Genomic DNA, 71348 nt, shown 5'->3' with positions numbered 1-71348 from the left:
CCTCTCAAGTCTGCTCCTCTAGCTCGCTCTCGGCCAGGTATCCTCCCCCTCTCGACCGCAATCAACCCAGCACTGCAATCAACCAATCTCTCCCGCTGGCTCCCTCCATACCTCCCTCTCTCTCTTTCCTCTCTCTCTGTCTCTCCATATCTCTCTCTTTATCTGTCTATTCCTGACTCTGTCTCCATATCCCCCTCTGTTTCTCTCTGTTTGTCTGTCTCCCTCTGTATCTCTCTCCCTTCCTCTGTCTGTCTCTCTGCGTGTCTCCCTCTCTTCTCCCCTGTCTCTCTCTCACTCCCTCTGTCTCTCTCACTCTCCGTATCTCCCTCTCTCTCTCTCCTTCCCTCTGTCTGTCTACCACTATGTCGCCTTTTGTTTCTCCTTCCCTCTCGGCTTGTCTGTCTCCATTTCTCTCTCTCCCTCCCTCTCCCTCTCTGTATCTCCCTCGCTTTCTCGTTCTCTCAATCTCTGTATCTCAATCTGTCTCTCTCCCTCCCTCCCTCGCCCTGTCTCCTTATCTCTCTGAATCATGACACTATTGAAACTACAGCTAGTGCCGACACATGCCGGCAGCATGTGTCAGCACAGCATCATAAATATATGAATGAAATATACCCAGCCTGTCACCCCCCAGTCCCCACACTGTTGTGCACTTATTTGGTTTTCTGTCCCTCTTATTTGTTTTTTAGTCCGATGGCTCTTTACTTTTCCCCAACCCCTCATTAGAAACAACCGACAACAGGAATGCAATGTGTGTGTGTGTGTGTGTGTGTGTGTGTGTGTGTATGTGTGTGTGTGTCAATGCGCACTGTCCCTCGTTACCTCCACTTGGTCAGAATGGTGAAAAGGGCTTTGGAAACCCTGACCAATGTGACAGTGTTATGGAAATCGACCCCCCCTCTCATTGTTCTCCCAGTTGGGGGGAGGTGGGGGGGGGCACCATCACCCCCACCGCTTTTAAAATATGGTGGGGGGTAATGTAGTGGTCTCCTAGCTACTGCAGTCATGGGGATGGGGGGAATAACCAGTGCAGTAATGATGATTTATTCATTGCACATTAACCAACTACTGTAATGCATCAATAAATGTTTTCCCCTCGTCAACCAATCACTGCCAAGCATTAAGCGACAAGACATTTTCCCCAATTTTGTGTTATCTCTGTACTCCCGCTGACCGGTACCATTGCTAGCACTAGCTACGTGTGTTTGCTTTGGGTCCCTGCAGACTGATAGCACAGCTCCACGATGAGCTGCTGTACGAGGTGGAGGACTCCCAGGTGCAGCACTTTGCAGGTAAACGTCAACGCCCTCGCTAAGGAGATCCAATACACCGTTCTTATACAGTGGTTGCACTGAGGCGATGAACCCCGCCCCCCCAAAAAAAACTCATGTTTAACAAACGCATAGATTCATAGATGCATAGTGGTTACTGTCTGTGGCCACTTACAGTACAGTGGTGGTATTTGGATTTCAATTTGCTGCATGTGTGCTTTCATGCTTGTGTGTGTGTCCTCCAGGCCTGGTGAAAGGTACCATGGAGGCCCTGCAGCACATTGACTCTTTAAGAGTTCATCTCAAGGTGAGCTCTGAGATCCTGTAGTCGAAGAGGAATCACACCCTCGGGACTGATCTGTGGGCTTTCTGCCATCCAAAGGTCTTTGTGTGACTGAACGGGGGCCTGTGTCTGGGTGTGTTTGTGTGTGTGTGTGTGTGTGTGTGTGTGTGTGTTTCCCAGGTTCCTCTAAAGGTGGCGCTCTCCAGTGGCAAGTCATGGGGATCCATGTCCGAACTCAGCATCTGTGCTGCATCTTCTTCCACTCCCCCTCTGTCTACCCCTCCTCCGTAGGGTCCGTCTGTCCTCTCGCTTCTATTTTCTCTGTCTTTCTTTCTTTCTGCTCTGTTCCCTTCGTTTTCCATCCCCTGTTTCTTCGTTTGGCTGTCCTCTTGTCTCTCTCTCTCTCTCTCTCTCTCTCTCTCTCTCTTGCCACTTACCCTGCATCACCATCGCTATGGAAACCAGGCAGCTGCAGCTCCTCGGAGCTCCCAATTCACGCTTTCACTCCATCCGTATCCGGGGGCAACCGGAGGAGCCACAAACTGGTTCAAGCCAGTTCCTTTCTTTTTTTTTTTTTTTGGCTCTGTAGAAGAATTGTATCCTCCTCCCCTCTTCCTCCTCCTCCTCCTCCTCCTCTCTTCATTCTCCACCTCCTCCTTCTCCTTTTTCACACCCTCTTGTTATAACCAGCGCAGTGTTACTCCCTTAAGAGATCTTTGGCTTTTGATAATATGTTCGATAAACACATTTAAATATATTCATACACTTATATTTATGAATACAAAATGAATTATTTATATAGATAAATATACATATATATATTTACATAACAAGTTCACGTATAAAAAATATCCCAGTTATGTATTAAGCAATATGATCATTTATTAGTTTTTATCTTTGGGTTTTTAATAAAGAACCTGAACTGATTTATCTGTGGCCTTACTGACTGCCGATGCCAACGCTGACCCTGTCGACGGCCAAAACTCTTATCGTGTGACAACCTCCCCTATCATGTGTGGGGACGGGAAGACGGCAACAAAAGGGAAAAGGACAAGAGAGCTGCGTCCCTCAGAAGACAGACAGAAGGTAAACAACAACAACAACACATCCTCCTCCTCACACACATGTCACTGTTCCTTCCACGGCCCCCCCGAGGGGGCTCATGCCGATCCTGGTCTGCTTAAAGCTTCTCCGCTGTATTGGTTGCTTTCATGCTGGTGAGTCACCCCACCCCATCTACTCGTTGAGCCTCCGCTACATCTCTCTCTCTGTGTACACCACCTGATCTACTTGGTTTGCCTCCGCTGTCTCTCTCTCAATATTTCCCTCTCCCTCTCTCTCTCTGGCGCTCCATATCTCACTGTTTCTTTTCCTCTGTCTGGCTCCCGCTCTATATCTCCCTCTGTCCTCCTCCCTCCCTCTCTCCTCCTTCCTCCTTCCTCCCGCTCTCTGTCTCCCAGTCATCTTATCTCCCTGTATCTCTCTTTCAGACGGTAAAATTGCATCTGTGCCGGAGGCAGTTGTCTCTACGACATTATACAAATATTGATAAAATGTCCCCTCCCAGTCCCGGAGTCCTCCGGTCCCTCTTGTATACTTATCGGGTGCCCTGTCCCTCTTATTTGTTGTCCAGTCCCATGGCTCTTAGCTTTTGTCACCCCATTCCCCTCATTAGAACCAACCTACGACAGGAATGCAACCGTGTGTGTGTGTGTGTGTGTGTGTGTGTGTGTGTGTGTGTGTGTGTGTGTGTGTGTGTGTGTGTGTGTGTGTGTGTGTGTGTGTGTGTGTGTGTGTGTGTGTGTGTGAGTGAGTGACAATGCCTTGATGAGAGTTTTTCCTCTCGGTCAGAATGCTGAAAAAGGGTTTGGAAAGCCTGACCAATCTGACAGTGTTATGGAGATCTGCCCTCCTCTCATTGTTCCCCTAGTTGCATGGCCTAACCAACCCCACCATTTCCATCTCCGTTCTGTTTCTTTGGTGTGTGTGCGTGTGGGGGAGAAAGGGATCAGTATGTGTGTAAAGGGTAGTGGTCTCTTCCTGGCTCTTGCATGCCTAAGGGGGGGAGGGGGGGGATGCTTTTTACCACTAATCCCTTAACTCTTAAGAGATGCACCGTTGCAGGTTGGAGTCTCCCTTTTGCAAGTGGTGAGTATTTTTATAACCTTGTGGGCCGTGACACGACTGTATCATTGTATTTTGGTTTCGTTTGTTCGTTTGAGGTTCAAGAAATGTCCGGGCTTTTGTTCTACTGTGACTAATGTCTTTTCATTGGGCAGGGCTGGGGGGGGGGGGGGGGGGGGGGAAGGGACGGTTAAGAATTAGCTGCTCCCCAGACGAGAGGACCTAATGTATGTCCATGAGAGATGCCTCTATTGCAATGACCTCATGCAATTTACAGCGACTCAGGGTCTAAAAGGTCTCTCGCTCTCTCAATAAAGAGGAAAAAAGGAATGGATCCGTTGCTAAGGGCGACGCCATTAACTCTCCTCGCACCACCGTCCCCATGGCGACACAGGGGGATGATTGAGTGAGGATAACCTGACAAACTAGTGCAAATCGTCACACACATGCAAACACACAGACCTACACACACACACACACACACACACACTTTTTTATTGACATCTAAGCTAATAAATGAAAAGAAACCATTCATCATTGGAGCGTAGAAAAGCTTAATTGCATCGTTTTTAATGGATACAATATGTACATCCAGTTTGTAGTCAATGTCACCATTATCATAATGCAGGAAATCTCACCTTTACAACTATACAGTATTCCCATTGTTGTCAGTACAAAAGAAAGGGTTAAAAATCATAATAATCATAATAGTCAGAATAATAACAACACCCATACCAGCAATAGTACCGTCTCATCCCCGTTACCGTGACATAGCAGTCTCCTAAAACTCAATTGGCAGAAGGAAACGAGCACAACGGCCCAAGACGGCCGGGCCGGCCCCTGCAGGACATACTGGTGATCAGGGTCGTCTTGACTGCACACAGCTCACCACGCTGACGGCCCCACTCCCAGGCTGGGGGAGGGGGCCCCTTAATGGTCGACCCGGCTCCCTCTATTTGTTGAGTTACCGTCCGGGGCCCTCAGACCTGTAGGGTGAAAGAACCCTCTGACACCATGGCCCTCCCCCCCCACCTCACCCCTGGCTCTCTCTCTCTGCACAGACCACCACATACCCAAACGTCTTGAGTATCCCAGAGGGGCTGCTTGCTCAGTGGCCTACTTTCTATGTTCGCGGCCCCGATCCACCCAACCCCCAAACCACACCCTGCTAGCAGCCAGCTAGCACTTGGCTAGCTAGTTGTATAACTAGTCGGCTTGCTCTCCGGTGGGTTGTCTGGTAGTTATAGCTCGCTCGGTTTGGATTGCCGTAGAGCTGGCGCTAGCTTAGCCACAGCTACACCCTCAGCTGCTACCAAGCCGGGGGTATCCTGCAGTCCAGCGACTGTATGTTCAGGCAGACATGAAAGACAGCGAAAGATGTTACTGTGTGAACCTCCGAAACAGAGATGGGCTAATCAGGGATCAGCCATCAACTTGGTCATTAACAGGGACTGCCTGGTAGTCAACTACGGTTTTTGTTTGGTTGAGAAACATTAGCGCTGTGTGAAAACCCCTCACTTCTGTTACAAAAGGATCCCAAAAATATCCCCCAGATTGTATTTACAGTAAGATACACTGTACAACTTTACATTTAGTGAAGTTCAGATTCCCTCCAAGAATAATAAGCTACAAGAAAAGGCCAAGCTTAGATTTCTGTGTTTTACTCAGATTTGAAATCGTACAAGCAGTGGCGCTGGTACGGGGCCAGTTCCCAGTCACATGGATGCCAGACCCAGACGCCTTTCTAACAAAGACCAGAAAGGCAGTCTCCCGCTATTGAAGAAATCTTCAGTACTCTTTCATGTCTGCTTGAATATGCATCTCTATAACAATCCAACCTTCCCTCCTCTTTCCTCTAATAATGTTCCACATTGACACCTGTACAAATATACAGAGGTACCTCTGTATATTTTAAAGTAAAAGTTCATTCTTCAGTTAAAAGAAAATCAACAACAAAACCAAAAGTACCCAAAAAAAACAAAAATACATAATCATAGTACATTCAATCACCTAGTCTGACTTTTGCTTTGCGGGTGGTGCTGCCATGCCGACATGTCTGGCCCACGGACCATAAGTACCTCGGTACAGTGTAAGGGATAGAAAGTTAAATGCAGCATTTTTGATTTTTCCGTTTTTTTCCCGTGAATCCTATGAAGAATATTTAGTCTTGTTATCGTTGCGTTTTTGATCGTTTTTCTCATTCTTCGTCTTTGATTGTATTTATTGCTTGATCAGATGGCACATGGAGGGCATGGGTTATCGTATACCCCCCCCCTTAAAGAATACCATTGTTGTGAGTTTCAGGATCAGTCCATATGACACAATGCAGCCATGTTAAGAGCAATAGAAACCTAGCAACAACTCTCTGCGTTATTTGGCAAATGTGACCTCCAAAAAAAACACCCATGAAATACTACTCAGCCTTACTGGTGGTGGTACATTGTAGATATAGATGCTTACAATGTATATGACTTGTAATACATTAAGGGGGGGGGGGATGGGGGAGAGAATAATTTTTGAAAAATATATTATTAGAAATTAAAATCTGAACAAAAAGGAAAAGAGAATGCATTCTTTGCTAAATAAGACACAGTTGTGCTAGAAGTGCTTTGTGTCTGTGTCTGCTCCCGGGACCTGTGGTTTCAGTCCAGTCAATCTGTATGGTCCACAGTGAAGTGACAAGACGCATGGAGTGAGGAAGAGACAGAGAGCGAGGGGGTCCAAACTATCAAGTTCAGGATCGACTCTCAGTTTCAACCCAGCCACTCCTCTTTTCTCTCTCTCTGTCTCTCTCTCTCTCTCTCCCTCTCTCTCTCTCTCTACTCTCTTCAAAGTGGCACTTTCTTTCCGCCCTCTCCCCATACGTTCCTTGTAAGATGGAACATTCCGGTGACTGATGAGAGACATCTTTCGGGGGGGGGGGGGGGGGAGAAATGTCCACAGCGGAAGAGTTGGAAAACCCCACAGAGATCATAGCTGGCGGTAAATCATACATGAACAGGAGGGAGATATTTACAACCGTACACGACAACCTGAACAATTCACCTTGTTCTGTATGTTGGTCACGCACTGAAAGAACCAAGACACCGACTCAATCGTCATGAAAACAATAAAAGGATGGACACTGAAAGATACGTGGGAAAGATTCAACATGTCATCTTGCTAAGACCCTTCACGCTGGCAGTATACATTCATGCCAATGAGTGCATAATCCATGGCTGTTGCGATTAGACACACAACTCTAACCCTAGATACATCCATCACACCCATAAGAACAACACAACATTTCTGTGCGTTACATCGTCTTTTTCGTTGACCCACACTACCCTACCTCTTGATAATATACAAGGATATGTTCTGTGTTCCTGGTTGGTATGCGAGACCAAATGCTGGATAAGGACTTTAAAGTCGCAATGTGTAACATTTCTAGCTAGCTCGTAGCTTACCTGGACAAATCTCTAGTCAATGCTGATGGATTTTGATTTCAATAGTGTTGTGATAAAATCACACCCTATAATACGATATATTTCATGAATAAAAAAGGCTGAACAGCCCCTGCTGGAGCCCCTTTGTTAACAATAATCGTACTTTCAATACGCCCAAAACTCCTCCCACTCACGCCACCCAGCCAGCCGAGCTACGCTAGTTTGCATCACATAGTTCACTGTCAGTTATAGTGGTCAGAACACTTATTTAATTCTTTTTTTTAATTCTGAAAGTCTCCCGCCTACTTACGGGAAGGGGCTCAATCTTGCACATTGCGACTTTAAATACTAGACATCATCATCATCATCATCATCATTTTGCTCAATAGCAAAGAAAACGTTCAAATACTGAAGCAAACTTACATATTTTCAACCTTGATGTTTCATCTATGTAAATGAGACTGAGGAATGTGGTATATTCTGAAAATACATGAAGGACAAGGCAACATCATTTGGCTGTTTCTAATTCTGCATTTTCGTAAGACAAAGAGACCAATTTCCCATTGACTTCTTAGTCTTTATACCTCGTTCAAACCAACCAAAGTTTGGAAATTAAAATCACAGAAGAAATAAAAAAAATACATACAAATAAAAAAGCAGTGATATTGTTTCGGGATTGTACGTTAGCAGAAATGAAAAAAAAAAAAGGAACGGTATCTCTCTGAATTCGCTCACTAAAAATGACATCCGTGTGTAGTTCTACATTCTGATAATATATTACTGGAGAGACTGCAGGGGGCCACAGCAACACAAAACATGGCCGCGACAACACACCCTCAGCTCCGTGTTCCTGTGTCATAGTGTTCAAACCACGCCCACCCCTCCCTTTACCATCGATACACCCTTTCAAAAGACGCCTTTGGGACAACATCTAAGATCTTGCTTGGCAAAGAATAATCCTACATGGCTCGTCATGGATGTCTATGACGTCATTTGAAAAAGATGCACATTCTTACGCACCACTCACACACACACACACACACACACACACACACACACACACACACACACACACACAAAGTACCATTTGCATCATCCTGGGGCAAAAATTAAGCGAAAACAAAACAAACGTGATTGGGGTGGTGGGGGGAATGGCTCAGAATGGACAGACTGACTTACTAGATCCGGCTCCCTCGATCTGTGTACGTTGTTTGAGGTTAGAGGTCTGACCCCTCTCCTAGTGCCAGCAGAAAAGGTCTTGTACCTGTATGGGTATCTTAAAGGCTCCTTGTAACCCCGCTGAGCTGGTCGGGCACTCCCCAGTACGGTTCTTTAATATGGAGGAATATCCTAGGGTGAGGAAATTAATTCATAAGACTCTTCTTGATAACTTAGTTGTTAGGAAGTTTAACATTGCCCTGTTCTATATATGTGCTCCCAGTCGAATTACGAACACCTTTTGTCAGATTGGTTGACATGAGTACCAAAACGATTTGAATTTACCTTTTTCCTTTCTGTTTCGGAAATGATTCTTGAAGTTAAATCTCAAGCTTGGATTGATTTGAAAAGGACCAGAAAACACTTTAGTTTGGTTCAGACATGCCTCAGGTCACAAGTCGTCTGATAGGAAAGCACAAAGACTTTATGATTCAGGCCTCGGGGAAGTGAATTAGGAGTGTGCGTCTCAAATGTTGGTATATGGTACATCCCATGCGATCAACTTTCGGGCACAAATTTTACTTCTTACAAACAAATTGGATGTTTCCGGATCGTGTCTTTGTTATTCTAGAGATATATCAACGAACAACATAAATTAACTCATTGTATCAGATGGGGAAGGGGTTTTAGGGCCATCTCATCCATGTTAATAAGACCCCCACCAAAAAGGTCTTGTGTGAAAGTACCATACTCCTAATCCCAATCTCCTCAGCGAAAAAGTTTTTTCCATGCCAGTCAAGTTCAAATAGATCTAAACCATGCAGTTTGGACTTCATACCCATGTAACCCTTACGTTGTCGTCAGCGTTTGTCAGTTTGTCGTCGCCCACACTTCCTCAGCCAAGACCAACGCCTCACCCAGTGGCAGGTGTACATTTGGCACCCTGGTCTCTTCATTCAAGAGGAACTCTGACCTATGAACAGGAACCCAATGTAATTCAAAGGTCCTTTGATCAGTCCGCGGTTTCCGCCTTATGCCGTGTGCTCCTAAGAGTGTCGCTAAAAGTTATATTTGCATTCAAAGACACATTTCATGCAGAAGGTATCTTCTTTTTTTCTTTATCAAAGAAAGAAATACACACATTTCTTTTACATGTTCATCTAAAAAGAATGGTATTTTGTTCTTTTTCAGTTATATATACGTATATATCTATATTTATATCAGTTAGATTTTTTTTTTGTTCTTTTAAATCTAAACTTTTTTTTTTCCCAGGGCAGGCACCGTACACACACGCGGTACAGAGGCATGCCACACTTGCATTGGTTTTGCATTCTACAGTTGGTTGGCTGGCAGGCATGATGTCATCCGGGCAGTGCAGCGGGATGAGACACACACACACACACGCGAGCACGCACGCACGCGCACACACACACACATACGGAACCTCACACACATTCCCTTCCTGTAGCATGTCTATGCTTCTACCTTGCACCGACACACATACATAGACACACGTACATAGATACACATCCACTAGTCACACGCACACACACACACACACACAAATCCATGCATTGTCCTCCTGTCTGCGCGCTAGCCAACCTTGCAGAAGGGAGACTGCTTCGATGACATTGAGGACCGGGGTTTTGGGTTTGGGGGGGGGGGTGGGGAGGGGGTGTCCAACAAGCTCCTAATGGAATAATAAAAGCAGCACGGGCAAGGCTCTGTGGTGCATGCAGACAGATGGACTGGGAATGGGGGTGGGTTGAGGCGGGGGTGGGGGATGGGGGGGGGGGGGGCTGAAGGGTCAAAGGTCAAACTGGTGAGTGGGAATGCTTCTAAAGAAAAGATGTAGGGGCTGAGGGGTGGGGGAGAGGGAGGGAGGGGCCGGGGTCTAGCCCAGGGTTGCAGTCAAGATTAGTGATGGAGGGTGAAAAGGGTGGGGGAGGGTGACGGATGTCGTGATGTCAATGTTGGTATTCTTTTTTTTTGGGGGGGGGGGGGAGGTTTTTTTTTATTATCTTTTGTGCATTTTTTTTGTCTTTTTAATAGTTGTAGGGGGGGCTCTGATCTGAGGCTCAGACAGGTTGGTTGGGGTAGAGGGGGGTGTCTAACTTCTACTAGATGTCTCACGAACACAGGTGGAGAGAGGCAAGAGATCGCAGGAGGGTCAGGGGGTTGCTACATGTGTTTAGCTGTATATATTCGCGATAGATATACATGGGCTGGGCGGTGTGTGTGTGGGGGCGCGGGGGAGGGGGGCCGCTAATGCCGATACATCGTTGTATGCTTGTGTTCGTCATCTCAACGCTCGTTGTGCTCAGTTACGTTGCTGTAGGTGTTGCAAGTGTTGCTAGCAGTCATGTCTTACTCAAGTTGTCGACCAACAACCTGGATGACTGGTGCACAGTCTTTAGCTACTTTTATCTGACGAGAGAAGAGTTTCACATACTACAGTGGTGGTAGTATTGTGCTGTTAGAAAAATAGTTACTAATTAGTCAAATGCTGAACATGTTCAAAATGTTCGAAATTTCATCTAAACTTCAATTGGTAAACAATCGACGAGTACACATAGAAACCAGTATTGTTGGTGAGATAATACTTGACTCGTAGCAAGAGAGAGATGCATGTGGTCTCATGCGTCCCACATGTGAATACAATTAGAAACCACTTGATGTACCCATCCATACGCTCACTCACTGGGGCTGGGTTATATCAATGCTCCATCAAAAACACACACGCACACATGCAATCACACGCTCAAGCAGTCTTACACATTCAGTGTATACACACACACACACACTCACACACATTTATGCATACAACCTCACTCAAACACACACACACACACGTTGTAACATGCATCTATATGTGATCTGTCTGCTGTGGCTTCATAACTGGAGAAAGCTCCGCCTATCCCTTTTGTTGCAACCAATCAAAAACATCCCCTGACAGTTAAACTGAGAAAAAGGAGGAAATAACGGGGGGATCAAACCTTCACCAAATAGGGGGGGGGGGGGGTGGAGGGGGGGGGGGGGGGTTGAGAGGGCGACGAGGGTCAGTGAGGACGGGGTATTTCCTGTCTGGAAAGCAGGAAGTGTTGGGATGTTCTGAGGCTGACTCCGGGGGGCGGATCTCAATGCTCCGTCTTGGTTGCTGTGTGACCAACGCTCTGTCCACTGGAGACGCAGTACCCTCAAAACAGGCCAAAAACGACCCCCCTGCAACCTCCCCATCGCATCCATCCTTCCTTCCTTCCTTCCGTCTCTCCGTCCAAACGTCCAGTCATCCGTCCATTCCGATCCGGCCTTCCGAGGGGGAAACGGCAGAGAAAGCACGCACTGGTCCTTCCTTCTGCTCCCCTGGGTGCCGTTCTGGCTGGGTGGGTGGGGGTTGGATGGAGAGGGTGTAGTAGGAAGGGAGGGAAAAGACGTCAGAGGTCTTGCAGGCACAGTCATGTAAAGGGTGTATCGATCTGAGTCATGGAGGGGCGGGGGAGGGCGGGAGCGGGGGTGGTGGGGGTGGGGGGCGGTCAGTGATTGGCTGGGAATGTTCCGGTTAGGCGCGGGGACAGGAGGTCATCGTCTGCGAAAGGTTTTATTCTCGACACCACGGGGGGGGAAAAAAGGAGAAGGTCCTTATCGTAATTATTCAAATCATACAGAATATTAAACAGATAAAAATGGGTCGGGGAAAAAAAACTCAAAATGTAGAGGTATATTTAAAAAGAATAAAAAAGAACAACAACAAAAAGGCGTGATATAAAAGCAAACGGAGAACAACCTAAGAGTCAGTGACCGTATGGCACAGCGGCAGTCGACGCGTGGAAAGAGAACGCAAAAAGTGAACTTTCCTCGTTCGACGCCCGTCGGGAAAAACAACAACAACGTAAAAAAAAAACGAATAAATTAAAGCTGTCAGAGGAGATCGACTCTGGTCTGGTCTGGTCTGGTCTGGTCTGGCCTCGTGCGGCAGGTTGTGGTTCTCTCTCTCCCTCCCTTCCCTCCCCTCTCGCTCCCTCTCTCTCCCTCCCTCTCCCCCCCCCCCCCCCCCCTCCCTCCCTCCCTCCCTCCCTCCCTCCCTCCCTTCCCTTCCCCTCCTCACTCCTCGCGGAGCTGCAGGCGGTAGCGGCTGTGGCGGATCTGGAAGAACAGCCTCTCCATCGCCGTGCGGCTCATCCCCGGCAGCCGGTAGTCGTCGCTGCGGTCCGTCCGACGGAAGCCCAGCGACTCGTACAGCTTGTGCGCCGCCATCTTGACGGCGGTGGTGCCCAGCACGACGGCGGCGTAGTTGTTGCGCACGGCGAACTCCAGCACGCGCCGGCCCAGAGACTTGGCGATGCCCTTGCCGCGGTAGCGGGCGTCGACAGACATGCGGCGCAGCTCCACCGTGTTGTCGTCCTCGCGGCCCTGCGCCGCCACGATGCCCACCACGCGGCCCTCCAGCACGGCCACCCAGAAGCAGGATCCTGGAGGAAAGGAGCGGGGACAGGAGGTCATCGTCTGCGAAAGGTTTTATTCTCGACACCACGGGGGGGAAAAAAGCCCTCACCCGCACGCCGGGTGAGGGTGAGGATGGGGGAAACACAACGGTAGCACTCACGCACGAGGGTAGGTTGTAGCTTAGGATAAAAAACACGCGCGCGCACACACACAGGGTGAGGATCAGGACAGACACGCACGTACAAGGGTTGGTTGAACACACATGCGGTTAGGATAGAAAGGACACACACACACACACACACACACAGGGTGAGGATAAGCACACACACACACACACACATGCACGCACACGGTTAGGTTGAAGCCAGATACACACATAGTTGGGATAAACACAAGACAGGGTTAGGATTGACACACACACACACGTATACGTTTAGGTTGAATACATGCAGTAAGGATAGAAACACACGCACAAACCCAAAGTTAAGATAAAATAACACACACACACACAGGTTTCAGATAGCAGTTCAAGTGGAGGTAAAGGCAGGCCGACATGTTTTTCAGGCTAATTCAGGCCAAAGGCTAAACCTCTAATGATTTAATTGAATCATCATCAGAATTCCAAAAAACATGTCAATTAGTTTCCTTGTTTTTTTTGGCGGTGGGGGGGGGCGGGGGGGGTGGAGAGATGAGAAAGGGGAACGGAGAGACGGATGGAGGAGTTGTGTTCTCGAGTGTGTGAGGGGCTTAATGGCATTAAGCAATGATATGTTGCTAATTAAAAGCAGAGTTATGATGACTGAGCTGTCAGTCAGGGACCAGCAGAAAGGCCCCGAAAGAAAGAGAGAGAGACAGGGAGAGAGAGAGAGAAAGACCCCCCATAGTGTCACAGAGTGAGATCTTACACAGTACGGGTCGGCTGTCTGCAAGAAAACCTTGCTGTTGTCACTTGTATTGGAGGCCCTTTTCCTGCTTTATTCTAAAACTATTTACTTTTTGTTGGTTGCATTAACCTTTGCATATCATTAAAGAAATTGCATGCGAGCAATTTCAAAACTGCAACGTGGTCAATGGAAGCATCCAGTTCCAAATTCCAGATCAGCTTAATCATCTTATGAGTTTGACTTGTTGCCAGGGACGATGATGGTGAGACTTGTGTTGTTGAAACAAATAAAAAATCGAAAAAGGTATGTTATTGACCAAAATGTACCGAAACGGTAGCAATGTGTAATTTACCAAATATGTTCATCTTTTGAATTTAAACTAATTTTCATTGTTCAACGTTGTTCTTTCATCATGATCCATTCACCTACCGAACATACTCTTGAGCTATCAACCAAATAAACCACAGGAACGTAGTTGACTTTAACTCCACAGGTTTTGTTACTTTTTAAAATAACCATTTGAATACCGCTTAATTTGCACACTTTCGAGGAAAAGCCCATCTCCGATCTGATTCCACTAACTGTCCGGCGTCCAATGGCTTATCTGGGCCGTTGTGTTAGCATGAGGATTAGCAGCATTCCCCTAGCTCCATGTATTTCGACACATTTCGATCACATCTGACACTGATTAACCTGACTTTACTGTCACTTTCGCGGTATAAATAAAAATCAATGAAAAGCATAAAAAGTGTACGGATAGGGTTTAGTAGGGTTTAGTCCGCTCACTCCAATCCTATTAAACCTGCCCTACTCCAGCCCCGTATTTAACGGCCATACGGTACACCGGGGAATACATCTGCACGCACTGCATCAAACCACGTCTCATCACGTGCAGGTCGCCGTGGCAACGTGTGTGCCACTGTCCACCCTGCCCACTGTCTAATGGAGATGTCATCTTCAAGCGATGTGGAATCAGGAGATTATTCTATATTTTTTCCGTAGAGGTGTGCATTTGGGAATTTGTGCTAAGCCAAGGGCGGTATTCCTAAAATAAAATATAAAAAAATATCCAAAATATTCCAAAGAGTTGAAATGCTTTTGAAACGATAAGAGACTCAGTCCAAGGTTATCCCCTAGACACTTAGCCTTTGTTAAATGTCGCATGGTTGGGCCAGAGACCTGTGGGTGTGGGTGTGTGTGTGTATGTTAATATTATTGTGTTAATATTATTATTGTGTGTTAGTGTGGTGCAGTAGCTGTGTTTGTTTGTGTGTGGGGTGGGTGGGGGGGGGTCATTTACATAAAGCCCTCTTGACCATCTGTTTCAACTGAGCCTGTGAGCACAGGGAAGATACCCTGCCAACTTCCCCCGCCTTGCGTGTGTGTGTGTGCGTGTGTATGTGTGTCTGGTGTGTGTGTGTGTGTGTGTGTGTGTGTGTGTGTGTGTGTGTGTGTGTGTGTGTGTGTGTGTGTGTGTGCGCGCTCGCTTGCATCTGCTGTATGTGTGTCTGTCTGTCTTCCAGTGCTCCCGGCCTGACACAAAGGCAGCCCTGCTCATAAAGAAACACTGCTATTTTTTCAACAGTCAACTCTCATCCCACCTCATCTGTGCGTCGTGACTTGCGCACTTGTGCTCGCGCTCGCATGTGTGTGTGTCTGTGTGTGTGTGTGTGTGTGTGTGTGTGTGTGTGTGTGTGTGTGTGTCGCATTGTATCGCGTCAGCCAGCGACCCGTCCCTGCCACTGGGTTTACGTTGACCCCTGAGCCGGCTCATGTCAGGTTGGGACCTCCACATCTGTCACAGCTGTCGTGGCGTTGGAACCGCCTGAGCGCCGTTAAAGAGAACACAGGATTCTGACAGGCTCTCCGCTTGTCATTGTCTCTGCTGTGGGGGCTGTGGCGGAGTGTGTGTGTGTGTGTGGGTGGGTGGGGGGTGGGGGGGGGGGGCTCCAGGGAGTACACCGAGAGAACGAGATGGCGAAAAGGAGCGAGAGAAAAGGAGAAAACAAGGAGAGATGGCGGCTGGTAGATCTAGCAGAAGCGGTTAGCGTACCTCCTAACGTATAATTGAGTGGCGGTGCAGTTGTACTGCCGCCTTGGCCAAACGCTCTTAAGATCGAAGAGGAGAAATGGCACGCCGGGCGTGAAAGTGAAGCGTGCGTGCGCGTGCCTCTGCGCGTGGCTAACGGGGAAGGCGTGCCGGTTCCGCGTGTTAGTGAGCGGCGGCATGCCGTCGTGATGCCTTGGAGCAAAAGGCGCTGTGCTATCTCTGGGCGGCCGCCGTAGTCATGCCCCCGGGGGGGGGGGGGGGCAGGGGGGGGGGCGGAGCCGGGAGCAGCAGCCGCCGCGTGTGCACTGGTGATACCGGCAGGCTTCGCACTGTTGTTATGGCGACGAGACGAGGAGGGCTAGTTAAGCTATGCTGGCTATGCTAACGAGATAGCAACAAATGCAGCTTTTTTAAATGGAAGGGGAGGACAGAAGGAAAGGAGCTTTAGGGGAGGGAAACGCCTCGAAGAGACGACTCATTCTGCCCCCGGAGAGACGGCGAGGAAGAGTGAGGAAGAAGAGGGAGAGAGGGAGCCAGAAAGAAAGGCTGAGAGAGCGAGGCACCACTGTGGAGGAGACCAGCGGTGGAGGATGTGAAAGGATCCATTATACCCGCCGGAGAGGGAGAGGGTGGGGGTGGAGGGGAGGGTGGGGGTGGGCTGAAAAGGGATGGGGGGTGGGGTCTGGTTTGAGTGAAACATCAATAATGAGTGGAATCTTGGTCTTCTGAGGGGTGGGAGCGATAGGGCTATGGGGGGGACGGGACACCAGCCTCCAGGCAAGATATAAGTTAGCAGGGGGAGCAGGCGTGTTGAATTTCTTTATGGAGCGCGAATACTATGACTGCGTGTGTGTGTGTGTGTGTGTGTGTGTGTGTGTACAACCAGAACCATCATAACAATGATGGTTCTGGTTGTACTTAGATGAAGCCTTAAGGGATAGTTAAGGTAAGGGTGTGTATTTCAGTGGTGAGTGGTCCATATAAGCTGTGATTGCGGCGCATGCCGACATTTTTATTGCAATACATTTTCCGTTTTATTTAATTGAGCAAACATTATCAGTGTTAAAACAGTACAACAGTACAGTGTGTTTTCTTTCCTCGATTACAGTTGTGCTGCTGGGTTTGAATTTATAGAGCTAGAGCCCCATCCCCACTGGACCAAACACCCACTCACACCCACTAACATTTGTCTCTTGTCTTGGGTCAGCGAGGTTACAATCGGCAGTCATTCCCAGGACGAATGACTGCTGTATTCACAGGTATTGATCGGCTTCAGCTCCGATGTGCAACAATTGAATTTTTAACCCTTTTTTTATGATACGACAGGCGTTGGAGTTCCGGACGTCTGCAGGTAAACGCACGTTTGTGACTCACACACTTACTTTGAGCGGGTTTTCCTGCATATGCGCCTAAATGTTGGTGGAAATGTGTTAGCTTAGCTGAGTCTACGTTGAAAGGCTGCCTGAATGCCGCCCCGTTGTTGAGCACAGCTCACGCACGCTCCCTAACTGCTCCTCCCCCGCTTTAGTGAGGAAGGGGGGAGGGGCTCCAAGGGTTGTGTGACACAGCACAACAATGCCCCCCCTAGTGACTCAGCTAAGCTAAACATTTCCTACACATTTTTGGTCTGTACGTCTCCCCAGACATCTCTCTGCAATAGGAGGCTCTGTGGCACAATCCTGCTGACAAACTACAACTATGGCCATTTTAATCTCAATATCAGACAAAGGTTGCGCATCATACCGGGAATTGAACTGCGTTGTGTGTGTTTTTTGTTTTGTGCTGCGTCTATCTTTTGGTTACACATCCACATCCACACACTCATACTCACACACACACACACACACTCACAGAAACAAGCTCATGTCAGCTGAATCGAAGCCTATGGGACAAGGAAATGTATCTGGGTGACAGATCCTATTAACAATCTCTAGCGATTCTTGTTTTTTTTCCAAACTAATGGCTCCTGTAGCTTATAGTAGACGGTAAACAATCTAGATTCTTGTTAAATCGGTTTCCATGCTGTTGAGGCTGAGCTACCGGTCTCATCCTCCCCTTACTTTCTTTCACTTTCCTCAACTGCCCTTAGTCACACCCCTCCCCTTACTTCTTGTTTTGAACTGCTCACCTATTTTAAAACGTTTTTTAGGTGGAATACACAGGATCTTAAAGTTGGGACATTTAAGAAGGTGATGTATGTGGCCAAGCCCAGATAGAAGGACTGTTGGAAGACAGGTTACGACTTTATGTGTCATAGTAGTGCTCTTTGTTTGCTATTGAGGGAGCAGTAAACTTAACTTAAGTTATGCATGCATGTACTATGGATCTCTTCCAGATCTCTGGAATCGGCTGAATTGAATAACCCTTTTATTCGGGCTCAGCACAGCGGACCAAAGTACTGACACTTGCAAAAAAAAAAGTGCTTCGTTCCTCACCCGACCCCCGACCCCCCCAAAAAAAATATGTACACAAATTATGCGTATCAGTGTTGATAGCAGCATTGCGTTGTTGTTGTTTTTAACTCAGATGCTCCACAGAACGGTATCTCTGTCAGGGTCCCACTATGGCTCCTCTGTAAAGACAGATAGCCAGTGTTTATAATGTGCTGCTTGCCCCCCACACAAGAGACTAGTGACCGTTCATCCCCATAGAAAACCACACTGCGGCGGCACCACAGCTGTGCAACAGTAGCATAGACGCGCTCAGTGTCCGTGGATGAACGGCGGCCCTTTTGCTCTGGACGGGCCCGCTGTGACTGAGGAGGAGTCTAAAGTAGAAATTTGGTTGTCTCGGTCATTCCTTGGTTTGTAATTCATTTTTTATGTGGTAAAACATTTTTTTTTTCCAAAGAAACACTTTGTGTACAAAGTTTAAGTTTAGAAAAAGAAGAAGATGTCTAGTCTACTTAGCTAGCCTCCAAGCAGAACATCGATCCACACTGTTGCCAGATTGGGTGGGAAATCGGGCCCAATCTGGCAACACTGTGAGCTGGTATAAAGAGTTTGTCAATGCCATGCCTGTACCTATTTGGCTTGTGTAAGTGTGTGTGTGTGTGTGTGCTTAAGAACCCATGTATGTGTGTGTGCATGCATGAGTAACAAAGTGCTGCATTGTTAGATCTACAAGCGTTTTTTCTCTCTGTTTACGGCAGGAGTGCGCTGCGCCCGATGTCACATTTGTCAGTGTAACCGACGCACCCTCCCGGTCCCCACGGCGATAATGATGGAGTATAAACGCGTTGCCCGGGGCAACAATATCTTCTACCGGGGTCGTATGAGGACAACGTGGTACGCTGTGTCATCGTGAGTTAATTTAACCCCACCCATCCACCCACCCACACCCACATGAACGGACGCACTAACATCCTCATAAACCACACATACCATCAATACTTGAAACCTCCCCCTCACCCCTGTGAGGTCAAAGGTCACAAACGGGGGGAGGGGGAAGTAGGGAGCAGCCTGCCACATAAAACACAAGACGTTGACGCTACGTACCGAAGGACACGGCTCAAGATGTGGACTACCAATACAATGTTGTAACGGGTATGTATTCAGTATCCCCCGTGACCTATTTACTCATCAATAAGGAAGTCTCACACACGCTTGCTGCATACGTGTACGGGGAAATACACTGTATGGACACTGGCATGTTCTCTCTCGCTACCCTGGCACATTTATTATTTAAAAGCCATAATTTATCTACCATCCCACAGCATGTGTACAGTGCACGTCACGATGCACACGTGTTCCCACACTCGTTGTTGCTTAATGGAATCTCTCTCTCTCTCTCTCTCTCTCTCTCTCTCTCTCTCTCTCTCTCGCTCTCTCTCTCTCTCTCTCTCTCTCTCTCTCCTTAGCTCTTCCTCCTAGTGTGGACTACTCCCCCAACCCCCCCCCCCTTCCAGCCCACCCTTAACCACTCGTGTCCGATCATCCCCCGACAACTCCGGTGATCTGCTGCGATGAAGACCTTTGATTGGTCAGTAAGGATCTCAGGGACCCCACAATGGGGATATATGAGAGAGAGAGAGAGAGAGAGAGAGAGAGAGAGAGAGAGAGAGAGAGAGAGGGAGAAGGAGAGGGGGGGGAGGTGGGGGGTTGGGGTCTTTGTTCCGTATCGATTCGAGGTAGACGTTGAGAAATGAGTGGCGGGCGCGAGGCGATGCATTATTAATGCTCATCGCCGCAGCTTCCTTCCCACGTCAAACGGCCTCTCTGAACCGCGCCGCCGTGTCTTCTGGTTTCCCCCTGCTCTGAGGTGGTGCGTTGCCATTGGTTACCTGGTCGCACACAGGATGTCTCCTTAAATTAAAGGTGCCATTTTTTTTTTTTCCACCGATATGGATGTAAAGATAGAGGTGTTTCAGAGGAGCGTGTCCGAGTCTCTTCTCAGAGACTGAACTGATGGCGCCTTGACGGTGAATCTCTGGCAGGTGTTGTAATGTATATGAAAAGTGAATTACAGAGGGGGGGGGAGGGGGGGGGGGTGGTGGTGTTAGGGCCAGATGTACAGTTCTGGGAGAGAACACCACTTCGTCTGCGCTCAGATAATGGATCATATATACCCCGGTCACACACACACACACACACACACACACACACACACACATTTCCTTAACCTAGATTCGACAGTGTGTCTGTTTGTGGGTGTGTGTGCGTGCGGGGGGGGAGGAGGGAGATAGAGAAACAAAGATGCTCGTGGTTAGAGGAGTGATGTGGGTTCAAAGACCATCAAGGGCTTCCGGTAACTTCCTCACATAGTAATAGGCCTCCCCATTGGTCATTTGCGACAATGAAAAGCCTGCAGATTGGTCGCAAGGGATTTTAAAAATAATAAGGGCTACGCGAAATCCAGAAGGGCAAAGAAGTAAGAAACTGAGAAGTAATCAAGAAAAACAATTTTCCGTTCTAAGGAGAAAGGAGCAGAGGGGGGGGGGGGGGGAGGGAGCGAGCAGGAGGAGAGATATTGATGTTCTCCTGAAAATGACAGTTGGTTCCATCCTCTGAGGTCGCCTTTTTCTCTGAGCACACCCTGAGCACAGCAGGTTCCTACCCACCCACACACACACACACACACCATACATTGTATCACACACACACACACACACACACACACACACACACAATAAGATATAGGAATGACCCCTCCCCCATGCAACGCCCCGCTTTACTAACAAGCATCCGCCTGCCTCCCCTCCCTGTCACATGTGTCTCCCATGGTATCCCCCACCCCCACCATCATATCTCTCTCTCTCTGTCTCTCTCCCCCCCCCATCCATCTTATGGACCTAAATAAGCCACAGTAGGCAGCAGTGTAGGAAGAGGTTGTTCCCTGCACACACAAACACACACACACACACACACTGCAGGGAGCCTGAGATGAAAGAGATGAAGAGACCCCATTGGCAGCTCCTGACTCTCTCTCTCTACTGGGGATCTGAACCCCTGTTCCTGGAGCCCATGTGTCAGTGTGTGATGGAGCTTATGCATAAGGGTACGCATCCGTGGCCGTTTTCGCTCATGTGTTAGCTTCGATAATAGCCATAGATGTGCTAGCTGAGGTGTCGGCTCATCTGTTACCTTGGTGTTCCCTAGTGTTGGGCGGCGGCGGTGGTGGTGAGGGGTGGGTGTGCTGCAGTAAACCTTGCTCCTACCCGGGGGCCCCTCGTGGAGGCCCAAGTGGCTGACCTGAATGGGCTGGTAGTCTGGGAGCTGCCCGTGTGAATCCCACGGAAGTGGGTCAGAGGACGGGTTACACTATAGAGTATACCTTCGTTAGCAAAGAGACAAGAGAGAGGGAGAGAGAGAGCGTTTGTCTCGTTTTACACTGCAAAACAGTCTCTTAATTAATTCCAATGTGGACGTTTAATATTCACGAGGTTCTTTTTGGCCCAACGCTCTGGGAAAACCTGCAGGCGGAGAAAAAGTGTGTTGACAATCTGCTGACAATACAAACTAGCCATCCGTCTCATTTCCCCTAGCTTTGTGAACAGCCAGCCCCCCTGTCCATTTCCCCTCCCCCCACTCCCCCCTAGCCCTCCTCCTCCTCCTCCTCCTCCTCACAACCTGATCATTACCAAGTCTTCAGAGTATTGATCGCCCTGTGTGATTGATAGGGCCGCGGATGATTGGGGTTACTTGATTGCGTCCGCAAAACACCGGGCCGAGCCCCTGCCCGGGTTTCGCCCGGCCGCACTCTCACTGACGCGCAGATAATGGGCCTGCTAGCGCGGCGCCCTGGAGCTAACATCCAGACACATGTCGGTTATTACAGGGGCCTCCTCCCAGCGTGATCATCATGCTTCTTACTTCATCATGCTTCTCCACGCTTCTCCGCTTCCCCATAACACACACACACACACACACACACACACACACGTATGTAAAACTGTTGGTCTCACATGCTTCGCTTACTGGATAGAAACACCGGTGAGCAATCACATGTGCCGACGGTTCAAGAGCAGAAAGGACTTATTTTGAGAGAGGGTGGAGGTGGAGGGGTGAACCCGGTGGTGTAGGGGGCGGTGCGTTGGCGCCGCCACAACGCGCATTTTCACACGCTCGTATTGCTGAAGAAGAGTGCCGTGGGAGTAGTCGCCCACCACACACACACACACACACTTTGACGCTTTATCCGAAGGGTGAGCGTGTCATGGGAGTATTTGGACGATAAAGTGCGCGACCGATGGATTTCCTTCACCCCGATTAGAGTAGTGAAGGAAAGGAACGCTGTGTACTGCAGCGACTGTATCAGCGCTTTGGCTCGGGCGATCGATGGACACCCCCCTCACCCCCCCCCCCCACCGGCCTTACTGTAATCCAGCACAAGAGGGAGAGAGAGGCTAGGAGAGGAAAGAGAGAGAGAGAGAGAGAGGAGGGGGAGCAGGAGAGGTGAGGGAAAGGGAGGAAATGAGAGAGAGAGAGAGAGAGAGCAGTGGAATGGAGATGGGGATGTTTTATGCCATGACCCAGGGGAGGGTAGAGGAGGAGTGAGCAAGAGAGGGTAGAAGAGGAAGTGAGGAGAGGAGAGGAGAGGAGAAGGCGGGAGAGGTGTGAGGAATCGAGGGAGGAGAGGTGGGTGGAGGAGGGTAGAGGTAAGAGAAGAGATGGAGGAGAGAGAGAGAGGGGAGGGGAGGAGAAAGATCAGAGGGAGGAGAGATTGGAGGGGGGTAGAGTGGAGGGGAGGAAAGGAAAGGAGACTAGAGGGGAAGAGAAACAGATGAAAGGAGAGACAAAAGAGGAAAGGAGATGGAGGCGAGAGGAAAGGGGGAACATGGAAAGGGAAGAAGAAAAAGATGCTTTGCATATTTAATGAGTTCTGTGCCACTGCATTGGTGGAGAAAACAGAGTGTGTGTGTGTGTGTGTGTGTGTGTGTATGCAAATGTTTTCTTCCTGATGGTGTGGGTGAACATGTGTCCCTCTTACCTCATTCATGTCAACATAAAGTGACAGCTACATGACAGATGTCATTACTCAGTTGCGCCGATATCTTGCCTGTTACACCAATCACCACTAATCAATGTCATTTTTGTACTGTTAACTTTGTAGGGTTCCTTTCAGGCCCATCTCCCCCCCCAACCCAACCCACAGACATTCAAAACAGAAACAAACAAAAAACACACAAATCTGTACTAACTAATGCACACACGCGTGTTAGTTGGCATAGCTCTGTGTGATTTTACTCAAATCGTTTTGTTATTTCGGGGGGTGCCCACACAGTTTCTGTTGTTCATTACTCCCTTTAGTTGAGGGGTTCTGGAGGACATCTTACCTGTCGGTTTCATGTAATACGCGTCTATGTCGGCCATGTCCGTGTGCAGGGCACATTCCAGGTAACTGAGGATAACTTTCCTGCTGTAGTAGTAGCGCGCGCCCATTAGAATAAACGGCGCACAGCAGGTCAGGGCGAAGGATTTGGTCACGACAAAGCACATTACTATGGAGAAATGGAAGAAAGATAAACGACACCTGTCAGAAAAGAGAATCACATGTTTGATTTGGCGGGAAAGAAACCCACGGTCCCACAACAGAGCAAGTTAGAAAGCACGGCAGAAGCAGATCACAGATGCACGGTCGCTGTGTGTCCGAGCATTAAGACACACCAATAGGCATGGAATACATTACATTCATGTGATTTGGGTGACATTCGTTGAATGAATCAAAATTTATGAAAATGGGTTTGTTTTTTGTTGGAGCCGTCAGCTGTGTCCAGCAAAACACAACCATTTGTTTTTGTCATGTTTCTTTTATCGACCTCAGTTCACATGACAGTAATTCTTTGACCGAGGCACTGGGGGGCGCATTACAGCGCTGCTAAGTAGGATCGGTGCTGCATAGCATGTTGTGTGACTGCCATGCACTAGTCGATAGTGATACTCCAGTGCATCTCCCTCGTGCATCCGAGGCATCTTCGCGCCGTACTGAGAGTGAATGAAACGATGCGGCCGTTGCGTTTAAGCACATAACTAAACATAAATTGAGGCTATAAATAAAATACAATGAAACAAAAAACATATTTTTTTTGTCAAATTTAAGGGTTTTTTGTGCGATTATTTCATTGTGTCACTGAAAGATTGTTTTATGATTTATATAAAAATATATATATATATATCTGATGTGTCATCGTGTTGAATTAGAAGCTTTTCCGTGCACTTCTTTCATGATTCTCCGTCGGAAACATAAACAAAGACCCAGCAGCAGACCCTCAGTGCGCGACAGGAGCACGCCGCTTATCTGTGCAGGGGCAGGGAGTGCTCTGATGTGCGCGCTGTGTGCCCACACAGCAGGGGGTAATATATGTGTGCGCTGCGATGGAGATCCAGGAGTGCATTTGGCCAGGCGCGCACACCGTAGCCCACACATCCCCAAATGTATTAATTAATTAATTTATACGCCGGCGCGTCACAACATAACATAAGAGGAGCCGGCTATACTGCTGATAACATGCAACAACACTCGCGTGCGCGTGGCCATGCCTATTGTTGCATGAGCTACATGCCGGTTAGTCGAGTCGACCGGGGCGACGTCGACATATGGGTCCGTTATTACAAAAGAACCAGAAATCTGTGTACCTTTTTTGACGTTGCAGTAAAAAAAAAAATACTAGGAAGATTTCAAGGTTTTTCATTTCAGACAGAATGAAACTGCAAGGTAGCCTATTCTATTAAAGAGACATCATTTAAAGGGTCATGCGTTCACATTAATAGAGAAAGCGTACATTTAATGAGCTCCAGAACGGACGGGTGTGTGTGTGTATTTCTGAAGTGATGTGCCGCTGCTGGTGGCGAGGTTACTTACATGTCAGAAGAGCATATAAAAACTGGGTTTTAGGCTGTTGCCTCAACCCCCTGAACGCTGTGTTGGGTATTCTTTCCGTGATACCCTCGTTAAAGATGCGCCGCACCTCGCCATGATCCCCGCGCTCAAACTCGCGGATGAACACCGCGTCTTTCTTCACGTCCCGGTCTTCGACGGGATTCAGGGCCGTGCTGGCCGAGGAGGGGCCCCACATATGTGAGGAGGACACGATCATAGAATCTTTTTTGGTCCCAGGTATAGCATCGTGTTCGTCCGCAACAATTTTAGTCTCGCAAACCATTTTGGGAGACGAACAATGCATGCAACTGGCCGCAAAAAAACAATTGTAACTGGGAAGAAGAAGAAAAACAGGGGGGGGACTCGAAGATGGATGGGGTTGTATGTTTCTTGTTTTAAAATCAGATAAAGAATGAATGAAAAAAGGCGAGGGATGTTATGCTGCAACCCCGAGCGTTTCAGACGACCAAGATTTGCCGGCGTAGTTCAACCTGTATTTATAATAGCGCGTCGCTGGCAGATTCAGTTTCAGGGGTGGGAATATACTTTGCTGCGCTGCGATTGGAGGAAAACTGGTGCCACGTGACCCTGATACACGCAGCGGGACCGGCGAGAGTCGCCCACTCGGATTCTCTAAATGCATGGTTGTTTATACCGGCACAATTCTACACATGTGTTCTCCAATAGCGGGGGGTTTGGGGGCAGCAGCAGTTGCAAGATTGCGTAGTAGCCTGTACCGATATATTTCTGGTTTGACTTCGTCGTTATGCTTCACAATTAGGAATCCCCCCCCCCCTTCTGCGTAGGACTGGGAGCGCCAGGCATCGGATGGGACACCCATCGCCGAGCTGAAACGCATAATTTCAGGGCTCTGCGTCAAATTCGAACCGTTCAGTAGGTGATAACGGCGATGGGAGCCTGCACAGTGGAGACATATTTAATGCATGTATGCAGAAAGGGAATTCGCTATGCCGAATTTACGTTCTCTTTTTCCAATGCCCCACTGGTCGTTTCACTCGATCCCCCAGCATTGACTGACAGCTCTGCTGCAGTGCAGTGATTCCTCTCCTCCTTCGGTTCGTCGCCCTTCGACTTTATCTTTTTGCACACATTTAAGGAATAAAAAAAAGTTTTGTATCAACGCAAGACACCGTCTCACGTTGCCGAGTAGCCTACATTTCTCAGCCCAAAGGAGACGCTACGTTTGCTACCATCGCCATCACACCTCGTCTATTGTTGCGGACTGGCACTCCCTTTCATAGCCTGCCCTCCCGACTGATATCATAAACCGCATTCAAGGCGGTTCACGTGCCATGCGGAGGTTAGCCTGCTGGTTTGATGTTACAGTTCTTCAGTTCCCTACGACGATTCTTTTTTTTTTTTTTGCAGCTCCGTTCGCTTTTGTCAGATTTTGACTGTATCTGACAGACTTGTCAGATACAGCCCATTTAAAAGGGCTGTATCTTGATAAAGAGATTAATCTAATTATGTAGTTCTATATTTTGTACACCAAACCGCGAATGAAACAGCAATCGAAAACAGCGACTAACGCATCATATATTTGAGTCAAACCTAGTTGAAACTGGATGTTTGGAGGTTACTTCTCTCTATCGATAAGCCACCATCCCCCCTTTTAATACTGAGTTACACACTAGGCTGCCGAATGGCGTCCTCCTGAGGAAAAAAAAGAAGTATTTCTTGGTCGGCCATTAGGCCTATATAAGTAGCCTATGTTCGATACATAAAGTCCATACGGTGCTTTTCGGAAGCCCGGTCCGGGCGTGTGCTTTTCATAATGCGGCAGGGCTGTCACTCCACCGCATCGTCACCTGCTTTGATGCGCGTGAACAGCTCTTCCCCGCCAGCAGTCTGCAGATTCTCTTGCGCATGCGCGATATCTAATCGAATGAGTCAACGCAGCTTGGGATGGTGTTTTAAAAACTATTTTTCGAAATAGGCCGACTTAAAAACAGGCCGACTTTTTGTTCTACCTATCATCAAAATGTTCCTTTACATTCCATTCTATATCATTTACTCTTACTATTTATTATTATTTTATTTGTATTATTATATTGTGTATATTTTAGATTTTCTTTGGCGACTGTCTTCTACAAGACAAAAGGTGTGTGTCCCTGTTCTTCTGTCTAAGGTGCTCCGTGATGGTGGCCTGGAGCAGAAATTACAAAAATGTATCTAGCCTACATGCCTACTGCTTTGTCTGTTACATTTATATTTCAAGACTGAAAAGGAGATTGCAGTATGGGCAGATACAGATATTTTTCCTTATCTTTATGGACATTGCAGTGAGAATGTATACTGCTTATTTTACTACACTTATCATTTGGTTTTTTCCCTCGGGGCAAATGTCCCTCCACGGGGTCAGGGTGGGAGGTATAAAGGCTACAGGGCAACACTCTGACCTTTGATTTCCTTCCCTCTCCAGCAGGTCTAAGTGGGAGTTTTGTGTAAACAACTGTTTCCCTCTCACTTTGCTAAAGAGTGAAGGACCGCTTTCGCAATCACAGTGTTTCGGAAATATGGCTCAGTTTGGTTCAGAAGCTCTCTCCATTATGGTGAAAAACCTGCCCCACGCATCTTAATCTGGATCCAAAACGTTTTTCCCCAGCAAGTCCCCTCCTCTTGTCATCAGAACAGTAGTTCTTCCAGTCAGGCTGAGTGTGGCCTTCTCTCAACCATTCATGTTGAGTTGCCAGAATCAACCGTAACGTTGAACTTGTGACTCAAGAATTGGTGACACAGTCATTTAGCTTTTTTACTGTAACAGTGACCATGGGAATCAAGAATTTGTGACCACCAGTATAATTCTGTTTTTGAGTATTATGTATCTCAAGACTAAATAATGGCTAAATGCCTGCATAGAAAATGTACACCCTGTCACTCGGGAGTGGCAGAAGTGTACCCTAACTTGTAAACAGTACAACAGAACAACAGAACAGTTGACATATAAAAACAAAATTAAAGTTACATGATGCTTCAATAAGAATTAAAGTCACAATGTGTAGAATAAGGACCTTCTCAGATAGTAGGTAGGAGACTTTCTGAATTCGAAAAACTCCAACAGTGTTCTTCCCACTCTATCTGGCTTTGCAACTGTCAGCATGCTGACATTTGCAATGCCATTTCCAGCCTTTTTTATTTGTACAATCATCAGCAATGACTACAGATATGTCCTGGCTATTTTAAGCTACGAGCTAGTTGAAATGTTAATGTCATGTTATGTCAATGCTAATGAAATCTAATACATCGGTCAAAACAAAGCAGGTGTATTATATATATATAATTTTTTTTCATATGAGTCGTGCTCTCTGTCTCCCTCTTGTGGTTCGTAAAGTCAGCCATACGCGATATGACGTATTGAAATTATCGTCGTAACTATAGCTACGGTAGGCAATGGGGATCAGTGTGTGTGTGTGTGTGTGTGGGGGGGGGGGGTGTCTGTGTGTGTGTGTGTGTGTGTGTGTGTGTGTGTGTGTGTGTGTGTGTGTGTGTGTGTGTGTGTGTGTGTGTGTGTCTGACAACCATTACAATAACACACTCGCATGTCATGTGGTGTGGAAGTCGCTGTGAGGGTGGCTTATAGGCTTTTCTACCTCAACACACTTACCGAAAAACAAATGATCGTCTTCTGCGGCTCATGTGAGTCAAAAAGCACTCCAGACAAAAAGAAAAACTGAAAAACTATACATTTATGTTTACTTGGCACGTAATTACAAATAAATTCCAGTTCTTGGCATTTGGAATTAATATTTACTATTCAACAAAAAACGGACATACCTCTGCTGAACAATGAGTAGAGGGCCTGAGAGGAAATACATGCATATTTAATGCATCATTATTATGCATATCACTTATTCATGGTGTCATGCTGCCACTGGTATCTGCAGATTCCTGAAGACGTTGTCTAAATAAAGTTGAGACATTCGATGAACGGTGCAGAAAAACAAGTCACACGGTGAAGCATGGTCTAAACATGAGGACTGACGAGCAGCCCCTCAGGGTCATTTAGATTGATCGATGTAACATTCAATTCGACTCTCAGTTTGTGGTTACTGTTTTTCTCTCCCCTTTCTCTGCTGCAGTGAGGAAAAAACAAAACATAAACTAAATTGACTATCATAGTAAAATACTTCCTGTGAGATTGCTGTAAACATCACACAAAACATCACATCACAGTTCGTCACATCACAGTTCAAAACGGTCCTATCATGCCAGTGTCAGCTCGGAGTTGATTCTAGGTTTAGTTTTTTACTTGCTATACAACTATACAGTCCAAGCTACTCCGAATGAGAAAAAATATCCCACATTAAGCCATGCTCTTTGACTATTGGCTGAGAGAATCCCACCCCCTGTGAATGCACAGTATAGGCATATCGGTTCTCACACACTCTCCCTTCATCGCACACACTGCATCAAACCACTACATTGTTTGTCTCTATAAAGGTGTACAATTTATTTCCATACTTTGCATTATGTATTTCTATACAATGTGTCGGATATGTCCTAATCTTGTTTCAAACTTTGCGTCTTTATTTTCACATAAAATGGAGGAGGAGCCCCATCCAGTATTGATGAGGAGGCTGATGATGTCACATATGGCGTGGTTCTTCAGGCTCTCAGTGCAGTGGACACACCTTTATCCCCCCCTCCCCTCCCCCCCCTCCTTTCCCCAAGGTGACATTAAAATAACCCGCACCTTGGTTATTTTCCCTCTCTTACCCACTCCCTCTTATTCTCTTATTTATCTCCCCTTCTCTCTCTTGTCTCCCTCCCTTTACCTCACTCTACCTCACTCTCTCACTCTCTCACTCTCATTCCCTCACTATTTCATGGTTCCCTTTCGGTCTGTGTACCTCTCTCTATTTTTTTTCTCACTGTCCTTTTCTCATTCTCTTCTCTTTCCTGTACTCTCCTCCTCGTCGTCTCTCTTTCCCTCCCACTGTGAGTGTGTGTGTGTGTGTGTGTTCGGTGTGTATAGACTGAAGTTGAGGGAAGGAATGTTCGGGAGGGGGATTGATGTTGTTGTTGTTGTGTGTGTGTGTGTGTGTGTGTGTGTGAGGGGGGGGGGGGGGATTATTATTATATATAAATATAATCTTGCCTGAGATAATGACGAGTTAGGGCACTGAAATTCTAGTTGAATTCACCCATCCCGATCAGTCACTCTCTCTGACTGCTTGTGGAAGGACTGGCTCTTGTTTTTGTATTGCAGTGTGGATTTCGGTGGGATGGGGGCAGATACTGCTATCTATAGCCTTTCGGTTTTCATTTTTGTTTTTGAGGCCACTGCAGGTAGATCAGTGGCCAGTAACTGTCTGAAGCAGCAAGAGACTTATCTTTAATGGCTGCGTCTATGTGTTTGATAATACCTGCTTGCTCTGCATTGAACCTACTTTTACAGCCCGTATGGGAATGGGATGGTGGAGGATGCTGCATTATTGCGACATGGCCAGTAGAAAGATTTTGGTCAGGGTCGCCACCTGTCGGTGAAGATGAGTACTACAGCGTAATATCTGCCATAACAGCCCAACCTTTGTCAAACTTATTTGTAACTTTTTCAGTGCTGCCATTTTGTATTCATCCATCCACTGCTCAGTTCACTCACATATTTATTTTCTATTTGGTCTTTGGAGAAAAGAAGAGGACTAGCCTTCTACGGAGTAAAATGTAACAATTGATCCATAAGCCTCTTGCAATGTACACATTCATTTGTTCAAGGTCTATTTTACCTGGAAATGTTAATGGCCCTTTATGCTGGCCATTGAATTGGATACGGGGAATGGTTGGGACACATTTGGTTGGATAACCTGATTTCCTTTGCAATCAGTGGTTGAAGAAGAAGGCTACTCCAAGTGTGTGTGTGTGTGTGTATGTGTGAATGTTCGTTATATGGCCTTACATTTGGTTACTTTAGTAAGTTATTGTATGTTAGTTTATTACTGATTATGTAATTTCCTGTAGCAGAGACAACCATTGAGGCTGAGGGATCAATATGGTTGATTAATTGTAGGCACTCCTCGCCTTTTATCCTCTGTTACCTTTATTCATTGATCGTCAACTTTCTCCCCCCTCTGATAGTTTCTATAGGGTTAGTTCCCTAACCCTAACCCTATATAAAGACCGAGGGACTTCCAATAGTCGATATATTGTTATTTTTCTGTAAGAAAACACAACACGGTCTTTTTTAGAGGTTAGCAGCGCCCCCTGTTGGCCCAAACAAGGCTACTGAACCGCCTTCAAATTGTTTGAGGGCAATCCAGGAGAAATCAGAAAACCTATTGATAAATATGTTTAATAGACTAGTAGCCTAACTAGTGTGTGAACATGATGTATACATAAATACATATGAACAATTCACCATAGTGCACAGATACACAGTTCAATGTATATTACTTTATCAAAAAACACATAGGCCTACAACACCGAAATTTGTCTATTACGTCAAACAATAAACCTGACATTGGCCAACAATGTTCAGCAATGTTTGCTTATAGGCCCACAGGATTGTTATTTGTTTAGATAAATGTACATAAATGTATAAAGTATATACTGATATAAAAAAAATGAGTTAGTAGTGTGTGTTATGTTCTATACATTATATAGATTCTATAGAATATAAGCCTACAACACGACCTGTTAAGGACAGTTGACGTGGAATGATTTATGTACCGAGCATAACTAATCCCATAATACTCAACCAATATTCTGTAGTAGTTTGTCTCTATTTTAACTGTATGAGTTCCCTGTAAGTCACTTTAGGTAAAACCGCCAGCTTAATGATTAAAATAGTGATAGTAACTCCTGAAGACATAAAATGACAAGACATAAAACATTTTATTTAAGTTCATTTTCCAAATAGTAACAACGTTTATATGCATAAAGTCTATATTTACATTCAGTAGATGAGGAAGATAAGTGCTCTAAAATACATGCTACAGTTTCATGCTGAACAGAGATCAACAGGTTTCTTTCTTTGTAAATAAATAACACTTGTGAATAAAGCCCATACTTGGGGATGTTTTTTCTTAATGCAAAGATCTACATTCTTTGCAAAGTGAACACATTCATTGAGTATTGTGTTGAAAGTCTATCCTGGGGGGGGGACTCGTGGGGTCAGCACAGCAGCCTTCATAAAGAAATACTTTGTCTCCAAGTGAAGGCTGACAAAGCTAGACATTTCTATTCAAAGGTCACCTAAACAACAACATTGTCATCAAGAAGATCTTGACCGACTTAAGAATAAGTTGGTGAGTATTGAAAAAAATGCCACTGTTCTTCATGGAGGCCATGACATGTTGACCGATGGATTTTTCTGATGCTGTGCATCTACGTAACACACACCTTTTATTTACGAGTATAGTCAATCTAACTATTAACTTATTCAATAATAATATATCCATAATTCATAATTTAATTAACAAAGCTCGAGTGGGTTAAGAAATGACACAGACTTTTGACAGTTGGTGCTACTTTTTTTTTAGTGTACAAATGTCATAAACCTTTATCGACAAACTATGCACAACAAAAAGTCCAGAATGGATTCTCAAAGCAAGATTTCTGGTAGGACAACAGATAAACGAGTGAAGGGTGATACAGACATCAAAAGCTCCTATCAAATCAAGGCTTGCAACGGTGGAATAAAAAAATAAGGTTAGCCTCAATCATCAGAAGTCGGTTAACTTGACATAAATGTAAATGTACAGTCAAAAAAATGGGTGGTGGGGTACAGTAGCAGCTGTGGAATGTAATGCTTGCACACACACATACACACACAAAGAATAAGGCCAAACCAATAAATTCATGAATACACAAATAAAAATAGGTGAATAATCAGGTTCAGCGGAGAGAGTTGGTGGGCATGCAGTCACACAGTGCCCTCCTCTCTGCCCTCAGAACCAACGTCTCCGTCTGGGAAGGAAGAGAAAATATGAATAATACATTTAAAATCAATCAAATGACAACAGGGTCATCTCCCAGTGTTTGAAAGAACAATTCAGAGAGAAAAATGGAACCTTCACCTTCATATCACTTCATGTCCATATCACATTGCCTGGCTTTTTAGATAAATATTCACAATAGAATGAACAAATGAGAAAACCGCTTTACACATACTGAGTGGAATAGGATTATACTGTTGATGTGTAATTCTTACCCTTGCATCGAGGTTGAAAGCAGTCTTTTTTAGGTCTTGCAGTGCTCGCTGCATAAACTCAAATGCATGGCAATCCACGCATGGGCGACCTGAAAAAAAGAGTTCAAAAACAGACGCACTGAACGAAGAACATAGTGGGCCTGCTACACTTGCTTATTAGTGAGCCTAGTGAGCACCCCCTTAGTACACCTGACAAATAGGGATAGGCATTGCACAATATCATCTTATGAGCAACCTAGCCATGTTCCATATCACAATTTTATTTTGACAATATAACGAAAGGAATAGCATGACTATTTCTAAAAATGTAAAACAGACGTAATGTGTATACGTTGCAAGCTATACATCCACGTACTTTCGGCAGGGATGACGGTCCCCGTCTCCTGGTCAGCATCAGTTGCCCCATAACAGAGAAGCTGGGCCGCCAGTAGAATCACCACCGTCTGATAATACCCGGTAGATGCCATAGCGAGAATCACCTAAAATATGCAGACTCGAGATGATTAGTATGGCCCATATATGTAGCATATAATAAAAAAGCAGAATGAACGGCAATGGAAATAATGCGCTCGTATCTCAATAGCGGGCAGGCCATAATGCTTTCTTTGTACATAATAACATGGTTATACTGTTAAACGTGTGACACGTATAAAGGATGCAATATATTGAGAAATATGTTTTAGAAATTCTACTCACGATTGGTATTTTATGAAAAACGGGGCCTGTACTAAATGGCAACCACTGTCGAATTGTATTGTACTGGTCGAAAAGCGCGCATGCGTATACGAAAAATAACATTCGTCGCACCTTATTTTATTGAAAGCATCGGAGTCATATCTTATGGCAATAAAGGAAATAACTATTAAACTTTCATATATTTTCATCAGCAAGCATCAACAATATGTTTTACTGCTTAAATTCCCCTTCACACAATGACATTTCATTAGGTTTTTATTTTTGGTCATGGTACGTAAACACGTCCATCCCAATTAGATGGAGATGAGACCCGCATCACCCGCCCATAGAATCTGCTGACGTTTGTTACCTTAGTTTAATGATACGTGTGGTGCACTGATACTTGTTTGCAGGTGGTGTTAAAAAAATCCAAAATATTTATATATTTTATTATTGTATCGAATACAGTCAAATCGATAATCCTCTCAAAAGCTTATTCTGAAAAGTCCTGGCTATTTAAATTAAATATCCTATTTACTCTGATTTTTCATTGTGGGAGCAGACAGAGCGTGGTGGTTGTAGCCTACGCTGGTGTGGGTGGGGTCCTAACTAATGTTTTCTTAGGTGGCCTGTTAAAATGCCCGACCTCAAAGCGCTTCTTTTTCCAAGATGGCGTCGATGAAGGATAGCGACACTGGCCTGTGGCTTCATAATAAATTAGGCTCAACAGACGAACTTTGGGCACCTTCTAGCATTGCTTCTCTCCTAACCGTTTCAGTTATCGACAACATAAGGCTGTGTTTTTCCAGTTTGTCGCCTCCGGTGAAGCTGAAACTCCTGCTTGGTATGCTGCATCTTCCCAGGAGGACAGTTGATGAGGTGGGTTGCTATGACTGGCGGTGCAGGGCGAGCGCTTTGCTAACCCGGTGTTGCTATGACTATGGCTGTACAAAGCGAGCGCGAGCTTAGGTAATGCTGCTCCGACCGGCGGTGCAGCGCGAGCGCTAGCTGGGGTCGTGTTGCTATGGCTGGCGGTGGAGGGCGAGCGCTAGCTAAGGTAATGGTGCTATGCTGCTCGCTCACACACACACTGGCAGGAAGCTGCCCGCTAACGTATCGTCACACAGTGCTGCGTTGCGCCACTGTGAAGCAGAACATGAAAATAACGCAACCCCTTCCAAGTTGCACCACTGCTGGTGAATTAATTACGCCGTTATTTTCTTGCATATCCCAATTATTAGCCGGTTATAATACACAAGCAAGTTAAAAGGGCTACATTAGCTGTGATGTTTTGCGTTGTGTAGTCGCTGTAGTTAACGTCTTTGGACAACTTATCTGAGCAACAGGCGATTCGGGAGGAAAAGCACATTCGTGTTCGTGTTACGATCCACACACGTTGTCGTTTCCGAGATGTTTCGTTTCAAAACGTTTCATGTTTTGGTTTCGCTTGGCGCGGACAGCATGTACGGACCAACAGCCGCCGTAACGTAGCAACTCGACCGCCAGGATAACGCGCGATGACTGAACTCTGTGAACTTTTATTGAGTTATCTTCTCACAATCACAAATGCACGTAAAAACAAATGCATGATTTTTCTCCCATGCACAAAGTTGTCAGCAAGTTGGAAACTTGTTGATCATTTTCCAGAAATATTTATTTTGCAGAGATGTTATAATCAAAAGAGCCCTTAATCAAAACACTGCATCAGCCCCTTAATGTGTTCCCCGTGCTGACAGATGAAAGAAGCCCTCTCGGAGATCATCCAGCTGGCCACGGTGGATTCGGAGCCCTGGGTGTTGATGGTGGCTGATATTCTCAAGTCATTCCCAGAGACGGGCTCTCTCAATCTGGACCTGGAAGAGCAGAACCCCAATGTACAGGATATCTTGGGGGAGCTTCGTGAGAAAGGTATGCTTCTTTATATTTCACACTAACAAAACACAACAGTGGTTTATTTTAATAAGAGTTGCACTGAACATAAGTGTTTTCAAAGAACTCTCTTCCCGGTGTTTTCAAAGAACTCTGTTCCCTGTTCAAGATGTTATCATTAATATTGACTTTAGGTAAACAAAAATACAACAAACAAAAGCTGACAAAGCATGATTATTCAGCGGTGATGCTCCCACCTAAAAAACGTGGCAAGTGACTATAAACCTAACCCTAACCCTATAAACCGGAAACAAAGTGCTGTGGTGCTTGTCTGTGTTATCGCTACAATAAACACGAACACCTGTTATTTTGCAAAGTTTCAATATCTACTCCCTGGAGAAAAAAAAACAAAAAAATGCAGTTGATTGGTTGGCTAACTGACTTTTATATGTTTATAGTCACATGGTTGGCAAGGTTGAATGATGCAGTGGAAGATGGGTCACGTATATAGTTGTTAACAGACAAGATAATAGGCATTACAATTCAATATGCATAATATTCAATACAAGTAAATACTACCGAAAAAAAGACTTATACAATTTATATTTTTTGACTTAAAATGTTATTGTTTTACGGAAGATTGTACTGTAGTTAAATGATATAGTACATCCTGCCTTCCCACATCCGCTTCCTATGTCCGCTTCCTATGTCCCCCATGTCCACTTCCTCCATCCCCCCTGCTTCCACTTCCTCTGTCCCCCGCTTCCACTTCCTCTGTTCCCCACCTCCACTTCCGGTGTCTCACGTTGACTTCCTGTTCTACCAGTGGGCGAGTGCGAAGCGTCGGCCATGCTGCCCCTGGAGTGCCAGTACCTGAACAAGAGTGCGCTGACCACCCTGGTGGGGCCGCTCACGCCGCCCGTCAAACACTTCCAGCTCAAACGCAAGCCCAAGAGCGCCACCCTCAGGGCCGAGCTGCTACAGAAATGTACGGTCCTCCCTTCTCGATGAACACACGCTCACGCTCGCTCACCCTCGCGGCTTCTCTCACACACATCTTTGTCAGGAGCTCAACACAAATGTGTGTTATAAGGTTGTAATGAGTGCCGATGCACAGCCATAGGTTTAAAGCTTGATCCCAGACTGGCTTCTTTGGACATTCTTTCCTGATAGCTCAGATCTGCATCTTTGTTTCCCTATTGTTTTGCTAAGATAGACTTTAGACTTAGACTTGTCTTTATTGTCATTCAATAAACACACCATCAGTGCACGCGTTAAATGAAAGATGGTCAAAAGATGGTCCATTGTGATCGCTAGTGATGTATGTAAAGGGGCTGCTAACATACCGCTGTCCCCCTCCCCTGTTGGATTCCAGCCACAGAGACGGCACAGCAGCTGAAGAAGACAGCCGGAGTGCCCTTCCACGCCAAAGGCAGAGGGCTGGTCAAGAAGATCGACACCACAAGTAAGATCCACTGTCCTCAATGCGAGTGTACTGAACGATTTTCCCTCATACTGTGATGTTAAGGTTCCCTCCTGAATTGCAGAGCAGTAAAGACAACCGAAATCCTACCATCTGTCGAGAGATGAACAGTGGTCGACTTTTGTTGGTTGTTGTTGCTTCTTTTTGATTGAAGTTTTCCCCCTTTTAAACAATTTTAACACAGTCAAACCTCCTCTGTCTGAAACCGGAATTGTTTGGTTGCCAAACATAAATGAGATTTATTCCAAAACCTACTCCCAAGTTTTTAGTATTAAGTCTGCCGGAAATAATTAAATAATAAATGTAATATATCCTAAATGGAATGGATTATATTGAAACGCCATAAAATGTCACTCCAGTAGCCTGGGAGTGAGAAACTGTCATATCGGCTTAATTTACCGGTCTCTCCTTTAATCATTTGGGAGCAAATCCCATTGAGGCCGTTTTGGAGGAAAGACGTTGTACTGCGTTGGTTCATGAAACGTGACGCACATCAACAGTGGGTTGTAACCCTCATGTTTTGTTTTTTTTCTCCCCCCCCCAGCTCCTCTCAAGGGGATCCCCAAGGCCCCGTTCCGCAGCCCCACCACCCCCAGTATGTTCAGCCCGCCCAGTAACCGCACCCCCATCGCCCCTCCACGCACGCCGCTGCGCAAGGAGAGAGGAGTCAAGGTCAGCATGCACATCACGCGCGACACAACACCACTGTGTGAATGAACAGTGAAGGGGCTCTTCATATGATGGATGCTGCAGCATGTATCTCTGTCCCTTGTTTTTGTGGTGCTCTTTTTTCCTTAATTGCTCCTTGTCTGTTTTTGTTGTGCTGTTTTCCTTTGTGGTTCCTTGTCTGTTCTCCATTTTCATTAATTGTTCCTTGTTGGTTTCGACATGCTCGGTTCTATAATTGTGTAGTCGTGTTCTTGTACTGGTGTGTTATCTTGGCCAGGTCGGCCTTGGAAAAGAGATTGTAATCTCAAGGGACTTCCTGTTAAAATAACAAGCATAACACATTGAATTACACATTACGATGCAAAAATTACATTACAAATGAGGGTACATTATTACCTAAAAATCCAAATAATACACATTATAATACCCACACTATATTACAAATATTGCATTAGAAATTGTGCATTGCATTAGAAATTGGACTCTGCATTACATATCATAATACATGCATAACATATTTTATATATATTCTATCTAATATTTACAAACTCATATTTTACCATGTTCATTCATACAGTTTGTATTCTTTCATCACACTACTGAGCTTATTGTTACATGTTATAACAAGTTATTTTGTGTTTGTTTCAAAGAGTCTGATGCACAAGGGCCAATGCACAATGTTTTTCACGCTCGCTCCACTGAATGTATAACTAAGGCTTGCAGCCTGCACCTGTGTATACCTGTGCTATGAACGCAGTGTAGTGCAGAAAGATGGAGAGAGTATTTGGAGTGTACGAGATTGTCCTGAATCTCATCCGATCTCATCTTTAAATAATGACGTTGTTTTGTTGCTCAGTTGCTGGACATTTCAGAGCTGGACATGGTGGGCGCCGGCAGGGAGGCCAAGAGAAGAAGGAAGACACTGGGTAAGTTGTCCACCAAATATCTCCCTAGTGTTCTTAATAATACATTTGATTTTGTATAAATCTTTCATTTATAGCCCCTTTATTATTAAGTGTTTAAATGTGAATCTGCAGGCATTGTCTTCCAGGGGAACAAAACGTGTGTGTTGCGGTCAGTACCTGGCCCATGAGTTCCTGGTTTATGTATTGAGCATCTCTTGTGTATTTTGTGTCAGAACTGGAGGCGGGCGAGAAGGCGGCCAAGGAAGACGCGGTGGTGGAGAACGCCACCCCAGACTACGCAGCCGGTCTGGTCTCCGCCCAGGTGAGCCTCCTCCTTTCCGTCTTCCCATTGCGTGATATTGATTACTTTACTGATGCTCTGGTTGAGTGTTTTGGCCTGAACTGTACTTTACTTTTCTTTTCTTGTCTGTTCCTTTTCATCTCTTTAATCTCTCTCAAGTGGATTTTATTTTTATAGCCCTAAGTCACAATTACTCTCTCTACTAGTCCTGAAATTTTCTTTTGTCTTTATTTCCTGGTTTCTCTTTGTCCTTTTTGTCACTTCTGTGGTTCCTCAAGTTTTCTCTCCTGCAAGGCCCTCTTCAGAATTAACTTCCCATTCCCCTTTATCTGGTTCTAAATCCTCTTTCTCCACAATCGAAACCCACTCTGTGACAGACTGCCTCCCTGACCCTGTGTGTATTGTTTCAGAAACTGGGGGCGCTGAACAGCGAGAGCGCCCTGCCCTCCACCAGCTACCTGCCCGCCACACCCAGCATGGTGCCTTCCTCCTCCTACATTCCCAGCTCAGAGGCCCAGCCAGGTCAGCCTCATGCACACATGCATACACACATGTTACACACACACGCACAATACACATGCACACCACCTCTGTCATAGCTGGAACGTATGTTCTAGATCAGTGTAGCTTTTACTATTTAATATCTATTTTACGATAAACGTGTCTATTATTATACCCAGCAGCCAATTATATTATAATCGTGGCAATTCGCAGTGGTATAACTTTATCCTATAAAGATTCTTTATTGGAACACTTGAGAATCTCCGCAGCGACCCGGCTGAACCAAAACATGGTTTGTTTTATTTCTGTTAGCCAACGCCGGCGGCTCAGGCCGGGACGCCCTGCAGTCGTCGCGGCAACCGGCGGAGGAGCCGGGCACCCCCGGTGGTGTGGGCGGGGCCAGCCTGCCGGGCCAGTACAAGCAGCGCACGGCCATGTACAACGCGGCCACCACGGCCGCCGCCACGGCCACGGCCAGCCCCGCCACCCCAGCCTCCCCCAGCACGCCCGCCTCCACGCCGGCCAGCAACGGACCCCCCGCCGCCGCCACGGCAACGACCACCGCCGCCGCAGGCAACGGCCAGCCAGAGGCCCCGAGCCAGCCGCCCAGCACACCGCAACAGACCCCCACGCCCGCCCCCACGCCGGCGCCGCCCCCGCCCAAGAAGAACCTCTCGCTCACGGTGAGACACCCCCCCTCCCCTCCCCCCCCCGCCTGACAGTCTGCCTCGTTTCTTTGTACTTGGGGAGAAATTAGTACTTCTACTATAACCGTAACATAATTAAGTTGATTAAGGTTGAGCGTGGTTTAGGGCTGAACGATTTGGGGAAATAATCTAATTGCGATTATTTTGACCAATATTGCAATTGCAATTTTCCTCTTTAAAGTTCCTTATGTTCTGTAATATTCACTAAATAAGAAATAAATCATTCTGTAGTCTGACCAGCACAATATTGGATGCATATAAACTGCTCTTTCCTTTAGGCCAGGCCTATGTGTTTAGATGAATTTATGCATGAATTGATATCATAACATCTTTATTTAACTATTGAATTGTAAAAGAAAGATAAACACTAATCTTCGTAATATCCAGTCAGTAACAGTAACAAATCGATTTTTTTATCGCAGCCGTTGCGATTTGCAAATCGGATTCTACTACATTGCGATGTCGGTTTGAATTTGATTAATCGCTCAGCCCTAGTGCTGTTCCATACATAACATTTCTGCGTTAGATAATGAAACGCCACAGCTGCATCCGTGCTCGTAGGGATAATCCCAACCAAGGAACATTAAAGGTTAAAACGATAATGAGTTGAACACATCCACATGCATAGGGATGCTCCCCCTGCAGCGGGCTGACCTCTGTGCCGTTGTGTTTCCTCCTCCCCCCCTCAGAGAGACCAGATGTACGCCGCCCAGGAGATGTTCAAGACGGCCAACAAGGTCACCAGGCCGGAGAAGGCCCTCATCCTGGGCTTCATGGCCGGCTCCAGAGGTAGGGCCCTGCACGGCCGTCCAACAAGCTGCGCGTGTGAAAGCACAAATGATGGTTGCATTTATAAATGTTGTTTATTTTAATGAGCAGTTAGGGGTGAGGGTAACTTGGGCATCTACAGCTCAAGGATGTCTACAGGCTAGACTGCAGACAATCCCTTTAGGCTGTAGTCAAACTGTACTGTATGTACTAGTCAAACTAATTGAATCCATCCAACATGAATTGGATATTCATCACATTTATGAGTTGAGTTGTGGAGAACGATGGAGCCGTGAGTGATCGCTGGAGAGAGGAGTGTTTGTTATGTTGGACTGCAGAAAGCATAACTCAGGGTTATCTCAAATATTTGGGTGATGGAGTTTGGAATGACAATAGGAAGATTTCCTGCAACAACCAGACCTCAGAGCAAGGCTTCTCTTTCAGTGAGACTTGGTGGGACACAATAACAAACAGTACTGGATCAAGCCAAAGTTTCTTTCTCTCTGTAGGGATCCTCTACAGAATGTTAGAATATATTCTGAGCCTGTCGAAGGCAGAAACCAGCACATTTAGAGGACACAAATTGACGTGCTGCAATTGCCCCCAAAGGATTATTGTACAGCCCGTCTTTGCAGATTACGGCTGAAGCATGCTCGCTCAATACGGAACCAATTTCACAACCGCTTGTCCCTTTCACGCACAAAGAATCCAAAAGATTGACTCAGAGTTGAAAATCCCAAAGTTCTCCATTTACGTTGCATGCACCATGAAACTAGCTCCTCACACAAAGTGCTTGGGAGGGGGGGGGGGGATAAGGCACCACCATCACCAGTTCTGTACTGACCCCTCTAACCCTCTCCCCCCGCCCCTCCCGCCCACCCCAGAGAACCCGTGCCCGGAGCAGGGCGACATCATCCAGATCAAGCTGAGCGAGCACACGGAGGTGCTGCCCAAGGCGGACGGGACAGGCAGCACCACCATGCTGGTGGACACCGTCTTCGAAATGAACTATTCCACCGGCCAGTGGACGCGCCTCAAGAAGTACAAGCCCATCGCCACCACCTCCTGAGGTGTGGCCGGCCTCCCCACCGCCCCGAGGACCTTTTCACACACACACACACACACACACACACACACACACACACACACACACACACACACACACACACACACACACACACACACACACACACACACACACACACACACACACACACACACACACACACACACACACACGTGTCTGTATGAATACACACAAACTGTAAAGGAAACGCAGCGGGGTGACATGTCGACGGTGCACACTTTTCTTTGGGCCAAAAATCCAAGTTCCCAGAAGTCCCTGCAGAGCTGAAATGCAGACGGCTTTAGGACTCCCCTTCTGTTTGTTGGTGTTGTTCTGTCCGTGGGGGAGTTTATGTTTCGATTTCTTCCCCCCCCCCTCCCTCCCTCCCTGTTTTTATTGTTGGGTTTTTATGTTTAAAGTCTCTGCAGATTTCTGAATGTTCTCAAGGGAGAGAATGAATGCAGCGGGTGGACTGGGTGGGGGGGGAGGAGAGACGGAGAGTGAGAGGGAGAGAGTGTTTGGAGGGTAATTTGTGGGGGGGGGGATGGGTGAGAGCAAGTAGAAGGTGGGTGTTCTCCTCTAAAGCAAGTTACTCTTTAATATCTGCTTGTGTCCCTTCCCCATGACTGTATGACACACGCTGCATCTGTATCAACCGGAGACCTTTGTTCTCTTCCTGTTCACACAAACGACGAATCAGATTAAAAAAAATATATATACAAAGATGGCCGAAGCAAGCAATGACGGCCCCAGAAGAGACTGATGAGAACTGATGCCGTTGAGATCCGTTTGGGAACTTTCTCACCCAAAGTCGATTGGGTTTCATCCTTTATTTTCTCAAAGAAAGGATGGAAATAAAACAAAACCGACTCCAGGGGGTGCTGTTCTATGTCTTTATTTGTGGGTAATGAAGGTTATGATTCACGCTGTCAATTGCCGACGTCTACCTTACCTTGTGTTTTTGTAGGGGTCGGTGGGGGATTATACAAACGTGGTTGATTTGGGGGGAGGCGGGTGTAGGTTTAATGCTTTGTAATTATATCTGTGTTAATCCTGCAGAGGCTTAAACTGGTTTCAGTTCTCCCAAGTTAAAAATGTCTTCTATTTAGGCAGATCAGTGCCCTGTACTACGAACCTCGATTAGTGGGTTAGCGAGGTATGTTGCGCTCAAAGCCTGGGTTAGCTCGGACACGAATGTCGCTCTCTTTTAGCGTCGCTGTATCACCATGGTGACTTATGCTGTCAACCAAACCTGGTCGGCAGCAGGTTTTCAGCTTAGTCTATCAGGTTAGATCGGCGTGTGCAGCTTCCTAGCCCCTCTTCTTACAATGTCGTCACCATTTGTGGGTGTTCCCGTGGACCTCGGAGCCCACATCGTACAGGGGTCTCTCTGGAGACAGAGGGTCTTTCGGGACAGATACTATCCCTTGGCATTGCCTGACAATTATTCTTTATGAGAGACAGGTTCTCATCAGAGGGTATTCGCTATTTGATCGTCCTCGTTGGACCTTATGTAGACAGTGCTTACTGTTGCGCAGTGTGCCTCCGTGAGAGAGTGGTAAAGTGGAGGTAGCGCGTCAGTCTTCAATTTCTGCGTGCGGGGTTCATCTCCCAAGTGATGCGCACTTGTGTGAAGCTTAAAAAGTCCCAATTCGTATGTAATTTGGAATACTTATTCACTAAAGGTTATGGAATTATATTTTTGTGCTTATTTCGAACTTGAACCCATGTTCTCAAGGCCGTGCTGGCACCACATCTATGGGGGTAAAAGGCATGATGGACCGGCGGATTTGCACCCCGGTCGTTCGGGTCTTATAATAATCCTCTACGCCATCTCTACCGCTACTACCTCACAGCAGTTGAAAACATATGCGATACATTTCTTATATAGGGTGCATTTAAAGTGAATTCCCTAAATTATAGAACAAGGCAGGTTGGACGTTGCTTATGCATTTTGAAATCATAATCACTCTATTAGGATTAATGGCAAACAATTCATCATTTGGCATAGTTATTTTATAGACTATATGCAGAATCCTTTCACTTTTACGAATTTACACGAACGGCTATTTTTTGCCAGCACGCCTTCCTAGCCAGTATGTGCAATTGTGTTGCCCCTAGCTGTTATCTGTTTTTTGAACTCCTCATAGGAGTTAATTATGACTATCTGTTCCTCTTGAGTGAAATAAGCAAGTACGTCTCGCTGCGACCTGCGGGAAGGCGGGGCGTGACATCACGCCCTGCCCACATCACGGGCGAATGCATTCTGGGAACTCCTCAAATCATTCGTTGTGCAGTAGTGAAATATTTTATGTTAAGGCCTAGCTAATCTAAGTTAGGGTTAGGGGTTAGCTGCTAGTTAGGGTTAGCTGCTAGTTAGGGTTAGGGGTTAGCTGCTAGTTCAAGAGGACGTATTTAGTTCAAGTATTTTCAAGAAAGACATTTTTCTTCTGTTGGTTTTATAAGACTGCTCTTGCTGTATCCATTTCGTAAAGGTGTGTAAAATGACGCGATAAACGCCCCTTTCACGTGAACGCGCATTGAACCTAAAGCGGAAAACCTGGCTCGACCAATCGAATACTAAGTGAGCGTCGTAGTAGGCCTACCATTTAACTCTGATCGCGAGTTGCGTCTCTGTCGATCCAGGTTTTCCCAAGAAAGCCTGGGTATGTTCAGCGAGGTTCGTAGTATACCCCACAGATGACCCATATTTAAGTGCCGATACAAAAGGTAATTGAATGTGGAAAATGTAAAAAAAAAAACTAATGTAAACTTTTAACGTTAACTTAGGAACTTTTATTGAAGTTAATTTACTTAACAAAAAAAAAAAAAAGTGAAAGTTATCAAACATGCAAAATGTCCGCACAAAAATGATAATGCTTTTTATAAAGACGTCTAGGCCTAAAAGCTGATCTCCTCACAGAACACAACGGTCGGTATTGGGGTTGTCTCCCTGGAAAGTAGGCTAACGTTTCCTGCATCAAAAATCTCGTTCAATGTAGCCTACAATATACTGAATTATTTGTGTGAATGCTGTATCAGCATTCACACTCTAGATATGGAAATCTTTATTAGTGTGAATGCTGTATGTCCCCAAGCCAAATATTGGTTCCTGCTAAACCCATGTTAGTTTTAAACATAGGCTAATGCTATGACTATTGTGCTGTCATATATAACCTCCGACACTAGCTAACCCCCTGGAGACCAGGGTTAAAGTCCCGTTGATGTACTCTGATGGAAGACTCTTATTTCTATATCATGTGAATTATGAAGTATCTGAGATGATTTTACACAGCGTCTTGATGGTGCAGTGGTAAGGGCTGGTGTTAAATACTTTAACCAGCTCATGGTCGAGTCCCTGCACATTCGGGCACTATAGGCTACCTCCCTTTTCCAAAAAATGAGGATTAGACAGGAGACCCAGCAAACATTTTCTCGACCTGCGTCGAAGCGAACAAGTCCAGTCGACGTCGTTCATTTCGACATGAAAACATAGTCATTAGAGGAATGGTGATTTCAAGGAAGACTTATTTTAGAGTGGTGTAACCGAATAAACACACTCAGCAAACATTTATGCATTCAACAAGTCTAAAATACGCCGGGTCACAACGTGACTTTATTTCGACCATTTGCCGACATGAAAACATATATGCCGCTACGGAAATGGTGATTTCGAGGAAAGCTTGTTTGACAGTGGTGTAACTGAATAAACACTGTTTATATCGCTATTTAACTTAACAACGATGTAACTTTGTAACATTAGTGTGAACGGTAATGTTTACACGTTAATTGTATTATTGAAAAGTGTTATTCCAAACGCAATATGCTATCATGTATATGGCCAATATAGGTGCTAAAATGTTTTATTCCAGCATTTACTCAAGTTCCATTTAGGAACTATTTTTCCTTGCGCACCAACACGTAATCCCTCCAACGCATGCGCACAGGTGATATCAGTTCGCCGTCAAGTTCGGCAGCATGCAAGAGTTGCAGGTGAGTTTCGAAAAGACACTGCAATTTAAAATGCAACTGTATTTGTAGAGACATTACCCTTTTATTATTTGCATGCTAAACTGTTGAATTTGAGGCTACATGGTGTATTCTCATGGATAGCGTGTTTTCGTATTTGTAACGTTACATACGAACTGGGAGCGGGAAGCTAGCAGGCTAACGTTAGCTTAGCCCTAAAACGGGACGCTGCTCCTTCCCAGCTGGGGAGCAGCAGCGTCCCGTTTCAGGGCTAACGTTAGCTGTGTGTTCTTGAAAATAAAACACGGGTGGCAAAGCCCTTTCCCCGTGCATTACTCCTGTGAACTGTTAGTCAATTTTAGGACCCATTCTTCTCATTATTCATAGCGAGAGGGGTGATAGCTTCCGATGTAGCTAGCTAATGGACTTGATGTAGCCACCAGTTAGCCCTTGAGGCTGGGGCGCTGGATGGTGAGACGGTCTTCGTCCACTGAGCCATACACTTGTGTATTTTGGCCAGTCAAACTTCTCACTCTCACCAAACCTTGTACTGGTGTTTTCTTTCCAGCTGCTGTGAAGAGATGGAATCCCAAGGCCACAGATACAGAAATCGAAGCAGCCATGAGTTTACACCTGAAACATTCACCTGCAAGGACTGGGGGGGATGGGATTTTGGTCCCAGTAAGTTTTCATTTTGTTGTTTAAAGAAGATGTAGGCCTACTTGGGTATAAATAAAATGTTTTGGATAGTGCACTTTATACCCTGAAATCTGTCTTTTGTTGAAGATTAATAGGACATGTTTTAATGCTTGATTGATAGAGTATGCATAACTAAACAAAATATTATAGATGTAGCCAAATGTTGCTACCCTTTTGATGTGACCAAATGCTCTATAGGCTACATTTGGTTCTATCTATACATGTCTCATGTCGGCAAAGGGTCGAAATAAAGTCACGTTGCGACTCGACGTCTATTGGACCTGTTGACGACACGACGGTTTGAGGTAATGTTGGCTGGAATTGGTCTAATGGTTGTAAATATGTTACATATTAATAATAATAATATTTTTTTTTCCCATAATTAAGTGGGTATGTAGTGTCTTCGGTTAAAAGTAAAAGTAAATTTCACGTAGGTTGAAATAATGTCGTCGAAACGACGTGGATTGATGTCGTCTATGAGCCGTCGAAAAACTTTCATATCAGCCCCTCAAATCGACGTCGTTTCGACCTCCATGACCAACGTCGATTAGACGTCTGATCGACGTCGAAATGTTTGCTGGGAATAAAAAAAATAGAGAAAAAGAAGGTATAGAAAAATTACTAGACTAGAGATTGTATGGATCCCTTAGCACAATTTAGTATAAAAAGTGGATACAAAATAAATCATCAAAACCTCAGTGACAGGAAACAAGGTGAAACAATACAGCTGGAACAATATTAGCCCAAAACAAAGGCTTGGGCATTTCACTAAGGATTTAGCAGTAACAAAAAGAATGAACAATTTCATACTTTTTTTTTACATTTATAAAGCCACCAAAACGGGTCAAATTGAGCAATTAACAAAATAACGATGGTTTGGTTTTGCCATGTTAAGCTTCGAGGCGTTACTACATTGCTGGTCACAACAAAAATAGCAGCTTGAAATTAATGCCGGTTGGTTTGTCGTTTTTTGATCGGAGGCAAAGTAAGAGTCAAACATTAGAAAGCACCGGAGGGCTTATAACCTGTTTGTCGATACAAATAATACATCCCATACACGACTTATTCCTCAAGGCTTCAAAAACAACTCACATTTCACAACTCCTAGTCACATTTCTTCCGTGTCAAGTATTTAACTCTTCTCACAAATGGTCTGGCGATAAATATATACTGTGCAGTAAGGGTCATGTCCTCCATGTCTCTGGCAGGTGACGGTTATACTGATCATCATCTAAAAGTCTTCTCTTTATCGTCTGCTATCAGACTTTAAAGTTTAGACCATTGTTTAGATAATTAGAAACTCAATTGAGCCTCAGTCCATTGCCCGCTGTAGGGAAGCGGTGGAAGTGGTGTGTCGCTGTCCATGGTACTGAACCAACCGGACTGCAGATGCTTGGCCTGTCTCATGATGCCGAAAATACTATGTAGAAAATAAAAATAAAATAAAAATAGGCTACTAATGCTTAGTCAGCATTGTTGTACAGCGATTTTACAATTTTTTTATTTTTTTTATTTTACTAGTCAACTTATATGAATCTCTGGATTCGCAAATAAAAAGATAAACCATTCAATAGTTTGTCTTATTGCAAGCACTGCGATGTATTATAATGATGTACAGTTGTGCATGGGATAGACGTGTCATCCATGAATGGAGAGGTTGAAGCCACTGAAGTTGCCTCGGTTTTGCTTTAAAAAATTTTTTTGTTTTATTGCATTAAAAAACGACTTGCAGGGAGAACACTTTGTTTTGGATGCAACTAAATGAATGCCCCCCCCCCCTTATTCAAATCCGAAATACTTATTTTGTGTGTCCCTCATTTGTTTCTGTATCCTTTTTAGTTTTTATTCTGCTCACCTTATGGTGGAAAGACACGGCTGTGTCCTCAATGTTCTGTTGGTGATCCCTCGACCAATAGAAGCACACTGTTCCCCTCAATTATCCAACTGTTCTGTGTTTGAACCGATGTATCGGTTTTCAAAAAAGATCTTAACTCCACATAATGGGGTTGAACAAACTATACAGGATCAGCAGAAACTAGAAGACAAGTTGAACGACAGAGTCGAGGGCAAGACGAAACAACCTGAGGATCCACGGTGTACTGGAGGACGCTGAACAAGGCTCGGTTATGTAACGGTTATGTAGGTACAACTTTCTATCCTTGATAGTACTTATTTATTTTATGTAAACCCAAATAATTTAAACTGGTGTTCTGTGATTTACAGGGAAAGGATGTTCATGCTGTGGATACCTATGTTATCCCCACTTGGAGACCGCCTCTCAATGTCGACCCGTTTCTCTCGCTGCCTGTAAGTTCTATGCATGTGTTGTGTATGGCTTAAGTTTGTTAACCCTGTACATAGTGACAGTATCTCGTACTATGGTTGCGTATCTAAAAATATCTTCACGTTGAAACTACAAGCTCTTATTGTTGTCATTCAAATGATGCAGGTAAATGCAGCATCTAGAGACTGCATCCTTTTTCCTAGGTGTAAGTTTAACAGGCATCATGTCAGAGTTTTTTATAAGAATGTCACCATTTTGCATCTACTTTTAGATTTTAAATTCCAGTACACAGCCACACATTGTCATGAGAAGTGTAATCTATGTCATGTAAAATAATCTGCTTTGTCACATATATGTTCACTTAAAAGTTATGAAAAAGGCATTACAGTGAAGCTGTAATGTACATTTGCAGTAGTGCAATGCAGATTCAACCTTTACTTGAAAATTGTATTTTACAGGTCCTGAAATTAATGTTTGGTTCGTTTTTGTGTTTTGCATGGTGTTATATTGTTATTATTCATATTATGTTTAGGAACTGTTCAATGTTGGTTCTGCTGTGTTCAAAAAAGACTTCTGGTGATGTGTTCATTACATTTGTGGTGATCAAGGTAGCACAATCTGGAGTCATACTATGCACACCTGCTCCACTGTTGCTTAAACCAATAATGGAAGCCAATTAATTAAGCAAGCTTAAATGGCTTAAAATGTTGACCACAAATGTCACGTCACATCAAAATCATGTGAGGTCTTTAATAGTGTATTTCCACCACCGGCCCTCCTCCGCCAGAGTCCCCACGCCCCGCTGGCCGGCCGTCGTCTTCAAGACCAAGATGTCTGCCAAGCTGAAACCCCACCACCAAGGCTCCGCCCTCCTCCTCTGGCGCCGCCACACCACAGAAACGCACGTTCTATGAGGAGGAGTGCTTCCCCCGGGGCGGGGAAGAGAAGGCGGCGAAGAAGAGCAGGAACAGGAACAAGAAGAACCCCAACCGGCTGAACTGGGGAGTGGCAGCGACGGAGCTGCGCACGTCGCCCTTCAAGCGCGAGTACTACACCCCGCAGCAGCTGTACGGCGGCCGTGGGGCGGGGAAGAGGCCCGGCGGAAAGAAGAAGAGGTTATCTAAAGGCGGCGGCACAGACATGTACCCCGCCGACGAGAACCTCTTCACCATCAAACAGAGGAAAGGGAAACGCAAGCAGTAGAGCGACACGGTTACCGCTACAGAGCTGAGCTGTTGGTCTTGTCAGCCTGAATTCTGTTGGTTATATGAACACACACAACACAACACACAACTGGTTGAAATACTGCATTAGCAGAAACCTCAAAGATGAATGGAAGGCAGGTTCAGAATAAATGTGGAGATGTTTCTTCATGGTCTTCTAAGTGGGTTGGTTTATTTACTTCCATGATGTTAAGTCAAGTGAAGGTGAGTTAACCAAAATTGATAATAAGTGGCTGTCAAAGGAACCGATTGTTAATATTTGACCTTCATTTCCTTATGAGTCTGCTCAACCTCTGTTCAAATAAAAAAGTTTTTGGCTTGTAAACCTGTCAAGCCTATAGACTTTGGTCTCTCATTTACTTTCATGCTGTGCGTTTACAAGTTCCAACTTGGAGATTGAATATAGTATAGGAGACTACCATTGTGCCTCTGATTTAAGCTGGTAGTTTTCAGTGCTTTACAGTCTGCTTATTCTTGTAATAGGCCCATAAAACAGTCTACTGCAACACCTCGTGGTTATATTCTGCTTATGAAGTTCTCGAATGGAAGACCAAGCAGAGGAATCATTCACGTAGGAAGTAATTTCTCTTCATCTTACTAAACTCCATGCTTTTTTTTTTTACTATTCAGTAGCCTTTAAATTAGTTTTTTTTGTTACCCCTTATGTTTTTTTCATGACAACAGATTAAAAAACAAGTGTTACCCCTTATGTTTTTTCTGTTGTCATGAAAAAAAACATAAGGGGTAACACTGTCGTTTTTTAATCTGTTATGAAAAAAACATAAGGGGTAACACTGTCGTTTTTTATCAGCCGTCATGAAAAAAAAGATAAGGGGTAACACTGTCCTTTTTTATTGGGCGTCATGAAAAAAACATAAGGGGTAACACTGTCATTTTTTATCGGCCGTCATGGAAAAAAAACATAAGGGGTAACACTGTCCTTTTTTAATCTGTCGTCATGAAAAAAACAGTGTTACCCCTTATGTTTTTTTTCATGACGGCTGATAAAAAACGACAGTGTTACCCATTGTTTTTTCCATGACGACCGATAAAAAATGACAGTGTTACCCCTTATGTTTTTTTCATGACAACAGATTAAAAAACGACAGTTACCCCTTGTTTTTTTTCATGACGACACATTAAAAAACGACAGTGTTACCCCTTATGGTTTTTTTCATGACGATCGATAAAAAATGACAGTGTTACCCCTTTTGTTTTTTTCATGACGCCCAATAAAAAAGGACAGTGTTACCCCTTATGTTTTTTTTCATGACGGCCGATAAAAAAACGACAGTGTTACCCCTTATGTTTTTTTTCATGACGACAGATTAAAAAACGACAGTGTTACCCCTTATCTTTTTTTTCATGACGGCTGATAAAAAACGACAGTGTTACCCCTTATTTTTTTTCATGACAACAGATTAAAAAACGACAGTGTTACCCCTTATCTTTTTTTTCATGACGGCTGATAAAAAACGACAGTGTTACCCCTTATTTTTTTTTCATGACAACAGATTAAAAAACGACAGTGTTACCCCTTATGTTTTTTTTCATGACAACAGAAAAAACATAAGGGGTAACACTCGTTTTTTAATGTGTCGTCATGAAAAAAAACATAAGGGGTAACACTGTCGTTTTTTAATCTGTCATGAAAAAAAACATAAGGGGTAACACTGTCGTTTTTTAATCTGTCGTCATGAAGAAAAACATAAGGGGTAACACTCGTTTTTTAATGTGTCGTCATGAAAAAAAACATAAGGGGTAACACTCATTTATCGGTCGTCATGAAAAAAACATAAGGGGTAATACAGTCGTTTTTTGTCGGCCGTCATGAAAAAAAACATAAGGGGTTACACTGTCGTTTTTTAATCTGTTGTCATGAAAAAAAACATAAGGGGTAACACTGTTGTTTTTTAATCTGTCGTCATGAAAAAAACGACAGTTTTTTAGTCTTGTTTTTTTTCATGACGGCTGATAAAAAACGACAGTGTTACCCATTATGTTTTTTCCATGACGACCGATAAAAAATGAGTGTTACCCCTTATGTTTTTTTTCATGACGACCAATAAAAAAGGACAGTGTTACCCCTTATGTCTTTTTTCATGACGACAGATTAAAAAACGAGTGTTACCCCTTATGTTTTTTTTCATGACAACAAATTAAAAAACGACAGTGTAACCCCTTATGTTTTTTTTCATGTTGACCAATAAAAAAGGAGTGTTACCCCTTATGTCTTTTTTCATGACGACAGATTAAAAAACGACAGTGTTACCCCTTATGTTTTTTTCATGACAACAGATTAAAAAACGACAGTGTAACCCCTTATGTTTTTTTTCATGTCGGCCGATAAAAAACGACAGTGTTACACCTCATGTTTTTTTTCATGATGGCCGATAAAAAACGACAGTGTTACCCCTTATGTTTTTTTCATGACGGCCGATAAAAAACGACAGTGTTACCCCTTATGTTTTTTTTCGAAAGACCACCTCGTTCACAAGCTCCATCACAGACAAGACTTACAAAATTAAACAATGCACCACATGTAACACTGCTGGGGTAGTGTATTTGATTACGTGCCCATGCAATGAACAATATGTAGGCAAAACCAACAGACCTATAAAAACGCGCATCATAGAACATAACAGCGCAATTAAACGCAAAGATGAGAAATCGCCAGTAGCGAGGCATATCACTGAAGCCGGCTATCAGTTGGCCTCACTCGTCTTCAGTTATTGGACAGGTGAAACCCACATGTAGAGGTGGGGACACTGAAAGGCTTTTACAAAGAGAATCCTTCTGGATCTTCACACTAAAAACTCTGCACCCTAGTGGTATCAATGATGAACTTACCTTAACATGTTGGCTGTAACTGTTGTAATTAGTATAGTTGGTTGAATAATAGATTAGACATACATGGATGCAAGATAACCGAATGTGCTATGATATTGATTTTGATGAGGATGATGTGTACCTTTTTCTAAATATTGTTCATGTTTTATGTTTTATATGTTGTGTGACTAAACGTTTCTGTATACAAATGTTACATGTTTGTACATATTGTGATATTATAGTATCTGTGGTGTAACTTTGGTGATTTGGATACACTGTGACCCCAATTGCACTCATGTGTCTTGGGGTGATTGTGTGATTGGCAGGCGAGCCTACAAAAGGCCGCTGCGCCCTGTGACGCATCACGTACAAGGAACACTGATGAAGGGCTAGACCCGAAACGTTTACCCCTTGTTTATGTGGCCTGTAATTGTTGTTTGTTGTTGCTCTTAAAATACACTTTTAGAACTTCTCAGCCCTTGTGTGCGATCTCCCCATTCTTCACTTGATAAACACTTAAAACATTAGTTTGCCAGCTGCTGGTCAGAGATGACTGGGCATCAAAAGAATTAACATGAAAAAGTTCAGTGTTAAATTTCACATAACATGTCATTCACAGGTTCACAGGTCTAACTTGAAAATACATTCTGCATTAACATTTTTGCTAGAACAATCAATGTAGCAATGTAACAATTATGTAGAAAATAAATAAATCGATGTCAAATTTCAGATGTTGCCTTCTTAGCAACAACTACATAGACTTGCAAATGGGTGTAACACACATTTTACAAACGTTTGAGTTATTAACCAGCAATTAGTCGGAGAACACAACACAAAACAATTATGTGAAATTGTCACATTGTCACATTTCACAGCTGAGAGCTGACTCCAAGAGGGAAAACCTGTTTCTTCATTTCACTTTTCTTTTTGCAACGTTTAGACAAGACAAAGCTTTTTCTTTAGAGATCGCACACGGTTAGAGCATTTTGGGCCATTCTCCAGGAACACCATGTGTTGATGCGATTCGTGTCCCTCACAGCAGGCGGAACTTGTCATACATTTAGCGATAACAAAGTCCACCCATTTAGAGGGAAGATATGATTGGTCAATTTTACTGTCATTTGAAATTAGTCTCATTGAATTACCATTACTCGACCCTCTGTGAAATTATACCGGGACCACCAATCACAGAGCTGCATAGCATTTTCCTTCCCAACAACTGCAGAGTCAGCAAAATTCTGATAGGCTGACAAAGGTTAAAATTTAACCCTTCACATTCCAAAGCAAATCGAATCGGCAGGTTTGAAGGGTTTATTTCCTCAGAAACATTTTTGTTTAGATGTTGATTGTCAAATTATGACATACTATTAAAATAAAATTAGAATATCTAGAATATCTTAGGCCCTCTCTGAGGGCCCTGACGATTCCCCTCTGTATTTTAGAGCTCCCCCAAACATTCACAAACCATGTTTCCAGGGGAGCTCATGTCACTACTAGGGGAGCTATAGCTCCCCCTGCTCCCCCTTAATTCGCACACTGCCCCGAATAACGCCAGGTCAGACGGGGCGGCTGCTGCCCGCTTCGCAGCTCAGCTGCGGGGGGAGCACCAGCGCCCTCTCCTGGGCGTAGCGCCGCCAGTGCACCTCGTCGCCCTCGTGGGTCAGGTACCTGCTGCTCATCCGCTGCTCAAACGCCCGCAGGTCGCACCACAGCTGGAAGTCCTTGGTCACGGTTGACACAATATGGGATGGATTATGGGATTTCTTGTATATATTATATTTACTGTATTTGTATAACAGCAAAGCGCTGTAAAGCTTCACACTGTCTTTATTCTTGCGAAGCATTTAGACCTCCTTGTGGTTCTAGTCCCACCCAGATGCACTATGGATAACCCAACAGGCTGGTACAGTCCAGTAGGGTTAGGGTCCTGGTAGGCTGATCTATCATGTCTATCTATTCCACTATAGGCTTGATTTTGAAACGCCCTTTAATGTCAACATCCCCATCTGGTGGTGAAATAGACGAGAAAGATGAAAAAGATTGAGGCCTAGAGTTTATATGTATGTATGTATCACCTGCAGCCAGGGGTGTCTCTCACACACACACACACACACACACACACACACACACACACACACACACACACACACACACACACACACACACACACACACACACACACACACATACACACACATACACACACACACACACACACACACACACCATGTCCAGCGAGCGGTTGTAGCCGCCGCTGCGCAGCACCTCGGCTGCCAGGTAGGCCGGAACGACTTCTCACCGATGACGCAGGCGAAGCCAAAGTTGCACCCCCCCCCCAGGGATGAAGTGCTAACTAGCAGTGGGACAAGCTGCCTGACATTTATCGGTCCTAATTGAAGATCGGTATGAACTCTCACGTTTCAAAGATGGGACGGATATCAAGAGCTTTTTATCTTACGCTGGATGGGAGAGATAAATGCCAACCAAATGAAGAGCGATCCTGTAGGGGACACAGGTGTTGGGTCGACCGCATGAGCAAGGAGGAAGGATTTGGTAAATCGGAAAGAGTCGACACAGCTTCTAAAAGATAGGATTCAGTCCCGTCAGGGGAAGAAGGAAATAAACACTCCCTAGTCTGGACTTGTTTATGACAAACAGTTCTACAGATAGAGATTTGTATCGAGAGATGTTTAAAGACCCAGTCCACAATGCAAATTGGACCACCCTCTCCTTCAGGCGGCCACACAATAAAAGCCAACAACCAATCAGAACCCATTATGAAGGATGCAGCTGTATTCCGAAAGGACAGAAAAACAGGGCGAGATTAGGCGCTGCATACTTTGACAATGTACTAAACGCTAGGTACAGTTTGCGCATCCGGGTAATCAATTACATTTTATTTTTGTATAGCCCTTAATCACCAGTACAATCTCAAAGGGCTTAACAGGCCAAATAGTTATGACACCCCCCTGACCCTAGCCCCCCCCCCCCCCCAGTATGATGTGGGATCGATATGGACTGAAACCCCTGCCTGGAGGAGGGGAGGGGGCTGGTGACACGGCCTGTTGAAAAAGTCCCCTCTTCGTCATGCAACAGTTGCCTGGATACGAGAGGCTGAGGAAGTATAGTCTGCAGATTCTTTGGTTGTTGAAAAGGGAGAGAGGCCAAAATAGGCCAGGAATGACGCATAAAGAGGCTCTTGTAAGCCATTGTGAATTCTCAGGGGCCTGTCTTGAATGGAGGTCATTATTGTTCTGTTGCAATCAATAAAGCCCTTCTCCGGAGGACAGACTCCTCTGATTGCCTAGTGGGCTATTAAAAAAAAAAAAGTATTAAATAAAACCTTCGTGTCCCACCAGACACGTTCTTATACAGCAACATGCCGGCGCCTTGCAATCAAGTGGCTTGTTTAAAACAGTGAGGGAAAAAAAAGAAGGAAAGTTCAAGAAATGTGTGGAGTCATTGCGCTACTGCTGATTGTAAACCATCACGAATGTGTTGGTGCTCAATGAAAGGGGCTCAATGCCCATCAGCCGGCCTTCTCTGTTGCCTTTTGGTTTCTCTATGGGCATTACCCCACAAGCCAGCACACACCTGCCAACCTTGGACAATATCTATAGAATTATGAACATATTATCCATATTTGCATAATAAAATCCTATACACATCTTAGCCTGATTTCCAGTGTAAAATTCCACCTGGATAACGTCGTCATTAACCTGTAATGAGCGTCGGCTCATTCTTGTTTGGTAGTAGCAGATACTTTCACATAGCCATGTTGTATTTTAACAAGAACATCCGAAGATTCACCTTTCCAGGAATAAATATAGACAAATTTACAATTTCTATCCATTATCAGTGAAATATTATCCGTATATTAAATGGCAATGCAATTAGCTTGAAATGTAAACACCTTAAACAGGTCATGGGTCAGTGGGTCAAGTCTACGCATGGACCAAAAAGGTCAGAGATTTATTCACATCTACCTGGACACATTTTCTGACAGGTTGGATTTAGCAAGCCTGGCACTTCAACTAACCTAACCTTACACGGTCAATACACGGTCATTGTGCGAGAAAACGACCTTAAGCTGTTCATTCTGCCTAAACTGGACTAAGAGCATGTGAGAGGGAGACTTTAACTCCTCTAGTAACTTTAACATTTTCTGTCTTCAGCACGATGTCTTGACCCATGGCGAGTTGGAATATAGAACACAGATAGTCCATTAAGAGTTTAGCATCTCAAAAAAAATGCTGTTGTAAAAATATGAAAACGATAACGGAGGTACTAAGGGACAAGAATATGATGAGACTTTACTGAATACAATTAGGTTATATTTTAAGAATTCTGTCTCTTTAGTCTCACGAGTGCATTATTATAGATTATCAGAATAGCAACAAAGTGAAAAAACACAAAAAGTGATCTTAAAAAGGACGTTTTTTTCTGAATAATAATTAACTTGCAACCGTTACCTGTGGAAAAACAATTGCGGAGCTGTTACACCAAACGCATGCCAGTCGAACCACGAAGAACAACACTATGGCTTGGCTGGCAGCCCGATAGCTCAATACAACTGAGGCGAGCTAGCACTTTATCTGTTGGGGGGGGCATGTGTTAGTCAGTGGCTGGGGAGGAGGGGACTTGTGCTTTCAAAACGATGCACACCGTGGCTGAACACTCAGATCCTTGTCAGAGCTTGGTTTTTATGCGGAGGCGACTTGCGATAGATGAATACATTTTCCTGGCGGCTCTGTTGGAGAGGTAAGAGCGGTGGGGGAGGTCTCCGATGCGTATCTCCAGACCCCCAGCATAAACGCTGAACTACTCAACTACCCAATAAGAAAAAAAAAAAGCAGTGGCAAAACCATGCAGGCACCATGAGAAGATTTAAACAACAACCTCTTCTCATGGTAGCCCCTCTCCTCGACCAGAGGTCACAACATTCAGAGACCAGCCCTGACTCTAGAGGCAGAACACTAGATTCTTCCAAGCGGCTGAAGCTAAAGTATTGACCTCACAGAGGAAGGCCGGCTTCTGCTGTGTGAGGAGACAAAATTGGGGTGGTTTGGCTGGCAACTGCAAGGTTGCTAGTTTGATCCCCGGCTCCTCCTAGCTAGAGCGTCGAGGTGTCCCTGAGCAAGGCACCGAACCCTACCTGCTCCCGACGAGCCCACTGTCGCCTTGCATGGTCGACTCCGCCGTCGGTGTGTGAATGTGTGCACGAATGGGTGAATGTCAGGCAATATTGTAAAGCACCTTGGATAAAAGCGCTCTATAAATGCAGTCCATTTACCATTTAAAACATCTACTTTGCAATTTCCTTCCTGAGTTTTCATAAAGGTCCACTTTCGCCAAAATGGATGAACTCTGAACCCTGCAGCACCCTGCCGCTGCCCGGGTCCGATGCACAGGCAGAAGTTTTGTACGATGACAAGGTCGTCTGGGGATCCACTCAGAATGAGCTGGAAGAAAATGTCAAGTCTCTTTCTACACTTTCACACTTAAGCACACTTGTAGTTGCCAATGGCATCACAATGACACCCCTCAATCAATCAAGCAATGAAAATTGGTAAGGCCATAAAAATGGTAAAAACCTATAAAGAAAGGAGGGGAATTTTTCAAATAAAATCCGCCGAGGACTGACAACACGCATATGACAAATAAAATGCATAAAAGGTTATGGCGATATTTCATCAATATAAAACGTGTAGCAAGCACAGACGCTGTCAGAACAAAGCAACGAATAGCAAACAGTGATTTAGGCGAGGTGTAGACACACATTGTAAACATCAAACAACATCAAAACGATAAATAAACATTCCGCAATATCTCACCTGGGTTTGATGCTATGTTATGAGGGCCACTGGCGTCTGATGGGTTGGCATTGATCCCACCGGAATGGAGGTGGGATGTCTGGGAAAATCGAAATAATAATAAATAAATAAAAAGCAGAAGAGTACCGAAGTGAAGTACATTCGCTCCTGTTTTCAGTGAGCAAACAAATCAACATGTAGAAAATGTACAAAAAATTTAAAATGTAAAAAAAAAAAAAGCATACATTTCATGACATGACAATTTTTGGGACTGTGTTGCATCAATCCCCAGCTGTTGAGAAGATCACTGGTAAAGTTACAAAATCTTACTCCTAGGCCAACGGACCAGTCCCCACCCAGACCCCCAGGCCACCGGACCAGACCCCCAGGCCATCAGACCAGTCCCCACCCAGACCCCCAGGCCACCGGACCAGACCCCCAGGCCACCAGACCAGACCCCCAGGCCACCGGACCAGACCCCCAGGCCATCAGACCAGTCCCCACCCAGACCCCCAGGCCACCGGACCAGACCCCCAGGCCACCAGACCAGTCCCCACCCAGACCCCCAGGCCATCAGACCAGTCCCCACCCAGACCCCCAGGCCACCGGACCAGACCCCCAGGCCATCAGACCAGTCCCCACCCAGACCCCCAGGCCACCGGACCAGACCCCCAGGCCATCAGACCAGACCCCCAGGCCACCGGACCAGACCCCCAGGCCACCGGACCAGTCCCCACCCAGACCCCCAGGCCACCGGACCAGACCCCCAGGCCATCAGACCAGTCCCCACCCAGACCCCCAGGCCACCGGACCAGACCCCCAGGCCATCAGACCAGACCCCCAGGCCACCGGACCAGACCCCCAGGCCACCGGACCAGACCCCCAGGCCACCGGACCAGACCCCCAGGCCACCGGACCAGACCCCCAGGCCACCGGACCAGACCCCACCCAGGCCCCCGTCCCAGACCCCTCCCCCGACCTCCAGACACTCACCGACCGGGCCCGCTTGCCCCCAGATCACCCTGCTGGCCGGCCTGTGATCTAGGGGCGCCGGGCCCAGGGGACACCGTCGGGCCTCCGGTGCTGCAGGAGGAAGTGGAAGTGCAGGTCGAGGACTTCCAGGCCGTCGGCTCGGGCCAGCACGCCGCTGCAGAAGTTGGCCTCCGTGGCCTGGCCCTGCATGCTGAGCTTCAGGTGCCAGGTCTGTGGGGTCACATCACACCGTAATACTGGATAGGATAGGATAGCCTTTATTGTCCCCGACAATCATAAAATAAATAAATAAAATAAAAATAAAAAATGAATACATATAACATACAGTAGATTTGATCCTGATAAAATTGCAATGAGATATGAAGCACTAAGAGTCCATCAGTCCTTGTTAAAGTGTTTGTGCAATAGATCCATCCACCCACCACTCTGCTCACTTAGCAACACAATGCAGTGCCGACGAGTCCCATGCAGCTTTGTGCGTGTGCGTTACATTGACAGCCTCCATATGCCGTCATCAATGTATCCTATTGTCGCCGCATGAAGCAAAACAGCATTTTCTACTGCAGCGAAAGACTTGGAGAAGTGGAACAAAAGTGAATGGATGGAATTTCTGCTTCATTCTTTGCACACTTTGCTGTGCTCAGAAAGGGCAAATTATTTTCTAGTCCATGAATCGCTTGGTATCTGCAGTGGTAGTGATGGGAGGGTTGAGAAATATTCCAATACTAAAAGCATTTGTATGTCGACACAGCGCAGAAATATTGTAATTGTGTTTAATGCTCATGGATTGAGCGATGCATTTTGTGGTTACATGATCTGTATTTTGTGTTGTGTACAGAAACTGATTTGAAACTCTGAAAACTTTTACTGCATCGGCACTAAAAACTGAATCCATCCTACTGTGGTGAGGATACACACACGGAGACGGGCGTCACTAGTGACCGTCTTCAGCTGCTCAAAGAACTTATGGAGGGTCCCGTGATATTCGGGTAACCAGTCTCGGCTGCCTCTGTAACAACGGAAACAGCAGGGTTACATTTTTTTTGGTATACTCCTTGAATACCTAATAATTGGCATTACGTTGATTGCATTTATTTCAATAAAAGTTGACTTCAACACCAGCCTCTTATCTTACTTTTGCAAAGCTAGTCACTAAACCCCAAGTTACTCCAGCTTCACAACAAGCGCAATCATTGAAATTGGACGACCTCCGACTTGTATTGAAACGTACTGCGTTATGTGAAAGATTCCGAAGAATTCCGTCATTCAGAACGCTAGGAATTCTATTGATAATTTCTGCAGCTGCCGACAGGAATTCTTAAAGATTGGGTTTGTTCATTTTTCAGAACTTGTGTATCCAACCCTCTACTTTAGCCCATCCATCAAGCCAGGGTCACTTTAATTAAAAAAACATTAAAAACGTTAATAGAATAGTCAGGTTGAATATTCTGAACGTTAAGTGTGGGATGCTGGTGCCCTGGGAGACAGACAGACAGACATATCTATCTATATATATATAGTCAGGTCGATTATTTTGAACGTTAAGTGTGGGATGCTGGTGCCCTGGGAGACAGACAGATATATCTATCTATCTATCTATCTAGATATATATAAAATTGTGTACACACACACACCACAGAATCCCACCGGGGGAGCACGTCAACAACAGAATACAGAGTAGAGAGAGATGGATACCTGGACGAGTCACAGACGGAGGAGTTGACGACGAGCAGGTCTGGTTTGAGGCCTCCGCGGAGGTCCTCCAGGGTGCTCTCCATGTAGGGCGAGTAGACGGGGCTCAAGAAGTAGTAGTGCACAAGGTGATGCTTGGAGCAGTACTGACGCACCTCCCTGTAGCCGATGCCGTTGCTCATGGGCCCCAGACTACCACCTTCAACCAGGCTGTCGTGTTCAAATTAAGCCTTGCCTTTTTTTTTTTTTAAGGTGGGGGACGATATTAAGTAACATGCCAAATTAAGTTGAAGGGACATACATGTAAAGTAAATAAAGAATATTTTTGTACATTGGTTTACTGAATATATGCTTGTGACAGTTGGCCTGCAAAGCAGAAAAGATGAATAGTCAAAATTACAAATGCACATTCCTAATTTAATATACCAAAGCTTGGTTGGGTAATTTGGAGGAACCAGCCAAAGTTTTATATAAAAAAAATTAAGTAGCCAACTGGGTATGTAGACTGACAGCTTGGCCAACCAAAAGATTAATTCGGGCAGAATTAAATGATTGGACAGTCTTGTTACAGGTCTGCTGCAGCCAGATAACATGTTTTGCAAAAATGTGTCAAGAGCATTTGATTTATTGATTGCAGTCTTGGTGTGAAGATAATTTCAACAAACAAACAAAAAATGCTTCTAAATTAAATTGCATTTATATGCTACTTTAGAGAAACCAGCCAAAGTAACCTAGCTTTAGAAAGTAGCCTATCCAACCGTAAAAAAAGTCCCGCAGCACATTATATCATTAAATTCGTTGGAAACTGAAACGATGGGCGGGTTTAATACAGGCCTGAAACAGCCACAGATAAAGTATTTATTTCCTTTTTAAGACCTTGATTGATTGATTTATTAGTCCGGTTGTAAAAAAAAAAAAAGAAGCTTCGACTTTAAATGTCACTCAGTGTCACAGGGGGGTAATATGTTGAGTTAGGGTCGTCGATGGCCCACTTCACCTTGGTCGTCAGCTGAGAGCTCGTCAGGAACGAGTCCTTCTGAAGCAGCAGAACGAGGTCTTTGTACATGGAGCGCTGTAGGTACTGAAACGCACAAAGGCACATGTAATGGGGGGTTTTAAAGTAATGTATGAGTGTCGTGGCTGATTAAAGTGCACAGCCTTAAAGTGCAAACTATTGATTTTCTCACCTGAACCACCGAGAATCACAACAAATTTGTTGTGCAGCAGTTGGCTGGCTTCATTTAGTGTCACAAATCCTAACATGGATGCAGCCATGTTAAACGTTTAAAACAGGCAACAAATAGGCTCATTCTGCCTGTCGAGTAAATGTATTCTTTAACGATTAAAACCACGGCAACTTGACCGTTATATATTGCACAGTGGACAGATTCGATTCTGTGCAGAAGAAGCGACACACCACGTGACTCGGGTACAAAATAGTCGACAGAAAGTTGATTGGCTTAATCAGCTGCAGCTGAGTTGTGATGTTGGCAGAGGTAGTGGACGGGTTGGGACTATGGTTACTCAAAACGCGCCCTTTTAAATGTGTTTGATGCCAGTTGGTTTCTTTAGGAGTCTATAGGCGTCATGTTAAGCAACACGAATAGTTCATTTGGGATTTATTTCGTTAGTTTTCGAAATTGGGGAAACGATATCATCCGTTAGGCTCGACAGGGGGCACTACAGCCCAGCCCATTGCTGAACGACGGCCGATTGCGCATGCGTGAGTGTGCTGCCTGTGTAGGAGTCAACAGATACATTTGTTTTATTAAGAACATTGTTTTTTTGTCATTGCGCATATTTCATCCCCACAAATAACAAATAACTACATTTGACTTTTAATACCTTTTTCATTATTCTCAAATGTCAAGAATCTCAAAATGGATTCAAAGTTAGGACTGGGGCCTCTGCTATATGAACTGAGTTAATCCATGTTTCATTATAAAATCAAATGAATATCCCTTACCATTATTCAAGTGTAACTATCTTAAATTGAAGGTAAAGAGGGAGCCTTGGATCCCATCTTGAGTGTCAGGCATGGTGGTCTTTTATTCTTTGCTGGAAATCTACGTTTAGAATCTACAAAAAGACAGGTAGTTAAACCACTCTGCATGGCAACAAAACCAATGGCAAGGAGAAGTCCTCTATATCTAACTGAATAGGATTGGAGGACTGAACCAAATAAATAGATATAGATACAACTATGAAATTATGAGTAGTGAAAAAAAAAAAAAAAAAAAACATCGCAGGGCTTTTATTTTCCAAACTTGAATTCCATCAGCACAATGTCAGTAGTTCGCCCACAAATGAACATTCAACATCCATCCTAGTCCCTTCTAAACCTGAAGGCTTTGGATCAGGATGTGCCCATCTAATCCACCTGTTGTTGGTGTGCCTGCGCAGCCCTTGGAGACGGTTATTGTGATAAGGGCAGCACGAACAAACTTGAATGTTGATGTTGTCTCTCACGTTCCACGGCCTCATGGGTGCCCCCCTTATTTCCTCCCGGTCCCAACAAAGAGAAGCAACTCAACAATAAACCCACCATCTGCCAAACACGAGTGGGTATTAACACAGGGACATCGCACACTCCGTTTCTATTGTCGCAGAGTGCCCCATGAGGAGGGACACACACACACACACACACACGCACACGCACACGCACACGCACACGCACACGCGCACGCACACACACACACACACACACACACACACACACACACACACACACACACACACGTTTGTTTCCTCAACAGAGTACAGAGAGAGGATTTCTTGGTGTTGAGAGCGGAATATGGATGTAGCCTCAGGATTGGGCTGTCTCTGTCGACCAAGTCGAAAATTGAGGAAAAGATAGAATATCGATATCCCTGGAGGTCGGCACAGATTGGAAAGACACACCGTATGGCTTAGTATAGCAATGTAACCTTTACAAAATGGTGTGTGTGTGTGTGTGTGTGTGTGTGTGTGTGTGTGTGTGTGTGTGTGTGTGTGTGTGTGTGTGTGTGTGTGTGTGTGTTTGTGTCTCTTGCTCTCTCGCTCAATGTATTCTACGAGGGCACAAATCCTCCAGTTCCCTTTGGACTTCTAGAAACAAGCTGTATATCGTTATATTTGGAATACGATTGTACCCTCCAAGTTTTAAATATATTATATATCCAGTGTTTACTATATCCATTGTTTATTGACCTTTCTGCGGCGATTTGATCATTTAAATACAGGCCCCCTACATCCATTTGGTGCATATTTATAGTCTTCTATCACAATCACAGTGGGTGCTGCTAATGAGGCCTGCAGTGCCTGGGATGTGTAAGAACGCACAGAATAAAGGATGTGTGGGAGGACTCCGCCGGCACCACGGATCAGGGGCCGAAAACAAAAGCCAGGAAGAGAAACACGCAGCCCACCATCCAGCAAAAATATACAAAAAAAAAAGAATAATATAAAACGGCCCCGGTCATTTGTATGCATGCATCCACCGACCGGGAGCGGAGCCACGGAAATCCATTAAGGTGTTCAGAGTCCCGTCTGGCAGGGCCAGTGCGGAGGCAGAGCGCCTCATGCCGGAGATGCGGGGGCCCCCTCTGGGAAAGGTCTGGGTCGGACCACGTCGTCTGCAGCGAGCCGCTGAATATTCGACCCTTTGGGTTTGTTTGGGCCCTGTGCAGGGGGGGGGGGGGGGGGGGAGAGTGGGTTGGGTGGGTGGTGGTGGTGGGGAGGGTCGGTCGGGTGTCTCTGGGTAATGGATAAAGAAAATGCCTGCATCAATATTTTCTCCCAACAAGGCCATTGCTCTCTGCTGTCCAATAGCGTTCCCTCCCAGCGTAGCGCTCCGCTCTCCCAGGAGAGGTGGCGGGGGGTGGGCGGCCCCTCTTACAGATATCTCATTTCCAACCGACTGGGAAGCCATTAGGGAGAGAGCGGGCGAGAGTCGGCCGGGCTGGGGTCCACGGCGCAGGAGGAGAGAGAAACCAATCTCACACACACACACACACACACACACACACACACACACACACACACACACACACACACACACACACACACACACACACACTCAACGGTTTCACGCACCATTCATCCCCCAGGGAGTCTCCACTGCAATTTTCTGTGCCGCAGACAATATCAGACTCCTAATCTGTGGCTTATTCCTCCCCGAAGGATGGGACGCTAAAGGTCGCGGTGCCCGACCCACGGAGACGTCCACGGTGACCCGCGTAAATGATGATGAAGTCGGGCTTCATTGAGGGGGTTGCTGCGGTGAGAGCCATTGCTCTCTGAATGGACTTTCCACATGGGGCAGGTGTGGGCTGGTGTCAATGTGTGAGTGTATGTGTGTGTGTGTGTGTGTGTGTGTGTGGGGGGGGGGGTGACCAGGGATCAAAAGCATGTGACTTGATGCGAATCTTTCATTGAAGGGCCCTCGTTTTAAATCGACGTGCGATAGAAGTCCATTAAATTCGTGCTAATGTACGTGTACTTCAACAGTTCAACGTTCCAAAATGGAACGTATCTCACAGCAACAAGAATTCCCTGGTGGGATTATTGAATTGTTTTCTGAAGCAGAAATGCATGCTCTGATGCAAATACGGAATAGCTGTCGACTGTAATAACCGGTGTTTGGTCAGCAATGCCGCTGTTCCAGTGGTTTGATTAGAATGGGTGGTGCCTCTTTAAAGCAAGGGTAGGCCATTTATATTGGAAGCCTTTTTTTGTCATATTTGTTGAAATCCTCATTACATCCTGACAGCAGTCAATAAATCAAACGCTTTGACAAAAAAACAAGAAAACAGTCTGGTATCTGTGGCTTTCGCAGGCCTGTTTTAAAACCGGGCCATCATTATTATTCAGCAGCCTGAATAACATGATTAGATGGCCTACCTGTCTGTCTAACTACCTACCTGTGTGCACTCATGCGCATGGCCCGAGTCTTCCACAAGGCTAGGCAGACCTATTGCTACGTCTGGCGAGCCAGCACCAGGTGTCTGGGGGAACGGCTTTGGAAGCAGGCCTGACGGAAGGGGTGGCATTTTTTTTTTCAGTTGGATACTTTCAAAATCAAAGCGTACTCTGGGTGGCTCCCTAGCTTTAAGCAGGAATTAATGAGTGAGGAGTTAATGTATACAAACCACGTTTGTATACACTGTAAGTATGAGTCTGTATTATTATTTAAACATAAAGGCTCAAGGTTCTCTGTGGCAGCGATAACTTCAAACCTGGGACTCGCTCCTCGCCTGAAGGAGAAACAGGGAGAAAGCTCAAGCTGGGACGTAGTCAAACAAAAGTGTCACCACATGAGGATTCTTCCGAGCAATGGTGAATTGCTGTAACAAACCTGCCGGCCAGCTCAGGGCCACAGGAAACGTAACTTCAATACTCCCAACTCCATTTAAGGAGCTCCATTCTTACACTGCAGTGCCAAGGAAATGAAATCGGTGAAATGGAAAAAAAAACAACATGCGGGCTCTGTGTATAAAGAGTGAAAGCTTAGGATTCCATAGCAGATCCGTTATTCCAGGGGAAATATTACCATGGACCAGCAGATGAAATGTTTTTTTTTTTTTTACATTCTTCACAGGGACCTCACAAGGAGCGGTAAGCTGCTGTAGGTAAGATCTGAGTCTTTCTAAAAAGAGAGCGCAGAAAGAGAGATTGGCAGGCATGATGTATTCCCTGAACCAATCAGAAGAGATGCCCTGATGGTCAGAAATTAGCTAGGCGCCACTTAGAATTGAAACAGTCTCATACAAGGTTGGCCCCGCAGTCATCCAGAACAGATAATTCACAGAGCATTTCACTCACTAATAGCTGACAGATGGCGATGGTATTTCATTTTTCCTGTTCAAATGATAGCTCTTAAATCACACTCATGTCACTTTAACACACATTATTCATGCTCTGTCTGGAAACCCCTTCAGCTTTTGCCATGTAAAAAAAAAAACACATCCTGCCTTGCATGTACATTTCCTGTCACGGGCACGAAAGGAGCAAGACGAGGAAGAAACCAAGCAGCCATTTTGTACAAAAAGGTTTTATGCAACAATTCAAAAGTCATCAACGCAGCAAAAGACATTCAAACCAACATAACCAGCCAGATGGGGGGTGGGCTCCGTGCCTGTAGGGTGAAGAAGTTAGATCTGCACAGAAATAACAGCCAGAAACTGTATTCATCTGATTGTATATATATGTCTTTCGATATATATGTGTGTGTGTGTGTGTGAGTGTCTGTGATTGGTGTGTGTGTGTGTGTGTGTGTGTGTGTGTGTGTGTGTGTGTGTGTATGTGTGTGTGTGTGTGTGTGTTTATACGGCTGAACACTTTAAGAGCATTCAGGACACGCCCCCCGAGGTATAAGAGACTTCTTTGGCACATGACATAAATGACGACAACAAAAACAAAATCTGTAAACAGATGACAATAACCACAACAAGGCCAGCATTGCTTTTTTTCTTTCTCCGTTTTCTTACATGTTTTTTTTTTTTTTTTTTTTACATAGCGTAAACAGATTGACAAAAAAATTATAGTAAAATAATAATAATCATAAAAAAAAATGCGAAAAAGTTGTAGAGAAGATTCTCCCCCCCTCCCCCCCCTGGTGATAATATTAGATTATTCTCAGTCTGCAAGTCCTCCGTGCAAAACCGCGTCGCCATGGAAATATCAGTGCAGGGGGGGGGGGGGGGGGGGGGAGAGAGGGTGTGTGTCAAGTCAGGCCGAACTGAATCTCTGCATTGACCTTCTTGACCATCGTCCGTCCCCCCCCCCCCCCCCCAATTCGCCAGCCTTAGCCCCCCACCCCCCCCCGCCCCCATCCTCCACGAGGTGTCTGTACTCTCTGTTAGTGCAAATAGGCCGTGCCTTCGCTGCCTTCTCACTCCAGAGCAGAGGAGGAGGAGGAGGAGGTGGTGGAGGAGAAGGAGGTGGAGGCGGTGTGCTTCGACAAACGAGGTCATTTTCGAAAGGGAGATGAGGCTGAGTTTGGTTTGGCTCCCGGCACGGGTCTACGTAGAGTAAAGGGGTTGGGGTTGGGGGGGGGGGGTGAAGACACAGACAAGAAGAGCATAGTCAGGGACCAGACACTGACCACAGTACACAACACTTGATTCCGAGTGAAACTTTGTAACGGCGACCATCTCCTCACTTCCCAATCGAACAAATCAGCAAGTGTTTGAGTTGAACCCACGTGCGGAGTTGCAAAATGCAGCTTAAAAGTATTGATCCGGCGAATGTTTGCGGCGAGCGAAGCCGATTCCAAACTATTGACCGGTCACTCTTCACACATGGTGGACCACGCCTCGACCGACACACAAGCCACTTAAACACCCCGACCATGCAGGGAAACAGGATGTTTCCTGACACTTTTTATTTACTTATTTACTCACATGCCCCCTTTTGGTTTGTTCTCCCGACAACAATGAGCCCCTTAAGAATCGGTGAGAGTGCAGATCACAATGTGGCGGCACGAAAGGCAGCTGTCTGCTCGTGAAGGAGTGCCAGCCCGCGTTCGCTGCTCCGTGAGCCCCTCACACAGAAATCGATTGTCAAGAGAACAAAGTCTGATATCTGCCCCTGGCTACTACATCTCGTGGCTTACAGGCCAATACCGCAGCTCTTGGGCAAGGCTTCAACGGACTTAAGCCTTAAATATCCCTTCATGCCGGCTTCGTACAGAGATAGAAGGGGCGGCGGGATTAACATAGGCAACATCTCAGAGTCAGACTCTCGCCTAGCCCCTTTTGGTGAAATAATCAATCGACTCACGAGACATTGTTACGCTACTTTAGAACTGTTCAGCGCAGGAAACATTCGGATCGGCTCTTCAAAGTATCGGAAAGGGAATTATTATCAATTTTATCCCCACCTAACTCCATCTACCTAACACCAGCCATCTTGTTTTCCTAGTAGAACAACCTGGAGTATACAGAGATCATAGTTTGAGATGAGTTTAGATTCGGTGGAGCAGAAGGGAAAGATTGCATTTGAAGATGAAGGTTTTTTTTGGTTGAACCTTCGAATTCCGTTACTTTCAATCTTTTGGCACACCTAACATACTCCGCCACAAAAGAAAGTGGTGGTTGGATGATCAAAACACATTTTTCTTCATCTAACATTCATTAAACGGATTGGGACGTTCAGGGAACCAAGACTGAAATGTTGCACCTTTGACCCAAGACTCATCAAACGGAACTCATTCCAAAAACGTTTATTGCAGCACCGTCAGAGCACAGAGCTGGAGCTGTTGTGCAATGAGTTAAAACAACTTTTTAAGCGTGTTTGGCACTCAATCCTTTTAATGCAGCGGACACACTGCAATGGATGGATTTTGAAATGGAATAGATTCGCCCTGCTGCGTTGCTGCATATTGCATGCCCTAATAGAGCAAACATTTATGGAGGCGTATAGGCTAGGACGGCATCCCCATTTCAAACCACTTTACGGTTGTTTACAAAGACGTGCGTGTGTGTGCGTTTGTTCATGCCCCTGTTTGTGTGTGTCTTGTGTTGGACTGTCTGTGTCTGGGTTTGTGTCCTTCAGTTTTTTTTGGTTTGCGTGTGGTATCTGAGTGTGTGTGTCCTTCAGTTTTTTTGGTTTGTGTCTTTCTTTGTGTGTTTGTGTGTTTATGGTTGTTCATGCACCTGTTTGTGAGTATGTGTGTGTATGTGTACGTGTATGTGTGTGTATGTGTGTGTGTGTATGTTTCCATGTGTTAGTCTATGTGTGTGTGTGTGTGTATGTGTTAGTGTTAGTGTATGTGTGTGTGTTAGTGTATTTGTGTATGTGTGAGTGTGAGTGTGTGTACGTGTATGTGTTAGTGTTAGTGTTAGTGTATGTGTGTATGTGTATGTGTTAGTGTGTGTGTGTGTGTGTGTGTGTTTATGTGTATGTGTTAGTGTTAGTGTATGTGTGTGTGTGTGTGTGTGTGTGTGTGTGTGTGTGTGTTTATGTGTATGTGTTAGTGTTAGTGTATGTGTGTGTGTGTGTGTGTGTGTGTGTGTGTGTGTGTAGTACCTGAGTACTTTGAGGGAGGGCACGGCAGACACCTTGACGGCGGCCGGTGTGGGCCCGGCGGCGGCGGGCATCATGACCAGCAGGCCGGCGGGGGGCCTCGCCGGGGGCCCGGACCGGGCCGGGCTCACGTAGGCCACGGGCGCTCTGGCCGGGCTGAGGGGGAGGGGCCTCTGGGGGGGGAGGAGCGAGCGTCTGGACTGTGGCTCCGACACGATCTAACCAGAGAAGAAGAGCACATGACACAATCTAACCAAAACCAGAGAAGAAGAGCAGATGACACAATCTAACCACAACCAGAGAAGAAGAGCACATGACACAATCTAACCACAACCAGAGAAGAAGAGCAGATGTGTTGACTTCCTGCCTGAGAGGTTGGAGACCTTGGAAGTGTTCATGGGATACAGATGTGTTAAAGGTCTGATATGTCACATCTCCCCAATCAAATGTGTCATCAATATATAAAAAAATGACGGGATTATGTAACATATTTTGTAGCGTTGTGTTGTATATAGTGTATAGTGTGTGTGACTCCTCTCACACTGTGTGGGGTGTATAGTGTATAGTGTATAGTCACTATACACTATACTATAGTGTATAGTGTGTAGTGTGTAATTCCTCACACACTCTGTGGAGTGCACAGTGTGTGTGGCTCCTCTCACACTCTGTGGGGTGTATAGTGTATAGTGTATAGTGTGTGTGACTCCTCTCACACTCTGTGGGGTGTATAGTGTGTGTGACTCCTCTCACACTCTGTGGAGTGCACAGTG

General features: G+C 45.4%; 6 protein-coding genes across 6 annotated transcripts in view; 2 read left to right on the top strand and 4 right to left on the bottom strand.

Annotated features, from left to right (window-relative positions):
- The window catches only part of poln (polymerase (DNA directed) nu), a gene marked incomplete at both ends in the record, with an annotated part of 42231 nt that extends 40386 nt beyond the window's left edge, over window positions 1-1845 (top strand). Inside the window, 4 exons of the mRNA XM_084487501.1 lie at window positions 1-37; window positions 1225-1292; window positions 1517-1578; window positions 1735-1845. The exon at window positions 1-37 is cut by the window's left edge and continues 42 nt beyond it. Coding sequence (XP_084343627.1) covers window positions 1-37; window positions 1225-1292; window positions 1517-1578; window positions 1735-1845 — 278 coding nt within the window. The remainder of the gene's footprint in view (window positions 38-1224; window positions 1293-1516; window positions 1579-1734) is intronic.
- Window positions 1846-12362: 10517 nt separating this feature from the next.
- nat8l (N-acetyltransferase 8-like) lies at window positions 12363-25260 on the bottom strand (the record flags this gene model as incomplete). Its single annotated transcript, XM_084487103.1, has 3 exons — window positions 12363-12730; window positions 23413-23577; window positions 24939-25260. The coding sequence occupies 3 exons, from the start codon at window positions 25258-25260 to the stop codon at window positions 12363-12365; spliced, it is 855 nt and encodes a 284-aa protein (XP_084343229.1).
- A 6625-nt stretch (window positions 25261-31885) lies between these two features.
- On the bottom strand, window positions 31886-33616 carry nicol1 (NELL2 interacting cell ontogeny regulator 1). Its single transcript, XM_084487136.1, has 3 exons — window positions 33482-33616; window positions 33127-33215; window positions 31886-32882 (listed from the first exon to the last, which is right to left on the bottom strand). The coding sequence occupies exons 1-3, from the start codon at window positions 33591-33593 to the stop codon at window positions 32811-32813; spliced, it is 273 nt and encodes a 90-aa protein (XP_084343262.1). The 5' UTR covers window positions 33594-33616; the 3' UTR covers window positions 31886-32810.
- An 832-nt stretch (window positions 33617-34448) lies between these two features.
- Window positions 34449-42939, top strand: nelfa (negative elongation factor complex member A). The gene is made up of 11 exons (XM_084487135.1): window positions 34449-34680; window positions 35538-35709; window positions 36497-36658; window positions 37046-37135; window positions 37698-37825; window positions 38679-38748; window positions 38961-39049; window positions 39439-39550; window positions 39842-40212; window positions 40926-41025; window positions 41889-42939. Exons 1-11 carry the CDS (start codon window positions 34471-34473, stop codon window positions 42071-42073), a joined length of 1689 nt encoding a protein of 562 aa, XP_084343261.1. The 5' UTR covers window positions 34449-34470; the 3' UTR covers window positions 42074-42939.
- An 11691-nt stretch (window positions 42940-54630) lies between these two features.
- fam113 (family with sequence similarity 113) lies at window positions 54631-62835 on the bottom strand (the record flags this gene model as incomplete). Its single annotated transcript, XM_084487500.1, is given in 8 exon segments — window positions 54631-54795; window positions 55301-55365; window positions 59955-60090; window positions 60781-60889; window positions 61555-61798; window positions 61801-61807; window positions 62570-62644; window positions 62755-62835. Coding segments are annotated over 8 exon segments (882 nt in total).
- Window positions 62836-68402: 5567 nt separating this feature from the next.
- The window catches only part of adam19a (ADAM metallopeptidase domain 19a), a 110551-nt gene continuing 107605 nt past the window's right edge, over window positions 68403-71348 (bottom strand). The window contains exons 22-23 of the mRNA XM_084487205.1: window positions 70582-70796; window positions 68403-68573 (exon numbers count right to left, since the gene is read on the bottom strand). Of these exons, the coding sequence (XP_084343331.1) occupies window positions 68522-68573; window positions 70582-70796 (267 nt within the window). The 3' untranslated portion in view covers window positions 68403-68521. The remainder of the gene's footprint in view (window positions 68574-70581; window positions 70797-71348) is intronic.

Source organism: Micromesistius poutassou (assembly GCF_964030765.1).
Source record: "Micromesistius poutassou genome assembly, chromosome: 23".
Classification (NCBI taxonomy): Eukaryota; Metazoa; Chordata; class Actinopteri; order Gadiformes; family Gadidae; genus Micromesistius; species Micromesistius poutassou.
Note: the sequence above shows the minus strand (reverse complement) of the source record. Positions and strands in the feature narration are given on the sequence as shown.

What these genes read in the sequence shown, in the direction of transcription:
- nicol1 (XM_084487136.1), bottom strand. Translation starts at nt 33,593, where the DNA reads ATGGCATCTACCGGGTATTATCAGACGGTGGTGATTCTACTGGCGGCC. An exon ending in GACCGTCATCCCTGCCGAAA is followed by an intron (nt 33,216 to 33,481) that starts GTACGTGGATGT and finishes TCTTTTTTTCAG; the next exon opens with GTCGCCCATGCGTGGATTGC. An exon ending in CTTTCAACCTCGATGCAAGG is followed by an intron (nt 32,883 to 33,126) that starts GTAAGAATTACA and finishes CTTCCTTCCCAG; the next exon opens with ACGGAGACGTTGGTTCTGAG.
- nelfa (XM_084487135.1), top strand. Translation starts at nt 34,471, where the DNA reads ATGGCGTCGATGAAGGATAGCGACACTGGCCTGTGGCTTCATAATAAA. An exon ending in GGGGGAGCTTCGTGAGAAAG is followed by an intron (nt 35,710 to 36,496) that starts GTATGCTTCTTT and finishes CTGTTCTACCAG; the next exon opens with TGGGCGAGTGCGAAGCGTCG. An exon ending in CAAGAAGATCGACACCACAA is followed by an intron (nt 37,136 to 37,697) that starts GTAAGATCCACT and finishes TCCCCCCCCCAG; the next exon opens with CTCCTCTCAAGGGGATCCCC.